Below are 72,089 nucleotides of genomic sequence, written 5' to 3'. Positions count from 1 at the left end.
AGGAACTTCAAATCGGCACTAGGAAACATACTGAGTAACCAGAGTAAAAGTTTCTCTTGCAACCCGTTCCCATGTTGCTAGATGAACGAACATCTCTCCACATGCTCAGTTCTGAGAAAGAAGTGTGTGTGAAAGCCGTCCTTCACCTAGCTTGTTGGGAACACAAAGTTTCTTTTCAGTTGCAAACTACACTCCATTCATATATATGGGTTGGTACTAGCTCCAACTCGTTTTACAGTGAAAACTCTAGGAAATTCAAACCGGCACTAGGAAACAGACTGAGAAACCAGAGTAAAATTTTTTTCTCCTGCCACCCGTTCCCTTTGTGGTAGATGAACGAAATTCTCTCCACATGCTCAGTTCTGAGGGATAAGTGTGTGTGAAAGCCGTCCTTCACCTAGCTTGCTGGGAACACAAAGTTTCTTTTCAGTTGCCAACTACACTCCATACATATATATGGGTTGGTACTAGCTCCAACTCGTTTTACAGTGAAAACTGCAGGAACTTCAAATCGGCACTATGAAACAGACTGAGAACCCAGAGTAAAAGTTTCTCCTGCAACCCGTTCCCTTTGTGCTAGATGAACGAACGTCTCTCCACATGCTCAGTTCTGAGAGAGAAGTGTGTGTGAAAGCCGTCCTTCACCTAGCTTGTTGGGAACACAAAGTTTCTTTTCAGTTGCAAACTACACTCCATACATATATATGGGTAAGTACTAGTCCAACTCCTTTTTACAGTGAAAACTGCAGGAACTTCAAACCGGCACTTGGAAACAGACTGAGAAACCAGAGTAAAATTTGCTCCTGCAAACCGTTCCCTTTGTGCTAGATGAACGAACGTCTCTCCACATGCTCAGTTCTGAGAGAGAAGTGTGTGTCAAAGCCGTCCTTCACCTAGCTTGTTGGGAACTCAAAGTTTCTTTTTCGTTGCAAAGTACACTCCATACATATATAAGGGGAGGTACTAGTTCCAACTCGTTTTTACAGTGAAAACTGCAGGAACTTCAAACCGGCACTTGGAAACAGACTGAGAAACCAGAGTTAAAGTTTCTCCTTCAACCCGTTCCCTTTGTGCTAGATGAACGAACGTCTCTCCACATGCTCAGATCTGAGAGAGAAGTGTGTGTGAAAGCCGTCCTTCACCTAGCTTGTTGGGAACACAAAGTTTCTTTTCAGTTGCAAACTACACTCCATTCATATATATGTGTTGGTAATAGCTCCAACTCGTTTTACAGTGAAAACTGCAGGAAATTCAAACCGGCACTAGGAAACAGACTGAGAAACCAGAGTGAAATTTTCTCCTGCAAACCGTTCCCTTTGTGCTTGATGAACGAAAGTCTCTCCACATGCTCAGTTCTGAGAGAGAAGTGTGTGTCAAAGCCGTCCTTCACCTAGCTTGTTGGGAACTCAAAGTTTCTTTTTCGTTGCAAAGTACACTCCATACATATATATGGGGAGGTACTAGTTCCAACTCCTTTTTACAGTGAAAACTGCAGGAACTTCAAACCGGCACTTGGAAACAGACTGAGAAATCAGAGTGAAATTTTTCCTGCAACCCGTTCCTTTTGTGCTAGATGAACGAACGTCTCCCCACATGCTCAGTTCTGAGAGAGAAGTGTTTGTGAAAGCCGTCCTTCTCCTTGCTTGTTGGGAACACAAAGTTTCTTTTCAGTTGCAAACTACACTCCATTCATATATATGTGTTGGTACTAGCTCCAACTCGTTTTACAGTGAAAACTGCAGGAACTTCAAACCGGCACTAGGAAACAGACTGAGAAACCAGAGTAAAAGTTTCTCCTGCAACCCGTTCCCTTTGTGCTAGATGAACGAAAGTCTCCCCACATGCTCAATTCTGAGAGAGAAGTGTGTGTGAAAGCCGTCCTTGACCTAGCTTGTTGGGAACACAAAGTTTCTTTTCAGTTGCAAACTAAACTCCATACATATATATGTGTTGGTACTAGCTCCAACTCGTTTTACAGTTAAAACTGCAGGAACTTCAAACCGGCACTAGGAAGCAGACTGAGAAACCAGAGTAAAAGTTTCTCCTGCAACCCGTTCCCTTTGTGCTAGATGAACGAAAGTCTCTCCACATGCTCAGTTCTGAGAGAGAAGTGTGTGTGAAAGCCGTCCTTCACCTAGCTTGTTGGGAACACAAAGTTTCTTTTCAGGTGCAAACCAAACTCCATACATATATATGGATAGGTACTAGTTAAAACCCCTTTTTACAGTGAAAACTGCAGGAACTTCAAACCGGCACTTGGAAATAGACTGAGAATCCAGAGTAAAAGTTTCTCCTTCAACCCGTTCCCTTTGTGTTAGATAAACGAACGTCTCCCCACATGCTCAGTTCTGAGAGGGAAGTGTGTGTGAAAGCCGTCCTTCCCCTTGCTTGTTGGGAACACAAAGTTTCTTTTCATTTGCAAACTACACTCCATTCATATATATGTGTTGGTACAAGCTCCAAATCGTTTTACAGTGAAAACTGCAAGAACTTCAAACCGGCACTAGGAAACAGACTGAGAAACCAGAGTAAAAGTTTCTCCTGCAACCCGTTCCCTTTGTGCTAGATGAACGAACGTCTCCCCACATGCTCAGTTCTGAGAGAGAAGTGTGTGTGAAAGCCGTCCTTCACCTAGCTTGTTGGGAAGACAAAGTTTCTTTTTAGTTGCAAAGTACACTCCATTAATATATATGGGTAGGTACTAGTTCCAACTCCTTTTTACAGTGAAAACTGCAGGAACTTCAAACCGGCACTTGGAAACAGACTGAGAAACCAGAGTAATATTTGCTCCTGCAAACCGTTCCCTTTGTGCTAGATGAACGAACGTCTCTCCACATGCTCAGTTCTGAGAGAGAAGTGTGTGTCAAAGCCGTCCTTCACCTAGCTTGTTGGGAACTCAAAGTTTCTTTTTCGTTGCAAAGTACACTCCATACTTATATATGGGGAGGTACTAGTTCCAACTCGTTTTTACAGTGAAAACTGCAGGAACTTCAAACCGGCACTTGGAAATAGACTGAGAATCCAGAGTAAAAGTTTGTCCTTCAACCCGTTCCCTTTGTGTTAGATGAAAGAACGTCTCCCCACATGCTCAGTTCTGAGAGAGAAGTGTTTCTGAAAGCCGTCCTTCTCCTTTCTTGTTGGGAACACAAAGTTTCTTTTCAGTTGCAAACTACACTCCATTCATATATATGTGTTGGTACTAGCTCCAACTCGTTTTACAGTGAAAACTGCAGGAACTTCAAACCGGCACTAGGAAACAGACTGAGAAACCAGAGTAAAACTTTCTCCTGCAACCCGTTTCCTTTGTGCTAGATGAACGAACGTCTCCCCACATGCTCAGTTCTGAGAGAGAAGTGTGTGTGAAAGCCTTCCTTCACCTAGCTTGTTGGGAAAACAAAGTTTCTTTTCAGTTGCAAACTACACTCCATACATATATATGTGTTGGTACTAGCTCCAACTCGTTTTATAGTAAAACTGCAGGAACTTCAAACCGGCACTAGGAAGCAGACTGAGAAACCAGAGTAAAAGTTTCACCTTCAACCCGTTCCCTTTGTGCTAGATGAACGAACGTCTCTCCACATGCTCAGTTCTGAGAGAGAAGTGTGTGTCAAAGCCGTCCTTCACCTAGCTTGTTGGGAACACAAAGTTTCTTTTCAGTTGCCATCTACACTCCATACATATATATGGGTTGGTATTAGCTCCAACTCGTTTTACAGTGAAAACTGCAGGAACTTCAAACTGGCACTAGGAAACAGACTGAGAACCCAGAGTAAAAGTTTCTCCTGCAACCCGTTCCCTTTGTGCTAGATGAACGAACGTCTCTCCACATGCTCAGTTCTGAGAGAGAAGTGTGTGTGAAAGCCGTCCTTCACCTAGCTTGTTGGGAACACAAAGTTTCTTTTCAGTTGCAAACTACACTCCATACATTTATATGGGTAGGTACTAGTTCCAACTCCTTTTTACAGTGAAAACTGCAGGAACTTCAAACCGGCACTTGGAAACAGACTGAGAAACCAGAGTAATATTTGCTCCTGCAAACCGTTCCCTTTGTGCTAGATGAACGAAAGTCCCTCCACATGCTCAGTTCTGAGAGAGAAGTGTGTGTGAAAGCCGTCCTTCACCTAGCTTGTTGGGAACAAAAAGTTTCTTTTCAGTTGCAAACTATACTCCATACATATATATGTGTTGGTACTAGCTCCAACTCGTTTTACAGTGAAAACTGCAGGAAATTCAAACCGGCACTAGGAAACAGACTGAGAAACCAGAGTAAAATTTTTTTCTCCTGCCACCCGTTCCCTTTGTGGTAGATGAACGAAATTCTCTCCACATGCTCAGTTCTGAGAGATAAGTGTGTGTGAAAGCCGTCCTTCACCTAGCTTGCTGGGAACACAAAGTTTCTTTTCAGTTGCCAACTACACTCCATACATATATATGGGTTGGTACTAGCTCCAACTCGTTTTACAGTGAAAACTGCAGGAACTTCAAATCGGCACTAGGAAACAGACTGAGAACCCAGAGTAAAAGTTTCTCCTGCAACCCGTTCCCTTTGTGCTAGATGAATGAACGTCTCTCCACATGCTCAGTTCTGAGAGAGAATTGTGTGTGAAAGCCGTCCTTCACCTAGCTTGTTGGGAACACAAAGTTTCTTTTCAGTTGCAAACTACACTCCATACATATATATGGGTAGGTACTAGTTCCAACTCCTTTTTACAGTGAAAACTGCTGGAACTTCAAACCGGCACTTGGAAACAGACTGAGAAACCAGAGTAAAATTTGCTCCTGCAAACCGTTCCCTTTGTGCTAGATGAACGAACGTCTCTCCACATGCTCAGTTCTGAGAGAGAAGAGTGTGTCAAAGCCGTCCTTCACCCAGCTTGTTGGGAACTCAAAGTTTCTTTTTCGTTGCAAAGTACACTCCATACATATATATGGGGAGGTACTAGTTCCAACCCGTTTTTACAGTGAAAACTGCAGGAACTTCAAACCGGCACTTGGAAACAGACTGAGAAACCAGAGTTAAAGTTTCTCCTTCAAACCGTTCCCTTTGTTCTAGATGAACGAACGTCTCTCCACATGCTCAGTTCTGAGAGAGAAGTGTGTGTGAAAGCCGTCCTTCACCTAGCTTGTTGGGAAGACAAAGTTTCTTTTCAGTTGCAAACTACACTCCATTCATATATATGTGTTGGTACTAGCTCCAACTCGTTTTACAGTGAAAACTGCAGGAAATTCAAACTTGCACTAGGAAACAGACTGAGAAACCAGAGTAAAACTTTCTCCTGCAAACCGTTCCCTTTGTGCTAGATGAACGAAAGTCTCTCCACATGCTCAGTTCTGAGAGAGAAGTGTGTGTCAAAGCCGTCCTTCACCTAGCTTGTTGGGAACTCAAAGTTTCTATTTCGTTGCAAAGTACACTCCATACATATATATGGGGAGGTACTAGTTCCAACTCCTTTTTACAGTGAAAACTGCAGGAACTTCAAACCGGCACTTGGAAACAGACTGAGAAATCAGAGTGAAATTTCTCCTGCAACCCGTTCCTTTTGTGCTAGATGAACGAACGTCTCCCCACATGCTCAGTTCTGAGAGAGAATTGTTTGTGAAAGCCGTCCTTCTCCTTGCTTGTTGGGAACACAAAGTTTCTTTTCAGTTGCAAACTACACTCCATTCATATATATGTGTTGGTACTAGCTCCAACTCGTTTTACATTGAAAACTGCAGGAACTTCAAACCAGCACTAGGAAACAGACTGAGAATCCTGAGTAAAATTTCTCCTGCAACCCGTTCATGTGGTGGTAGATGAACGAACGTCTCCCCACATGCTCAGTTCTGAGAGAGAAGTGTGTGTGAAAGCCGTCCTTCACCTAGCTTGTTGGGAACACAAAGTTTCTTTTCAGTTGCAAACTCCAATCCATACATATATAAGGGGTGGTACTAGGTCAAACACGGTTTTACAGTGAAAACTGCAGGAACTTCAAACCGGCACTAGGAAACAGCCTGAGAAACAGAGAAAAACTGTCTCCTACAAACCGTTCCCTTGGTGCTAGATGAACGAACGTCTCTCCACTTGCTCAGTTCTGAGAGATAAGTGTGTGTGAAAGCCGTCCTTCACCTAGCTTGTTGGGAACACAAAGTTTCTTTTCAGTTGCAAACTCCAATCCATACAAATATAAGGGGTGGTACTAGCTCCAAAACTGTTTTACAGTGAAAACTGCAGGAACTTCAAACCGGCACTAGGAAACAGACTGAGAAATCAGAGAAAAAGTGTCTCCTGCAACCCTTTCCCTTGGTGATAGATGAACGAACGTCTCTCCACTTGCTCAGTTCTGAGAGAGTTGTGTGTGTGAAAGACGTCCTTCAACTAGCTTGTTGGGAACACAAAGTTTCTTTTCAGTTGCAAACTCCACTCCATACATATATATGGGGAGGTACTAGCTCCAACTCGGTTTTACAATGAAAACTGCAGGAACTTCAAACCGGCACTAGGAAACAGACTGAGAAAGCAGAGAGATTGTTTCCCCTGCAAACCGTTCCCTTGTTGCTAGATGAACGAACATCTCTCCACATGCTCAGTTCTGAGAGAGAAGTGTGTGTGAAAGCCGTCCTTCACCTAGCTTGTTGGGAACACAAAGTTTCTTTTCAGTTGCAAACTACACTCCATTCATATATATGTGTTGGTACTAGCTCCAACTCGTTTTACAGTGAAAACTGCAGGAAATTCAAACCGGCACTAGGAAACAGACTGAGAAACCAGAGTAAAATTTTTTTCCCCTGCCACCCGTTCCCTTTGTGGTAGATGAACGAAATTCTCTCCACATGCTCAGTTCTGAGAGATAAGTGTGTGTGAAAGCCGTCCTTCACCTAGCTTGCTGGGAACACAAAGTTTCTTTTCAGTTGCCAACTACACTCCATACATATATATGGGTTGGTACTAGCTCCAACTCGTTTTACAGTGAAAACTGCAGGAACTTCAAATCGGCACTAGGAAACAGACTGAGAACCCAGAGTAAAAGTTTCTCCTGCAACCCGTTCCCTTTGTGCTAGATGAACGAACGTCTCTCCACATGCTCAGTTCTGAGAGAGAAGTGTGTGTGAAAGCCGTCCTTCACCTAGCTTGTTGGGAACACAAAGTTTCTTTTCAGTTGCAAACTACACTCCATACATATATATGGGTAGGTACTAGTTCCAACTCCTTTTTACAGTGAAAACTGCTGGAACTTCAAACCGGCACTTGGAAACAGACTGAGAAACCAGAGTAAAATTTGCTCCTGCAAACCGTTCCCTTTGTGCTAGATGAACGAACGTCTCTCCACATGCTCAGTTCTGAGAGAGAAGTGTGTGTCAAAGCCGTCCTTCACCCAGCTTGTTGGGAACTCAAAGTTTCTTTTTCGTTGCAAAGTACACTCCATATATATATATGGGGAGGTACTAGTTCCAACCCGTTTTTACAGTGAAAACTGCAGGAACTTCAAACCGGCACTTGGAAACAGACTGATAAACCAGAGTTAAAGTTTCTCCTTCAAACCGTTCCCTTTGTGCTAGATGAACGAACGTCTCTCCACATGCTCAGTTCTGAGAGAGAAGTGTGTGTGAAAGCCGTCCTTCACCTAGCTTGTTGGGAACACAAAGTTTCTTTTCAGTAGCAAACTACACTCCATTCATATATATGTGTTGGTACTAGCTCCAACTCGTTTTACAGTGAAAACTGCAGGAAATTCAAACTTGCACTAGGAAACAGACTGAGAAACCAGAGTAAAACTTTCTCCTGCAAACCGTTCCCTTTGTGCTAGATGAACGAAAGTCTCTCCACATGCTCAGTTCTGAGAGAGAAGTGTGTGTCAAAGCCGTCCTTCACCTAGCTTGTTGGGAACTCAAAGTTTCTATTTCGTTGCAAAGTACACTCCATACATATATATGGGGAGGTACTAGTTCCAACTCCTTTTTACAGTGAAAACTGCAGGAACTTCAAACCGGCACTTGGAAACAGACTGAGAAATCAGAGTGAAATTTCTCCTGCAACCCGTTCCTTTTGTGCTAGATGAACGAACGTCTCCCCACATGCTCAGTTCTGAGAGAGAATTGTTTGTGAAAGCCGTCCTTCTCCTTGCTTGTAGGGAACACAAAGTTTATTTTCAGTTGCAAACTACACTCCATTCATATATATGTGTTGGTACATCTCCAACTCGTTTTACATAGAAAACTGCTGGAACTTCAAACCAGCACTAGGAAACAGACTGAGAAACCTGAGTAAAAGTTTCTCCTGCAACCCGTTCATTTGGTGCTAGATGAACGAACGTCTCCCCACATGCTCAGTTCTGAGAGAGAAGTGTGTGTGAAAGCCGTCCTTCACCTAGCTTGTTGGGAACACAAAGTTTCTTTTCAGTTGGAAACTACAATCCATACATATATATGTGTTGGTACTAGCTCCAACTCGTTTTTACAGTTAAAACTGCAGGAACTTCAAACCGGCACTAGGAAGCAGACTGAGAAACCAGAGTAAAATTTCTCCTTCAACCCGTTCCCTTTGTGCTAAATGAACGAACGTCTCTCCACATGCTCAGTTCTGAGAGAGAAGTGTGTGTGAAAACCGTCCTTCACCTAGCTTGTTAGGAACACAAAGTTTCTTTCCAGTTGCCAACTACACTCCATACATATATATGGGTTGGTATTAGCTCCAACACTTTTTACAGTGAAAACTGCAGGAACATCAAATCGGCACTAGGAAACAGACTGAGAAAGCAGGGAAAAAGTGTCTCCTGCAACCCGTTCCCTTGGTGCTAGATGAACGTACGTCTCTCCACTTGCTCATTTCTGAGACATAAGTGTGTGTGAAAGCCGTCCTTCACCTAGCTTGTTGGGAACACACAGTTTCTTTTCAGTTGCAAACTCCATTCCATACATATATATGGGGAGGTACAAGCTCCAACTCGGTTTTACACTGAAAACTGCAGGAACATCTAACCGGCACTAGGAAGCAGACTGAGAAAGCAGAGAAAAAGTGTCTCCTGCAACCCGTTCCCTTGGTTCTAGATGAACGAACGTCTCTCCACTTGCTCAGTTCTGAGAGATAAGTGTGTGAGAAAGTCGTCCTTCACCTAGCTTGTTGGGAACACAAAGTTTCTTTACAGTTGCAAACTCCAATCCATACATATATATGGGGAGGTACTAGTTCCAAACTGTTTTACAGTGAAAACTGCAGGAACTTCAAACCGGCACTAGGAAACAGACTGAGAAAGCAGAGAAAAAGTTTCGCCTGGAAACCGTTCCCTTGGTGCTAGATGAACGAACGTCTCTCCACTTGCTCAGTTCTGAGAGATAAGTGTGTGTGAAAGCCGTCCTTCACCTAGCTTGTTGATAACACAAAGTTTCTTTTCAGTTGCAAACTCCATTCCATACATATATATGGGGAGGTACTATCTCCAACTCGGTTTTACAGTGATAACTGCAGGAACTTCAAACCGGCACTAGGAAACAGACTGAGAAAGCAGAGAAAAAGTGTCTCCTGCAACCCGTTCCCTTGGTGCTAGATGAACGAACGTCTATCCTCTTGCGCAGTTCTGAGAGATAAGTGTGTGTGAAAGCCGTACTTCACCTAGCTAGTTGGGAACACAAGGATTCTTTTCAGTTGCAAACACCATTCCATACATATATATGGGTAGGTACGAGCTACAACTCGGTTTTACAGTGAAAACTGCAGGAACTTCAAATCGGCACTAGGAAACAGACTGAGAAAGCAGAGAAAAAGTGTCTCCTGCAACCCGTTCCCTTGGTGCTAGATGAACGTACGTCTCTCCACTTGCTCATTTCTGAGAGATAATTGTGTGTGAAAGCCGTCCTTCACCTAGCTTGTTGGGAACACACAGTTTCTTTTCAGTTGCAAACTCCATTCCATACATATATATGGGGAGGTACAAGCTCCAACTCTGTTTTACAGTGAAAACTGCAGGAACTTCAAACCGGCACTAGGAAACAGACTGAGAAAGCAGAGAAAAAGTGTCTCCTGCAACCCGTTCCCTTGGTGCTAGATGAACGAACGTCTCTCCACTTGCTCAGTTCTGAGAGAGAAGTGTGTGTGAAAGCCGTCCTTCACCTAGCTTGTTGGGAACACAAAGTTTCTTTTCAGTTGCAAACTACACTCCATACATATATATGGGTAGGTACTAGTTCCAACTCCTTTTTACAGTGAAAACTGCTGGAACTTCAAACCGGCACTTGGAAACAGACTGAGAAACCAGAGTAAAATTTGCTCCTGCAAACCGTTCCCTTTGTGCTAGATGAACGAACGTCTCTCCACATGCTCAGTTCTGAGAGAGAAGTGTGTGTCAAAGCCGTCCTTCACCCAGCTTGTTGGGAACTCAAAGTTTCTTTTTCGTTGCAAAGTACACTCCATATATATATATGGGGAGGTACTAGTTCCAACCCGTTTTTACAGTGAAAACTGCAGGAACTTCAAACCGGCACTTGGAAACAGACTGATAAACCAGAGTTAAAGTTTCTCCTTCAAACCGTTCCCTTTGTGCTAGATGAACGAACGTCTCTCCACATGCTCAGTTCTGAGAGAGAAGTGTGTGTGAAAGCCGTCCTTCACCTAGCTTGTTGGGAACACAAAGTTTCTTTTCAGTAGCAAACTACACTCCATTCATATATATGTGTTGGTACTAGCTCCAACTCGTTTTACAGTGAAAACTGCAGGAAATTCAAACTTGCACTAGGAAACAGACTGAGAAACCAGAGTAAAACTTTCTCCTGCAAACCGTTCCCTTTGTGCTAGATGAACGAAAGTCTCTCCACATGCTCAGTTCTGAGAGAGAAGTGTGTGTCAAAGCCGTCCTTCACCTAGCTTGTTGGGAACTCAAAGTTTCTATTTCGTTGCAAAGTACACTCCATACATATATATGGGGAGGTACTAGTTCCAACTCCTTTTTACAGTGAAAACTGCAGGAACTTCAAACCGGCACTTGGAAACAGACTGAGAAATCAGAGTGAAATTTCTCCTGCAACCCGTTCCTTTTGTGCTAGATGAACGAACGTCTCCCCACATGCTCAGTTCTGAGAGAGAATTGTTTGTGAAAGCCGTCCTTCTCCTTGCTTGTAGGGAACACAAAGTTTATTTTCAGTTGCAAACTACACTCCATTCATATATATGTGTTGGTACATCTCCAACTCGTTTTACATAGAAAACTGCTGGAACTTCAAACCAGCACTAGGAAACAGACTGAGAAACCTGAGTAAAAGTTTCTCCTGCAACCCGTTCATTTGGTGCTAGATGAACGAACGTCTCCCCACATGCTCAGTTCTGAGAGAGAAGTGTGTGTGAAAGCCGTCCTTCACCTAGCTTGTTGGGAACACAAAGTTTCTTTTCAGTTGGAAACTACAATCCATACATATATATGTGTTGGTACTAGCTCCAACTCGTTTTTACAGTTAAAACTGCAGGAACTTCAAACCGGCACTAGGAAGCAGACTGAGAAACCAGAGTAAAATTTCTCCTTCAACCCGTTCCCTTTGTGCTAAATGAACGAACGTCTCTCCACATGCTCAGTTCTGAGAGAGAAGTGTGTGTGAAAACCGTCCTTCACCTAGCTTGTTAGGAACACAAAGTTTCTTTCCAGTTGCCAACTACACTCCATACATATATATGGGTTGGTATTAGCTCCAACACTTTTTACAGTGAAAACTGCAGGAACATCAAATCGGCACTAGGAAACAGACTGAGAAAGCAGGGAAAAAGTGTCTCCTGCAACCCGTTCCCTTGGTGCTAGATGAACGTACGTCTCTCCACTTGCTCATTTCTGAGACATAAGTGTGTGTGAAAGCCGTCCTTCACCTAGCTTGTTGGGAACACACAGTTTCTTTTCAGTTGCAAACTCCATTCCATACATATATATGGGGAGGTACAAGCTCCAACTCGGTTTTACACTGAAAACTGCAGGAACATCTAACCGGCACTAGGAAGCAGACTGAGAAAGCAGAGAAAAAGTGTCTCCTGCAACCCGTTCCCTTGGTGCTAGATGAACGAACGTCTCTCCACTTGCTCAGTTCTGAGAGATAAGTGTGTGAGAAAGTCGTCCTTCACCTATCTTGTTGGGAACACAAAGTTTCTTTACAGTTGCAAACTCCAATCCATACATATATATGGGGAGGTACTAGTTCCAACTCTGTTTTACAGTGAAAACTGCAGGAACTTCAAACCGGCACTAGGAAACAGACTGAGAATGCAGAGAAAAAGTTTCGCCTGGAAACCGTTCCCTTGGTGCTAGATGAACGAACGTCTCTCCACTTGCTCAGTTCTGAGAGATAAGTGTGTGTGAAAGCCGTCCTTCACATAGCTTGTTGGGAACACACAGTTTCTTTTCAGTTGCAAACTCCATTCCATACATATATATGGGGAGGTACTAGCTCCAACTCGGTTTCACAGTGAAAACTGCAGTATCTTCAAACCGGCACTAGGAAACAAACTGAGAAAGCAGAGAAAAAGTGTCTCCTGCAACCCGTTCCCTTGGTGCTAGATGAACGAACGTCTCTCCACTTGCTCAGTTGTGAGAGATAAGTGTGTGAGAAAGTCGTCCTTCACCTAGCTTGTTGGGAACTCAAAGTTTCTTTTTCGTTGCAAAGTACACTCCATACATATATATGGGGAGGTACTAGTTCCAACTCGTTTTTACAGTGAAAACTGCAGGAACTTCAAACCGGCACTTGGAAACAGACAGAGAAACCATGAGTTAAAGTTTCTCCTTCAACCCGTTCCCTTTGTGTTAGATGAACGAAGGTCTCTCCACATGCTCAGTTCTGAGAGATAAGTGTGTGTTAAAGCCGTCTTTCACCTAGCTTGTTGGGAACACAAATTTTCTTTTCATTTGCAAACTAAACTCCATACATATATATGGATAGGTACTAGTTCCAACTCCTTTTTACAGTGAAAACTGCAGGAACTTCAAAACGGCACTTGGAAATAGACTGAGAATCCAGAGTAATAGTTTCTCCTGCAACCCGTTCCCTTTGTGCTAGATGAACGAACATCTCTCCACATGCTCAGTTCTGAGAGAGAATTGTGTGTCAAAGCCGTCCTTCACCTAGCTTGTTGGGAACTCAAAGTTTCTTTTTCGATGCAAAGTACACTCCATACATATATATGAGGAGGTACTAGTTCCAACTCGTTTTTACAGTGAAAACTGCAGGAACTTCAAACCGGCACTTGGAAACAGACTGAGAAATCAGAGTGAAATTTCTCCTGCAACCCGTTCCTTTTGTGCTAGATGAACGAACGTCTCCCCTCATGCTCAGTTCTGAGAGAAAAGTGTGTGTGAAAGCCGTCCTTCACCTAGCTTGTTGGGAACACAAAGTTTCTTTTCAGTTGCAAACTATACTCCATACATATATATGTGTTGGTACTAGCTCCAACTCGTTTTACAGTGAAAACTGCAGGAACATCAAATCGGCACTAGGAAACAGACTGAGAAACCAGAGTAAAAGTTTCTCCTGCAACCCGTTCCCTTGGTGCTAGATGAACGAACGTCTCTCCACTTGCTCAGTTCTGAGAGATAAGTGTGTGTGAAAGCCGTCCTTCACCTAGCTTGTTGGGAACACAAAGTTTCTTTTCATTTGCAAACTCCAATCCATACATATATAAGGGGTGGTACTAGGTCCAACACGGTTTTACAGTGAAAACTGCAGTATCATCAAACCGGCACTAGGAAAGAGACTGAGAAAGCAGAGAAAAAGTATCTCCTGCAACCCTTTCCCTTGGTGCTAGATGAACGAACGTCTCTCCACTTCCTCAGTTCTGAGATATATGTGTGTGTGAAAGACGTCCTTCAACTAGCTTGTTGGGAACACAAAGATTCTTTTCAGTTGCAAACTCCATTCCATACATATATATGCGGAGGTACAAGCTCCAACTTGGTATTACAGTGAAAACTGAAGGAACATCAAACCGGCACTAGGAAAAAGACTGAGAAAGCAGAGAAAAAGTGTCTCCTGCAACCCGTTCCCTTGGTGCTAGATGAACGAACGTCTTTCCACTTGCTCAGTTTTGAGAGATAAGTGTGTGTGAAAGCCATCCTTCACCTATCTTGTTGGGAAAACAAAGTTTCTTTTCAGTTGCAAACTCCTCTCCATACATACATATGGGGTGGTATTCGCTCCAACACAGTTTTACAGTGAAAACTGCAGGAACTTCAAACCGGCACTAGGAAACAGACTGAGAAAGCAGAGAAAAAGTGTCTCCTGCAACCAGTTCCCTTGGTGCTAGATGAACGAACTTCTCTCCACTTGCTAAGTTCTGAGAGTTATGTGAGTGTGAAAGCCGTCCTTCACCTAGCTTGTTGGGAACACAAAGTTTCTTTTCAGTTGCAAACTCCATTCCATACATATATATGCGGAGGTACAAGCTTCAACTCGGTTTTACAGTGAAAACTGCAAGAACTTCAAACCGGCACGAGGAAAAAGACTGAGAAAGCAGAGAAAAGTGTCTCCTGAAACCCGTTCCCTTTGTGCTAGATGAACGAACGTCTCTCCATTTGCTCAGTTCTGAGAGATAAGTGTGTGTGAAAGCCGTCCTTCACCTAGCTTGTTGGGAACACACAGTTTCTTTTCAGTTGCAAACTCCATTCCATACATATATATGGGGAGGTACAAGCTCCAACTCGGTTTTACAGTGAAAATTGCAGGAACTTCAAATCGGCACTAGGAAACAGACTGAGAAAGCAGAGAAAAAGTGTCTCCTCCAACCCGTTCCCTTGGTGCTAGATGAACGTACGTCTCTCCACTTGCTCATTTCTCAGAGAAAAATGTGTGTGAAAGCCGTCCTTCACCTAGGTTGTTGGGAACACACAGTTTCTTTTCAGTTGCAAACTCCATTCCATAAATATATATGGGGAAGTACAAGCTCCAACTCTTTTTTACAGTGAAAACTGCAGGAACTTCAAACCGGCACTAGGAAACAGACTGAGAAAGCAGAGAAAAAGTGTCCCTGCAACCCGTTCCCTTGGTGCTAGATGAACGAACGTCTCTCCACTTGCTCAGTTCTGAGAGTTAAGTGTGTGTGAAAGCCGTCCTTCACCTAGCTTGTTGGGAACACAAAGTTTCTTTACAGTTGCAAACTCCAATCCATACATATATATGGGGAAGTACTAGTTCCAACTCGGTTTTACAGTGAAAACTGCAGGAACTTCAAACCGGCACTAGGAAACAGACTGAGAAAGCAGAGAAAAAGTTTCACCTGGAAACCTTTCCCTTGGTGCTAGAGGAACGAACGTCTCTCCACTTGCTCAGTTCTGAGAGATAAGTGTGTGTGAAAGCCGTACTTCACCTAGCTTGTTGGGAACACACAGTTTCTTTTCAGTTGCAAACTCCATTCCATACATATATATGGGGAGGTAGAAGCTCAAACTCTGTTTTACAGTGAAAACTACAGGATCTTCAAACTGGCACTAGAAAACAGACTGAGAAAGCAGAGAAAAAGTGTCTCCTGCAACCCGTTCCCTTGGTGCTAGATGAACGAACGTCTCTCCACTTGCTCAGTTCTGAGAGATAATTGTGTGTGAAAGCCGTCCTTCACCTAGCTTGTTGGGAACTCAAAGATTCTTTTCAGTTGCAAACTCCACTCCATACATATATATGGTGAGGTACTAGTTCCAACTCCTTTTTACAGGGAAAACTGCAGGAACTTCAAACCGGCACTTGGAAATAGACTGAGAATCCAGAGTTAAAGTTTCTCCTGCAACACGTTCCCTTTGTGCTACATGAACGAACGTCTCTCCACATGCTTAGTTCTGAGAGATAGGTGTGTGTGAAAGCCGTCCTTCACCTAGCTTGTAGGGAACACAAAGTTTCTTTACAGTTGCAAACTCCAATCCATACATATATATGGGGAAGTACTAGTTCCAACTCGGTTTTACAGTGAAAACTGCAGGAACGTCAAACCGGCACTAGGAAACAGACTGAGAAAGCAGAGAAAAAGTTTCACCTTGAAACCGTTCCCTTGGTGCTAGATGAATGAACGTCTCTCCACTTGCTCAGTTCTGAGAGATAAGTGTGTGTGAAAGCCGTCCTTCACCTAGCTTGTTGGGAACACACAGTTTCTTTTCAGTTGCAAACTCCATTCCATTCATATATATGGGGAGGTACAAGCTCAAACTCTGTTTTACAGTGAAAACTACAGGAACTTCAAACCGGCACTAGAAAACAGACTGAGAAAGCAGAGAAAAAGTGTCTCCTGCAACCGGTTCCCTTGGTGCTAGATGAACGAACGTCTCTCCACCTGCTCAGTTCTGAGAGATAAGTGTGTGTGAAAGCCGTCCTTCACCTAGCTTGTTGGGAACAGGAAGTTTCTTTTCAGTTGCAAACTCCATTCCATACATATATATGAGGAGGTACTAGCTCCAACTCGGTTTTACAGTGAAAACTGCAGGAACTTCAAACCGGCACTAGGAAACAGACTGAGAAAGCAGAGAAAAAGTTTCACCTGGAAACCTTTCCCTTGGTGCTAGAGGAACGAACGTCTCTCCACTTGCTCAGTTCTGAGAGATAAGTGTGTGTGAAAGCCGTACTTCACCTAGCTTGTTGGGAACACACAGTTTCTTTTCAGTTGCAAACTCCATTCCATACATATATATGGGGAGGTAGAAGCTCAAACTCTGTTTTACAGTGAAAACTACAGGATCTTCAAACTGGCACTAGAAAACAGACTGAGAAAGCAGAGAAAAAGTGTCTCCTGCAACCCGTTCCCTTGGTGCTAGATGAACGAACGTCTCTCCACTTGCTCAGTTCTGAGAGATAATTGTGTGTGAAAGCCGTCCTTCACCTAGCTTGTTGGGAACTCAAAGATTCTTTTCAGTTGCAAACTCCACTCCATACATATATATGGTGAGGTACTAGTTCCAACTCCTTTTTACAGGGAAAACTGCAGGAACTTCAAACCGGCACTTGGAAATAGACTGAGAATCCAGAGTTAAAGTTTCTCCTGCAACACGTTCCCTTGTGCTACATGAACGAACGTCTCTCCACATGCTTAGTTCTGAGAGATAGGTGTGTGTGAAAGCCGTCCTTCACCTAGCTTGTAGGGAACACAAAGTTTCTTTACAGTTGCAAACTCCAATCCATACATATATATGGGGAAGTACTAGTTCCAACTCGGTTTTACAGTGAAAACTGCAGGAACGTCAAACCGGCACTAGGAAACAGACTGAGAAAGCAGAGAAAAAGTTTCACCTGGAAACCGTTCCCTTGGTGCTAGATGAATGAACGTCTCTCCTCTTGCTCAGTTCTGAGAGATAAGTGTGTGTGAAAGCCGTCCTTCACCTAGCTTGTTGGGAACACACAGTTTCTTTTCAGTTGCAAACTCCATTCCATTCATATATATGGGGAGGTACAAGCTCAAACTCTGTTTTACAGTGAAAACTACAGGAACTTCAAACCGGCACTAGAAAACAGACTGAGAAAGCAGAGAAAAAGTGTCTCCTGCAACCGGTTCCCTTGGTGCTAGATGAACGAACGTCTCTCCACCTGCTCAGTTCTGAGAGATAAGTGTGTGTGAAAGCCGTCCTTCACCTAGCTTGTTGGGAACAGGAAGTTTCTTTTCAGTTGCAAACTCCATTCCATACATATATATGAGGAGGTACTAGCTCCAACTCGGTTTTACAGTGAAAACTGCTGTATCTTCAAAACGGCACTTGGAAACAGACTGAGAAAGCAGGGAAAAAGTGTCTCCTGCAACCCGTTTCCTTGGTGCTAGATGAACGAACGTCTCTCCACTTGCTAAGTTCTGAGAGATAAGTGTGTGTGAAAGCCGTCCTTCACCTATCGTGTTGGGAACACACAGTTTCTTTTCAGTTGCAAACTCCATTCCATACATATATATGGGGAGGTACAAGCTCCAACTCTGTTTTACAGTGAAAACTGCAGGAACTTCAAACCGGCACTAGGAAACAGACTGAGAAAGCAGAGAAATAGTGTCTTCTGTAACCCGTTCCCTTGGTGCTAGATGAACGAACGTCTCTCCTCTTGCGCAGTTCTGAGAGATAAGTGTGTGTGAAAGACGTCCTTCACCTAGCTAGTTGGGAACACAAAGTTTCTTTTCAGTTGCAAACTCCATTCCATACATATATATGGGGAGGTACTAGCTCCAACTCGGTTTTACAGTGAAAACTGCAGTATCTTCAAACCGGCACTAGGAAACCGACTGAGAAAGAAGAGAAAAAGTGTCTCCTGCAACCCGTTCCCTTGGTGCTAGATGAACGAACGTCTCTGTACCTGCTCAGTTCTGAGAGATAAGTGTCTTTGAAAGCCGTCCTTCAACTAGCTTGTTGTGAACACACAGTTTCTTTTCAGTTGCAAACTCCATTCCTTACATATATATGGGGAGGTACAAGCTCAAACTCTGTTTTACAGTGAAAACTGCAGGAACTTCAAACCGGCACTAGGAAACAGACTGAGAAAGCAGAGAAATAGTGCCCTCTGCAACCCGTTCCCTTGGTGCTAGATGAACGAACGTCTTTGTACCTGCTCAGTTCTGAGAGATAAGTGTGTGTGAAAGCCGTCCTTCACCTAGCTTGTAGGGAACACAAAGTTTCTTTTCAGTTGCAAACTACATTCCATACATATATATGGGGAGGTACTAGCTGCAACTCGGTTTTACAGTGAAAACTGCAGGAACTTCAAACCGGCACTAGCAAACAGACTGAGAAAGCAGAGAAAAAGTGTCTCCTGCAACCCGTTCCCTTGGTGCTAGATGAACGAACGTCTCTGTATCTGCTCAGTTCTGAGAGAAAAGTGTGTTTGAAAGCCGTCCTTCAACTAGCTTGTTGTGAACACACAGTTTCTTTTCAGTTGCAAACTCCATTCCTTAAATATATATGGGGAGGTACAAGCTCAAACTCTGTTTTACAATGAAAACTGCAGGACCTTCAAACCGGCACTAGGAAACAGACTGAGAAAGCAGAGAAAAAGTGCCCTCTGCAACCCGTTCCCTTGGTGCTAGATGAACGAACGTCTTTGTACCTGCTCAGTTCTGAGAGATAAGTGTGTGTGAAAGCCGTCCTTCACCTAGCTTGTTGGGAACACAAAGTTTCTTTTCAGTTGCAAACTACATTCCATACATATATATGGGGAGGTACTAGCTGCAACTCGGTTTTACAGTGAAAACTGCAGGAACTTCAAACCGGCACTAGCAAACAGACTGAGAAAGCAGAGAAAAAGTATCTCCTGCAACCCGTTCCCTTGGTGCTAGATGAACGAACGTCTCTCCACTTGCTCAGTTCTGAGAGATAAGTGTGTGTGAAAGCCGTCCTTCACCTAGCTTGTTGGGAACACACAGTTTCTTTTCAGTTGCAAACTCCATTCCATTCATATATATGGGGAGGTAAAAGCTCAAACTCTGTTTTACAGTGAAAACTACAGGAACTTCAAACCGGCACTAGAAAACAGACTGAGAAAGCAGAGAAAAAGTGTCTCCTGCAACCCGTTCCCTTGGTGCTAGATGAACGAACGTCTCTCCACCTGCTCAGTTCTGAGAGATAAGTGTGTGTGAAAGCCGTCCTTCACCTAGCTTGTTGGGAACACAAAGTTTCTTTTCAGTTGCAAACTCCATTCCATACATATATGTGAGGAGGTACTAGCTCCAACTCGGTTTTACAGTGAAAACTGCTGTATCTTCAAACCGGCACTTGGAAACAGACTGAGAAAGTAGAGAAAAAGTGTCTCCTGCAACCCGTTCCCTTGGTGCTAGATGAACGAACGTCTCTCCACTTGCTAAGTTCTGAGAGATAAGTGTGTGTGAAAGCCGTCCTTCACCTATTTTGTTGGGAACACACAGTTTCTTTTCAGTTGCAAACTCCATTCCATACATATATATGGGGAGGTACAAGCTCCAAATCTGTTTTACAGTGAAAACTGCAGGAACTTCAAACCGGCACTAGGAAACAGACTGAGAAAGCAGAGAAAAAGTGTCTTCTGTAACCCGTTCCCTTGGTGCTAGATGAACGAACGTCTCTCCTCTTGCGCAGTTCTGAGAGATAAGTGTGTGTGAAAGACGTCCTTCACCTAGCTAGTTGGGAACACAAAGTTACTTTTCAGTTGCAAACTCCATTCCATATATATATATGGGGAGGTACAAGCTCCAACTCTGTTTTACAGTGAAAACTGCAGGAACTTCAAACCGGCACTAGGAAACCGACTGAGAAAGCAGAGAAAAAGTGTCTCCTGCAACCCGTTCCCTTGGTGCTAGATGAACGAACGTCTCTGTACCTGCTCAGTTCTGAGAGATAAGTGTGTTTGAAAGCCGTCCTTCAACTAGCTTGTTGTGAACACACAGTTTCTTTTCAGTTGCAAACTCCATTCCTTACATATATATGGGGAGGTACAAGCTCAAACTCTGCTTTACAGTGAAAACTGCAGGAACTTCAAACCGGCACTAGGAAACAGACTGAGAAAGCAGAGAAAAAGTGCCCTCTGCAACCCGTTCCCTTGGTGCTAGATGAACGAACGTCTTTGTACCTGCTCAGTTCTGAGAGATAAATGTGTGTGAAAGCCGTCCTTCACCTAGCTTGTTGGGAACACAAAGTTTCTTTTCAGTTGCAAACTACATTCCATACATATATATGGGGAGGTACTAGCTGCAACTCGGTTTTACAGTGAAAACTGCAGGAACTTCAAACCGGCACTAGCAAACAGACTGAGAAAGCAGAGAAAAAGTGTCTCCTGCAACCCGTTCCCTTGGTGCTAGATGAACGAACGTCTCTCCACTTGCTCAGTTCTGAGAGATAAGTGTGTGAGAAAGCCGTCCTTCACCTTGCTTGTTGGGAACACACAGTTTCTTTTCAGTTGCAAACTCCATTCCATAAATATATATGGGGAAGTACAAGCTCCAACTCTGTTTTATAGTGAGAACTGCAGGAACTTCAAACCGGCACTAGGAAACAGACTGAGAAAGCAGAGAAAAAGTGCCCTCTGCAACCCGTTCCCTTGGTGCTAGATGAACGAACGTCTCTCTTCTTGCGCAGTTCTGAGAGATAAGTGTGTGTGAAAGCCGTCCTTCACCTAGCTAGTTGGGAACACAAAGTTTCTTTTCAGTTGCAAACTCCATTCCATATATATATATGGGGAGGTACTTGCTCCAACTCCGTTTTACAGTGAAAACTGCAGGAAAGTCAAACCGGCACTAGGAAACAAACTGAGAAAGCAGAGAAAAAGTGTCTCCTGCAACCCGTTCCCTTGGAGCTAGATGAACGAACGTCTCTCCACTTGCTGAGTTCTGAGAGATAAGTGTGTGTGAAAGCCGTCCTTCACCTATCTTGTTGGGAACACAAAGTTTCTTTTCAGTTGCAAACTCAATTCCATACATATATATGGGGAGGTACATGCTCCAACTCGATTTTACAGTGAAAACTGCAAGAACTTCAAACCGGCCCTAGGAAAAAGACTGAGAAATCAGAGAAAAGTGTCTCCTGCAACCCGTTCCCTTGGTGCTAGATGAACGAACGTCTATCCTCTTGCGAAGTTCTGAGAGATAAGTGTGTGTGAAAGCCGTCCTTCACCTAGCTTGTTGGGAACACAAAGTTTCTTTTCAGTTGCAAACTCCATTCCATACATATATATGCGGAGGTACAAGCTTCAACTCGGTTTTACAGTGAAAACTGCAAGAACTTCAAACCGGCACGAGGAAAAAGACTGAGAAAGCAGAGAAAAGTGTCTCCTGAAACCCGTTCCCTTTGTGCTAGATGAACGAACGTCTCTCCACTTGCTCAGTTCTGAGGGATAAGTGTGTGTGAAAGCCGTCCTTCACCTAGCTTGTTGGGAACACACAGTTTCTTTTCAGTTGCAAACTCCATTCCATAAATATATATGGGGAAGTACAAGCTCCAACTCTCTTTTACAGTGAAAACTGCAGGAACTTCAAACCGGCACTAGGAAACAGACTGAGAAAGCAGAGAAAAAGTGTCTCCTGCAACCCGTTCCCTTGGTGCTAGATGAACGAACGTCTCTCCACTTGCTCAGTTCTGAGAGTTAAGTGTGTGTGAAAGCCGTCCTTCACCTAGCTTGTTGGGAACACAAAGTTTCTTTACAGTTGCAAACTCCAATCCATACATATATATGGGGAAGTACTATTTCCAACTCGGTTTTACAGTGAAAACTGCAGGAACTTCAAACCGGCACTAGGAAACAGACTGAGAAAGCAGAGAAAAAGTTTCACCTGGAAACCGTTCCCTTGGTGCTAGAGGAACGAACGTCTCTCCACTTGCTCAGTTCTGAGAGATAAGTGTGTGTGAAAGCCGTACTTCACCTAGCTTGTTGGGAACACACAGTTTCTTTTCAGTTGCAAACTCCATTCCATACATATATATGGGGAGGTAGAAGCTCAAACTCTGTTTTACAGTGAAAACTACAGGATCTTCAAACCGGCACTAGAAAACAGACTGAGAAAGCAGAGAAAAAGGGTCTCATGCAACCCGTTCCCTTGGTGCTAGATGAACGAACGTCTCTCCACTTGCTCAGTTCTGAGTGATAAGTGTGTGTGAAAGCCGTCCTTCACCTAGCTTGTTGGGAACTCAAAGATTCTTTTCAGTTGCAAACTCCACTCCATACATATATATGGTGAGGTACTAGTTCCAACTCCTTTTTACAGGGAAAACTGCAGGAACTTCAAACCGGCACTTGGAAATAGACTGAGAAAGCAGAGAAAAATTGTCTCCTGCAACCCGTTCCCTTGGTGCTAGATGAACGAACGTCTTTGTACCTGCTCAGTTCTGAGAGATAAGTGTGTGTGAAAGCCGTCCTTCACCTAGCTTGTTGGGAACACAAAGTTTCTTTTCAGTTGCAAACTACATTCCATACATATATATGGGGAGGTACTAGCTCCAGCTCGGTTTTACAGTGAAAACTGCAGGAACTTCAAACTGGCACTAGGATACAAACTGAGAAAGCAGAGAAAAAGTGCCCTCTGCAACCCGTTCCCTTGGTGCTAGATGAACGAACTTCTCTCTACTTGCTCAGTTCTGAGAGATAATTGTGTGTGAAAGCCGTCCTTCACCTAGCTTGTTGGGAATACACAGTTTCTTTTCAGATGCAAACTCCATTCCATACATATATATTTGGAGGTACAAGCTCCAACTCTGTTTTACAGTGAAAACTGCAGGAACTTCAAACCGGCACTAGGAAACAGACTGAGAAAGCAGAGAAAAAGTGTTTCCTGCAACCCGTTCCCTTGGTGCTAGATGAACGAACGTCTCTCCACTTGCTCAGTTTTGAGAGATAAGTGTGTGAGAAAGCCGTCCTTCACCTTGCTTGTTGGTAACACACAGTTTCTTTTCAGTTGCAAACTCCATTCCATAAATATATATGGGGAAGTACAAGCTCCAACTCTGTTTTATAGTGAAAACTGCAGGAACTTCAAACCGGCACTAGGAAACAGACTGAGAAAGCAGAGAAAAAGTGTCTCCTGCAACCCGTTCCCTTGGTTCTAGATGAACGAAAGTCTCTTCACTTGCTCAGTTCTGAGAGATAAGTGTGTGTGAAAGCCGTCCTTCACCTAGCTTGTTGGGAACACAAAGTTTCTTTTCAGTTGCAAACTCAATTCCATACATATATATGGGGAGGTACAAGCTCCAACTCGATTTTACAGTGAAAACTGCAAGAACTTCAAACCGGCCCTAGGAAAAAGACTGAGAAAGCAGAGAAAAGTGTCTCCTGCAACCCGTTCCCTTGGTGCTAGATGAACGAACGTCTATCCTCTTGCGAAGTTCTGAGAGATAAGTGTGTGTGAAAGCCGTCCTTCACCTAGCTTGTTGGGAACACAAAGTTTCTTTTCAGTTGCAAACTCCATTCCATACATATATATGCGGAGGTACAAGCTTCAACTCGGTTTTACAGTGAAAACTGCAAGAACTTCAAACCGGCACTAGGAAACAGACTGAGAAAGCAGAGAAAAAGTGTCTCCTGCAACCCGTTCCCTTGGTTCTAGATGAACGAAAGTCTCTCCACTTGCTCAGTTCTGAGAGATAAGTGTGTGTGAAAGCCGTCCTTCACCTAGCTTGTTGGGAACACAAAGTTTCTTTTCAGTTGCAAACTACACTCCATATATATATATGGGGAGGTACTAGCTCCAACTCGGATTTACAGTGAAAACTGCAGGAACTTCAAACTGGCACTAGGATACAAACTGAGAAAGCAGAGAATAAGTGCCCTCTGCAAACCGTTCCCTTGGTGCTAGATGAACGAACGTCTCTCCAGTTGCTCAGTTCTGAGAGATAAGTGTGTGTGAAAGCATTCCTTCACCTTGCTTGTTGGGAACACACAGTTTCTTTTCAGTTGCAAACTCCATTCCATAAATATATATGGGGAAGTACAAGCTCCAACACTGTTTTACAGTGAAAACTGCAGGAACTTCAAACCGGCACTAGGAAACAGACTGAGAAAGCAGAGAAAAAGTGTCTCCTGCAACCCGTTCCCTTGGTGCTAGATGAACGAACGTCTCTGTACCTGCGCAGTTCTGAGAGATAAGTGTGTTTGAAAGCCGTCCTTCCACTAGCTTGTTGTGAACACACAGTTACTTTTCAGTTGCAAACTCCATTCCTTACATATATATGGGGAGGTACAAGCTCAAACTCTGTTTTACAGTGAAAACTGCAGGAACTTCAAACCGGCACTAGGAAACAGACTGAGAAAGCAGAGAAAAAGTGCCCTCTGCAACCCGTTCACTTGGTGCTAGATGAACGAACGTCTCTCCACATGCTCAGTTCTGAGAGATAAGTGTGTGTGAAAGCCGTCCTTCAAATAGCTTGTTGGGAACACAAAGTTTCTTTTCAGATGCAAACCCCACTCCATACATATATATGGGGAGGTACTAGTTCCAACTCGGTTTTACAGTGAAAACTGCAGGAACTTCAAACCGGCACTAGGAAACAGACTGAGAAAGCAGAGAAAAAGTGTCTCCTGCAACCCGTTCCCTTGGTGCTAGATGACCGAACGTCTCTCCACTTGCTCAGTTCTGAGAGATAATTGTGTGTGAAAGCTGTCCTTCAACTATCTTCTTGGGAACACAAAGTTTCTTTTCAGTTGCAAACTCCACTCCATATATATATATGGGGAAGTACTAGTTCCAACTCAGTTTTACAGTGAAAACTGCAGGAACTTCAAAGCGGCACTCGGAAACAGACTGAGAAAGCAGAGAGAAAGTGTCTCCTGCAACCAGTTCCCTTGGTGCTAGATGAACGAACGTCTTTGTACCTGCTCAGTTCTGAGAGATAATTGTGTGTGAAAGCCGTCCTTCACCTAGCTTGTTGGGAACACAAAGTTTCTTTTCAGTTGCAAACTATATTCCATACATATATATGGGGAGGTACTAGCTCCAGCTCGTTTTTACAGTGAAAACTGCAGGAACTTCAAACTGGCACTAGGATACAAACTGAGAAAGCAGAGAAAAAGTGCCCTCTGCAACCCGTTCCCTTGGTGCTAGATGAACGAACTTCTCTCTACTTGCTCAGTTCTGAGAGATAATTGTGTGTGAAAGCCGTCCTTCACCTAGCTTGTTGGGAATACACAGTTTCTTTTCAGATGCAAACTCCATTCCATACATATATATTTGGAGGTACAAGCTCCAACTCGGTTTTACAGTGAAAACTGCAGGAACTTCAAACCGGCACTAGGAAACAGACTGAGAAAGCAGAGAAAAAGTGTCTCCTGCAACCCGTTCCCTTGGTGCTAGATGAACGAACGTCTCTCCACTTGCTCAGTTCTGAGAGATAAGTGTGTTAGAAAGCCGTCCTTCACTTTGCTTGTTGGGAACACACAGTTTCTTTTCAGTTGCAAACTCCATTCCATAAATATATATGGGGAAGTACAAGCTCCAACTCTGTTTTATAGTGAAAACGGCAGGAACTTCAAACCGGCACTAGGAAACAGACTGAGAAAGCAGAGAAAAAGTGTCTCCTGCAACCCGTTCCCTTGGTTCTAGATGAACGAAAGTCTCTCCACTTGCTCAGTTCTGAGAGATAAGTGTGTGTGAAAGCCGTCCTTCACCTAGCTTGTTGGGAACACAAAGTTTCTTTACAGTTGCAATATCCACTCCATACATATATATGGGGAAGTACTAGTTCCAACTCGGTTTTACAGTGAAAACTGCAGGAAATTCAAAGCGGCACTCGGAAACAGACTGAGAAAGCAGAAAGAAATTTTCTCCTGCAACCCGTTCCCTTGGTGCTAGATGAACTAACGTCTCTCCACTTCCTCAGTTCTGAGAGATAAGTGTGTGTGAAAGCCGTCCTTCACCTAGCTTGTTGGGAACACACAGTTTCTTTTCAGTTGCAAACTCCATTCCACACATATTTATGGGGAGGTACTAGCTCCAACTCGGTTTTACAGTGAAAACTGCAGGAACTTCTAACCGGCACTAGGAAACAGACTGAGAAAGCAGAGAAAAAGTGTCTCCTGCAACACGTTCCCTTGGTGTTAGATGAACGAACGTCTCTGTACCTGCTCAGTTCTGAGAGATAAGTGTGTGTGAAAGCCGTCCTTCACCTAGCTTGTTGGGAACACAAAGTTTCTTTTCATTTGCAAACTACACTCCATATATATATATGGGGAGGTACTAGCTCCAACTCGGATTTACAGTGAAAACTGCAGGAACTTCAAACTGGCACTAGGATACAAACTGAGAAAGCACAGAATAAGTGCCCTCTGCAAACCGTTCCCTTGGTGCTAGATGAACGAACGTCTCTCCAGTTGCTCAGTTCTGAGAGATAAGTGTGTGTGAAAGCATTCCTTCACCTTGCTTGTTGGGAACACACAGTTTCTTTTCAGTTGCAAACTCCATTCCATAAATATATATGGGGAAGTACAAGCTCCAACTCTGTTTTACAGTGAAAACTGCAGGAACTTCAAACCGGCACTAGGAAACAGACTGAGAAAGCAGAAAAAAATGTCTCCTGCAAACCGTTCCCTTGGTGCTAGATGAACGAACGTCTCTCCACTTGCTCAGTTCTGAGTGTTAAGTGTGTGTGAAAGCCGTCCTTCACCTATCTTGTTGGGAACACACAGTTTCTTTTCAGTTGCAAACTCCATTCCATACATATATATGGGTAGGTACAAGCTCAAACTCTGATTTACAGTGAAAACTGCAGGAAATTCAAACCGGCACTAGGAAACAGACTGAGAAAGCAGAGAAAAAGTGTCTTCTGTAACCCGTTCCCTTGGTGCTAGATGAACGAACGTCTCTCCTCTTGCGCAATTCTGAGAGATAAGTGTGTGTGAAAGACGTCCTTCACATAGCTAGTTGGGAACACAAAGTTTCTTTTCAGTTGCAAACTCCATTCCATACATATATATGGGGAGGTACTAGCTCCAACTCGATTTTACAGTGAAAACTGCAGTATCTTCAAACCGGCACTAGGAAACCGACTGAGAAAGCAGAGAAAAAGTGTCTCCTGCAACCCGTTCCCTTGGTGCTAGATGAACGAACTTCTCTGTACCTGCTCAGTTCTGAGAGATAAGTGTGTTTGAAAGCCGTCCTTCAACTAGCTTGTTGTGAACACACAGTTTCTTTTCAGTTGCAAACTCCATTCCTTACATATATATGGGGAGGTACAAGCTCAAACTCTGTTTTACAGTGAAAACTGCAGGAACTTCAAAGCGGCACCAGGAAACAGACTCAGAAAGCAGAGAAAAAGTGCCCTCTGCAACCCGTTCCCTTGGTGCTAGATGAACGAAAGTCTCTCCACATGCTCAGTTCTGAGAGATAAGTGTGTGTGAAAGCCGTCCTTCACCTAGCTTGTTGGGAACACAAAGTTTCTTTTCAGATGCAAACCCCACTCCATACATATATATGGGGAGGTACTAGTTCCAACTCGGTTTTACAGTGAAAACTGCAGGAACTTCAAACCGGCACTAGGAAACAGACTGAGAAAGCAGAGAAAAAGTGTCTCCTGCAACCCGTTCCCTTGGTGCTAGATGACCGAACGTCTCTCCACTTGCTCAGTTCTGAGAGATAATTGTGTGTGAAAGCTGTCCTTCAACTATCTTCTTGGGAACACAAAGTTTCTTTTCAGTTGCAAACTCCACTCCATACAAATATATGGGGAGGTACTAGTTCCAACTCTGTTTTACAGTGAAAACTGCAGGAACTTCAAAGCGGCACTCGAAAAACAGACTGAGAAAGCAGAGAGAAAGTGTCTCCTGCAACCAGTTCCCTTGGTGCTAGATGAACGAACGTCTTTGTACCTGCTCAGTTCTGAGAGATAAGTGTGTGTGAAAGCCGTCCTTCACCTAGCTTGTTGGGAACACAAAGTTTCTTTTCAGTTGCAAATTACATTCCATACATATATATGGGGAGGTACTAGCTCCAACTCGGTTTTACAGTGAAAACTGCAGGAACTTCAAACTGGCACTAGGATACAAACTGAGAAAGCAGAGAAAAAGTGCCCTCTGCAACCCGTTCCCTTGGTGCTAGATGAACGAACGTCTCTCTTCTTGCTCAGTTCTGAGAGATAATTGTGTGTGAAAGCCGTCCTTCACCTAGCTTGTTGGGAATACACAGTTTCTTTTCAGATGCAAACTCCATTCCATACATATATATTTGGAGGTACAAGCTCCAACTCGGTTTTACAGTGAAAACTGCAGGAACTTCAAACCGGCACTAGGAAACAGACTGAGAAAGCAGAGAAAAAGTGTCTCCTGCAACCCGTTCCCTTGGTGCTAGATGAACGAACGTCTCTCCACTTGCTCAGTTCTGAGAGATAAGTGTGTGAGAAAGCCGTCCTTCACCTTGCTTGTTGGGAACACACAGTTTCTTTTCAGTTGCAAACTCCATTCCATAAATATATATGGGGAAGTACAAGCTCCAACTCTGTTTTATAGTGAAAACTGCAGGAACTTCAAACCGGCACTAGGAAACAGAATGAGAAAGCAGAGAAAAATTGTCTCCTGCAACCCGTTCCCTTGGTTCTAGATGAACGAAAGTCTCTCCACTTGCTCAGTTCTGAGAGATAGGTGTGTGTGAAAGCCGTCCTTCACCTAGCTTGTTGGGAACACAAAGTTTCTTTACAGTTGCAAACTCCACTCCATACATATATATGGGGAAGTACTAGTTCCAACTCGGTTTTACAGTGAAAACTGCAGGAAATTCAAAGCGGCACTCGGAAACAGACTGAGAAAGCAGAAAGAAATTGTCTCCTGCAACCCGTTCCCTTGGTGCTAGATGAACTAACGTCTCTCCACTTCCTCAGTTCTGAGAGATAAGTGTGTGTGAAAGCCATCCTTCACCTAGCTTGTTGGGAACACACAGTTTCTTTTCAGTTGCAAACTCCATTCCACACATATTTATGGGGAGGTACTAGCTCCAACTCGGTTTTACAGTGAAAACTGCAGGAACTTCAAACCGGCACTAGGAAACAGACTGAGAAAACAGAGAAAAAATGTCTCCTGCAACACGTTCCCTTGGTGTTAGATGAACGAACGTCTCTGTACCTGCTCAGTTCTGAGAGATAAGTGTGTGTGAAAGCCGTCCTTCACCTAGCTTGTTGGGAACACAAAGTTTCTTTTCTATTTCAAACTACACTCCATATATATATATGGGGAGGTACTAGCTCCAACTCGGATTTACAGTGAAACCTGCAGGAACTTCAAACTGGCACTAGGATAAAAACTGAGAAAGCAGAGAATAAGTGCACTCTGCAAACCGTTCCCTTGGTGCTAGATGAACCAACGTATCTCCAGTTGCTCAGTTCTGAGAGATAAGTGTGTGTGAAAGCATTCCTTCAACTAGCTTGTTGGGAATACACAGTTTCTTTTCAGATGCAAACTCCATTCCATACATATATATTTGTAGGTACAAGCTCCAACACGGTTTGACAGTGAAAACTGCAGGAACTTCAAACCGGCACTAGGAAACAGACTGAGAAAGCAGAGAAAAAGTGCCTCCTGCAACCCGTTCCCTTGGGGCTAGATGAACGAACGTCTCTCCACTTGCTCAGTTCTGAGGGATAAGTGTGTGTGAAAGCCGTCCTTCACCTAGCTTGTTGGGAACACAAAGTTTGTTTTCAGTTGCAAACTCAATTCCATACATATATATGGGTAGGTACTAATTCCAACTCGGTTTTACAGTGAAAACTGCAGGAAGTTCAAACCGGCACTCTGAAAAAGACTGAGAAAGCAGAGAAAAAGTGTCCCTGCAACCCGTTCCCTTGGTGCTAGATGAACGAACGTCTCTCCACATGCTAAGTTCTGAGAGATAAGTGTGTGTGAAAGCCGTCCTTCACCTAGCTTGTTGGGAACACAAAGTTTCTTTTCAGATGCAAACCCCACTCCATACATATATATGGGGAGGTACTAGTTCCAACTCGGTTTTACAGTGAAAACTGCAGGAACTTCAAACCGGCACTAGGAAACAGACTGAGAAAGCAGAGAAAAAGTGCCTCCTGCAACCCGTTCCCTTGGTGCTAGATGAACGATCGTCTCTCCAATTGCTCAGTTCTGAGAGATAAGTGTGTGTGAAAGCCGTCCTTCACCTAGCTTGTTGGGAACACAAATTTTCTTTTCAGTTGCAAACTCCATTCCATACATATATATGGGGAGGTACTAGTTCCAACTCGGTTTTACAGTGAAAACTGCAGGAACTTCAAACCGGCACTCGGAAACAGACTGAGAAAGCAGAGAAAAAGTGTCTCCTGCAACCCGTTCCCTTGGTGCTAGATGACCGAACGTCTCTCCACTTGCTCAGTTCTGAGAGATAATTGTGTGTGAAAGCTGTCCTTCAACTAGCTTCTTGGGAACACAAAGTTTCTTTTCAGTTGCAAACTCCATTCCATACATATATATGGGGAGGTACTAGTTCCAACTCTGTTTTACAGTGAAAACTGCAGGAACTTCAAAGCGGCACTCGGAAACAGACTGAGAAAGCAGAGAGAAAGTGTCTCCTGCAACCAGTTCCCTTGGTGCTAGATGAACGAACGTCTTTGTACCTGCTCAGTTCTGAGAGATAAGTGTGTGTGAAAGCCGTCCTTCACCTAGCTTGTTGGGAACACAAAGTTTCTTTTCAGTTGCAAACTCCACTCCATACATATATATGGGGAGGTACTAGCTCCAACTCGGTTTTACAGTGAAAACTGCAGGAATTTCAAACTGGCACTAGGATACAAACTGAGAAAGCAGAGAAAAAGTGCCCTCTGCAACCCGTTCCCTTGGTGCTAGATGAACGAAAGTCTCTCTACTTGCTCAGTTCTGAGAGATAATTGTGTGTGAAAACCGTCCTTCACCTAGCTTGTTGGGAATACACAGTTTCTTTTCAGATGCAAACTCCATTCCATACATATATATTTGGAGGTACAAGCTCCAACTCGGTTTTACAGTGAAAACTGCAGGAACTTCAAACCGGCACTAGGAAACAGACTGAGAAAGCAGAGAAAAAGTGTCTCCTGCAACTCGTTCCCTTGGTGCTAGATGAACGAACGTCTCTCCACTTGCTCAGTTCTGAGAGATAAGTGTGTGAGAAAGCCTTCCTTCACCTTGCTTGTTGGGAACACACAGTTTCTTTTCAGTTGCAAACTCCATTCCATAAATATATATGGGGAAGTACAAGCTCCAACTCTGTTTTATAGTGAAAACTGCAGGAACTTCAAACCGGCACTAGGAAACAGACTGAGAAAGCAGAGAAAAAGTGCTTCCTGCAACCCGTTCCCTTGGTTCTAGATGAACGAAAGTCTCTCCACTTGCTCAGTTCTGAGAGATAAGTGTGTGTGAAAGCCGTCCTTCACCTAGCTTGTTGGGAACACAAAGTTTCTTTACAGTTGCAAACTCCACTCCATACATATATATGGGGAAGTAGTTGTTCCAACTCGGTTTTACAGTGAAAACTGCAGGAAATTCAAAGCGGCACTCGGAAACAGACTGAGAAAGCAGAAAGAAATTGTCTCCTGCAACCCGTTCCCTTGGGGCTAGATGAACGAACGTCTCTCCACTTGCTCAGTTCTGAGGGATAAGTGTGTGTGAAAGCCGTCCTTCATCTAGCTTGTTGGGAACACAAAGTTTGTTTTCAGTTGCAAACTCCATTCCATACATATATATGGGTAGGTACTAGTTCCAACTCGGTTTTACAGTGAAAACTGCAGGAACTTCAAACCGGCACTAGGAATCAGACTGAGAAACCAGAGAAAAAGTGTCCCTGCAACCCGTTCCCTTGGTGCTAGATGAACGAACGTCTCTGTACCTGCTAAGTTCTGACAGATAAGTATGTGTGAAAGCCGTCGTTCACCTAGCTTGTTGGGAACACAAATTTTCTTTTCAGTTGCAAACTCCATTCCATACATATATATGGGGAGGTACTAGTTCCAACTCGGTTTTACAGTGAAAACTGCAGGAATTTCAAACTGGCACTAGGATACAAACTGAGAAAGCAGAGAATAAGTGCCCTCTGCAACCCGTTCCCTTGGTGCTAGATGAACGAACGTATCTCCAGTTGCTCAGTTCTTAGGGATAAGTGTGTGTGAAAGCTGTACTTCAACTAGCTTCTTGGGAACACAAAGTTTCTTTTCAGTTGCAAACTCCACTCCATACATATATATTTGGAGGTACAAGCTCCAACTCTTTTTGACAGTGAAAACTGCAGGAACTTCAAACCGGCACTAGGAAACAGACTGAGAAAGCAGAGAAAAAGTGCCTCCTGCAACCCGTTCCCTTGGGGCTAGATGAACGAACGTCTCTCCACTTGCTCAGTTCTGAGGGATAATTGTGTGTGAAAGCCGTCCTTCACCTAGCTTGTTGGGAACACAAAGTTTGTTTTCAGTTGCAAACTCCATTCCACACATATTTATGGGGAGGTACTAGCTCCAACTCGGTTTTACAGTGAAAACTGCAGGAACTTCAAACCGGCACTAGGAAACAGACTGAGAAAACAGAGAAAAAATGTCTCCTGCAACACGTTCCCTTGGTGTTAGATGAACGAACGTCTCTGTACCTGCTCAGTTCTGAGAGATAAGTGTGTGTGAAAGCCGTCCTTCACCTAGCTTGTTGGGAACACAAAGTTTCTTTTCTATTTCAAACTACACTCCATATATATATATGGGGAGGTACTAGCTCCAACTCGGATTTACAGTGAAACCTGCAGGAACTTCAAACTGGCACTAGGATAAAAACTGAGAAAGCAGAGAATAAGTGCACTCTGCAAACCGTTCCCTTGGTGCTAGATGAACCAACGTATCTCCAGTTGCTCAGTTCTGAGAGATAAGTGTGTGTGAAAGCATTCCTTCAACTAGCTTGTTGGGAATACACAGTTTCTTTTCAGATGCAAACTCCATTCCATACATATATATTTGTAGGTACAAGCTCCAACACGGTTTGACAGTGAAAACTGCAGGAACTTCAAACCGGCACTAGGAAACAGACTGAGAAAGCAGAGAAAAAGTGCCTCCTGCAACCCGTTCCCTTGGGGCTAGATGAACGAACGTCTCTCCACTTGCTCAGTTCTGAGGGATAAGTGTGTGTGAAAGCCGTCCTTCACCTAGCTTGTTGGGAACACAAAGTTTGTTTTCAGTTGCAAACTCAATTCCATACATATATATGGGTAGGTACTAATTCCAACTCGGTTTTACAGTGAAAACTGCAGGAAGTTCAAACCGGCACTCTGAAAAAGACTGAGAAAGCAGAGAAAAAGTGTCCCTGCAACCCGTTCCCTTGGTGCTAGATGAACGAACGTCTCTCCACATGCTAAGTTCTGAGAGATAAGTGTGTGTGAAAGCCGTCCTTCACCTAGCTTGTTGGGAACACAAAGTTTCTTTTCAGATGCAAACCCCACTCCATACATATATATGGGGAGGTACTAGTTCCAACTCGGTTTTACAGTGAAAACTGCAGGAACTTCAAACCGGCACTAGGAAACAGACTGAGAAAGCAGAGAAAAAGTGCCTCCTGCAACCCGTTCCCTTGGTGCTAGATGAACGATCGTCTCTCCAATTGCTCAGTTCTGAGAGATAAGTGTGTGTGAAAGCCGTCCTTCACCTAGCTTGTTGGGAACACAAATTTTCTTTTCAGTTGCAAACTCCATTCCATACATATATATGGGGAGGTACTAGTTCCAACTCGGTTTTACAGTGAAAACTGCAGGAACTTCAAACCGGCACTCGGAAACAGACTGAGAAAGCAGAGAAAAAGTGTCTCCTGCAACCCGTTCCCTTGGTGCTAGATGACCGAACGTCTCTCCACTTGCTCAGTTCTGAGAGATAATTGTGTGTGAAAGCTGTCCTTCAACTAGCTTCTTGGGAACACAAAGTTTCTTTTCAGTTGCAAACTCCACTCCATACATATATATGGGGAGGTACTAGTTCCAACTCTGTTTTACAGTGAAAACTGCAGGAACTTCAAAGCGGCACTCGGAAACAGACTGAGAAAGCAGAGAGAAAGTGTCTCCTGCAACCAGTTCCCTTGGTGCTAGATGAACGAACGTCTTTGTACCTGCTCAGTTCTGAGAGATAAGTGTGTGTGAAAGCCGTCCTTCACCTAGCTTGTTGGGAACACAAAGTTTCTTTTCAGTTGCAAACTCCACTCCATACATATATATGGGGAGGTACTAGCTCCAACTCGGTTTTACAGTGAAAACTGCAGGAACTTCAAACTGGCACTAGGATACAAACTGAGAAAGCAGAGAAAAAGTGCCCTCTGCAACCCGTTCCCTTGGTGCTAGATGAACGAAAGTCTCTCTACTTGCTCAGTTCTGAGAGATAATTGTGTGTGAAAACCGTCCTTCACCTAGCTTGTTGGGAATACACAGTTTCTTTTCAGATGCAAACTCCATTCCATACATATATATTTGGAGGTACAAGCTCCAACTCGGTTTTACAGTGAAAACTGCAGGAACTTCAAACCGGCACTAGGAAACAGACTGAGAAAGCAGAGAAAAAGTGTCTCCTGCAACTCGTTCCCTTGGTGCTAGATGAACGAACGTCTCTCCACTTGCTCAGTTCTGAGAGATAAGTGTGTGAGAAAGCCTTCCTTCACCTTGCTTGTTGGGAACACACAGTTTCTTTTCAGTTGCAAACTCCATTCCATAAATATATATGGGGAAGTACAAGCTCCAACTCTGTTTTATAGTGAAAACTGCAGGAACTTCAAACCGGCACTAGGAAACAGACTGAGAAAGCAGAGAAAAAGTGCTTCCTGCAACCCGTTCCCTTGGTTCTAGATGAACGAAAGTCTCTCCACTTGCTCAGTTCTGAGAGATAAGTGTGTGTGAAAGCCGTCCTTCACCTAGCTTGTTGGGAACACAAAGTTTCTTTACAGTTGCAAACTCCACTCCATACATATATATGGGGAAGTAGTTGTTCCAACTCGGTTTTACAGTGAAAACTGCAGGAAATTCAAAGCGGCACTCGGAAACAGACTGAGAAAGCAGAAAGAAATTGTCTCCTGCAACCCGTTCCCTTGGGGCTAGATGAACGAACGTCTCTCCACTTGCTCAGTTCTGAGGGATAAGTGTGTGTGAAAGCCGTCCTTCATCTAGCTTGTTGGGAACACAAAGTTTGTTTTCAGTTGCAAACTCCATTCCATACATATATATGGGTAGGTACTAGTTCCAACTCGGTTTTACAGTGAAAACTGCAGGAACTTCAAACCGGCACTAGGAATCAGACTGAGAAACCAGAGAAAAAGTGTCCCTGCAACCCGTTCCCTTGGTGCTAGATGAACGAACGTCTCTGTACCTGCTAAGTTCTGACAGATAAGTATGTGTGAAAGCCGTCGTTCACCTAGCTTGTTGGGAACACAAATTTTCTTTTCAGTTGCAAACTCCATTCCATACATATATATGGGGAGGTACTAGTTCCAACTCGGTTTTACAGTGAAAACTGCAGGAATTTCAAACTGGCACTAGGATACAAACTGAGAAAGCAGAGAATAAGTGCCCTCTGCAACCCGTTCCCTTGGTGCTAGATGAACGAACGTATCTCCAGTTGCTCAGTTCTTAGGGATAAGTGTGTGTGAAAGCTGTACTTCAACTAGCTTCTTGGGAACACAAAGTTTCTTTTCAGTTGCAAACTCCACTCCATACATATATATTTGGAGGTACAAGCTCCAACTCTTTTTGACAGTGAAAACTGCAGGAACTTCAAACCGGCACTAGGAAACAGACTGAGAAAGCAGAGAAAAAGTGCCTCCTGCAACCCGTTCCCTTGGGGCTAGATGAACGAACGTCTCTCCACTTGCTCAGTTCTGAGGGATAATTGTGTGTGAAAGCCGTCCTTCACCTAGCTTGTTGGGAACACAAAGTTTGTTTTCAGTTGCAAACTCCATTCCACACATATTTATGGGGAGGTACTAGCTCCAACTCGGTTTTACAGTGAAAACTGCAGGAACTTCAAACCGGCACTAGGAAACAGACTGAGAAAACAGAGAAAAAATGTCTCCTGCAACACGTTCCCTTGGTGTTAGATGAACGAACGTCTCTGTACCTGCTCAGTTCTGAGAGATAAGTGTGTGTGAAAGCCGTCCTTCACCTAGCTTGTTGGGAACACAAAGTTTCTTTTCTATTTCAAACTACACTCCATATATATATATGGGGAGGTACTAGCTCCAACTCGGATTTACAGTGAAACCTGCAGGAACTTCAAACTGGCACTAGGATAAAAACTGAGAAAGCAGAGAATAAGTGCACTCTGCAAACCGTTCCCTTGGTGCTAGATGAACCAACGTATCTCCAGTTGCTCAGTTCTGAGAGATAAGTGTGTGTGAAAGCATTCCTTCAACTAGCTTGTTGGGAATACACAGTTTCTTTTCAGATGCAAACTCCATTCCATACATATATATTTGTAGGTACAAGCTCCAACACGGTTTGACAGTGAAAACTGCAGGAACTTCAAACCGGCACTAGGAAACAGACTGAGAAAGCAGAGAAAAAGTGCCTCCTGCAACCCGTTCCCTTGGGGCTAGATGAACGAACGTCTCTCCACTTGCTCAGTTCTGAGGGATAAGTGTGTGTGAAAGCCGTCCTTCACCTAGCTTGTTGGGAACACAAAGTTTGTTTTCAGTTGCAAACTCAATTCCATACATATATATGGGTAGGTACTAATTCCAACTCGGTTTTACAGTGAAAACTGCAGGAAGTTCAAACCGGCACTCTGAAAAAGACTGAGAAAGCAGAGAAAAAGTGTCCCTGCAACCCGTTCCCTTGGTGCTAGATGAACGAACGTCTCTCCACATGCTAAGTTCTGAGAGATAAGTGTGTGTGAAAGCCGTCCTTCACCTAGCTTGTTGGGAACACAAAGTTTCTTTTCAGATGCAAACCCCACTCCATACATATATATGGGGAGGTACTAGTTCCAACTCGGTTTTACAGTGAAAACTGCAGGAACTTCAAACCGGCACTAGGAAACAGACTGAGAAAGCAGAGAAAAAGTGCCTCCTGCAACCCGTTCCCTTGGTGCTAGATGAACGATCGTCTCTCCAATTGCTCAGTTCTGAGAGATAAGTGTGTGTGAAAGCCGTCCTTCACCTAGCTTGTTGGGAACACAAATTTTCTTTTCAGTTGCAAACTCCATTCCATACATATATATGGGGAGGTACTAGTTCCAACTCGGTTTTACAGTGAAAACTGCAGGAACTTCAAACCGGCACTCGGAAACAGACTGAGAAAGCAGAGAAAAAGTGTCTCCTGCAACCCGTTCCCTTGGTGCTAGATGACCGAACGTCTCTCCACTTGCTCAGTTCTGAGAGATAATTGTGTGTGAAAGCTGTCCTTCAACTAGCTTCTTGGGAACACAAAGTTTCTTTTCAGTTGCAAACTCCACTCCATACATATATATGGGGAGGTACTAGTTCCAACTCTGTTTTACAGTGAAAACTGCAGGAACTTCAAAGCGGCACTCGGAAACAGACTGAGAAAGCAGAGAGAAAGTGTCTCCTGCAACCAGTTCCCTTGGTGCTAGATGAACGAACGTCTTTGTACCTGCTCAGTTCTGAGAGATAATTGTGTGTGAAAGCCGTCCTTCACCTAGCTTGTTGGGAACACAAAGTTTCTTTTCAGTTGCAAACTCCACTCCATACATATATATGGGGAGGTACTAGCTCCAACTCGGTTTTACAGTGAAAACTGCAGGAACTTCAAACTGGCACTAGGATACAAACTGAGAAAGCAGAGAAAAAGTGCCCTCTGCAACCCGTTCCCTTGGTGCTAGATGAACGAAAGTCTCTCTACTTGCTCAGTTCTGAGAGATAATTGTGTGTGAAAACCGTCCTTCACCTAGCTTGTTGGGAATACACAGTTTCTTTTCAGATGCAAACTCCATTCCATACATATATATTTGGAGGTACAAGCTCCAACTCGGTTTTACAGTGAAAACTGCAGGAACTTCAAACCGGCACTAGGAAACAGACTGAGAAAGCAGAGAAAAAGTGTCTCCTGCAACTCGTTCCCTTGGTGCTAGATGAACGAACGTCTCTCCACTTGCTCAGTTCTGAGAGATAAGTGTGTGAGAAAGCCTTCCTTCACCTTGCTTGTTGGGAACACACAGTTTCTTTTCAGTTGCAAACTCCATTCCATAAATATATATGGGGAAGTACAAGCTCCAACTCTGTTTTATAGTGAAAACTGCAGGAACTTCAAACCGGCACTAGGAAACAGACTGAGAAAGCAGAGAAAAAGTGCTTCCTGCAACCCGTTCCCTTGGTTCTAGATGAACGAAAGTCTCTCCACTTGCTCAGTTCTGAGAGATAAGTGTGTGTGAAAGCCGTCCTTCACCTAGCTTGTTGGGAACACAAAGTTTCTTTACAGTTGCAAACTCCACTCCATACATATATATGGGGAAGTAGTTGTTCCAACTCGGTTTTACAGTGAAAACTGCAGGAAATTCAAAGCGGCACTCGGAAACAGACTGAGAAAGCAGAAAGAAATTGTCTCCTGCAACCCGTTCCCTTGGTGCTAGATGAACTAACGTCTCTCCACTTCCTCAGTTCTGAGAGATAAGTGTGTGTGAAAGCCATCCTTCACCTAGCTTGTTGGGAACACACAGTTTCTTTTCAGTTGCAAACTCCATTCCACACATATTTATGGGGAGGTACTAGCTCCAACTCGGTTTTACAGTGAAAACTGCAGGAACTTCAAACCGGCACTAGGAAACAGACTGAGAAAGCAGAGAAAAAGTGTCTCCTGCAACACGTTCCCTTGGTTTTCGATGAACGAACGTCTCTGTACCTGCTCAGTTCTGAGAGATAAGTGTGTGTGAAAGCCGTCCTTCACCTAGCTTGTTGGGAACACAAAGTTTCTTTTCAGTTGCAAACTCCACTCCATATATATATATGGGGAGGTACTAGCTCCAACTCGGATTTACAGTGAAAACTGCAGGAACTTCAAACTGGCACTAGGATACAAACTGAGAAAGCAGAGGATAAGTGCCCTCTGCAAACCGTTCCCTTGGGGCTAGATGAACGAACGTATCCCCAGTTGCTCAGTTCTGAGAGATAAGTGTGTGTGAAAGCATTCCTTCACCTAGCTTGTTGGGAATACACAGTTTCTTTTCAGATGCAAACTCCATTCCATACATATATATGGGTAGGTACTAGTTCCAACACGGTTTTACAGTGAAAACTGCAGGAATTTCAAAACGGCACTAGGAAACAGACTGAGAAAGCAGAGAAAAAGTGCCTCCTGCAACCCGTTCCCTTGGGGCTAGATGAACGAACGTCTCTCCACTTGCTCAGTTCTGAGGGATAAGTGTGTGTGAAAGCCGTCCTTCATCTAGCTTGTTGGGAACACAAAGTTTGTTTTCAGTTGCAAACTCCATTCCATACATATATATGGGTAGGTACTAGTTCCAACTCGGTTTTACAGTGAAAACTGCAGGAACTTCAAACCGGCACTAGGAATCAGACTGAGAAACCAGAGAAAAAGTGTCCCTGCAACCCGTTCCCTTGGTGCTAGATGAACGAACGTGTCTGTACCTGCTAAGTTCTGACAGATAAGTATGTGTGAAAGCCGTCGTTCACCTAGCTTGTTGGGAACACAAATTTTCTTTTCAGTTGCAAACTCCATTCCATACATATATATGGGGAGGTACTAGTTCCAACTCGGTTTTACAGTGAAAACTGCAGGAATTTCAAACTGGCACTAGGATACAAACTGAGAAAGCAGAGAATAAGTGCCCTCTGCAACCCGTTCCCTTGGTGCTAGATGAACGAACGTATCTCCAGTTGCTCAGTTCTTAGGGATAAGTGTGTGTGAAAGCTGTACTTCAACTAGCTTCTTGGGAACACAAAGTTTCTTTTCAGTTGCAAACTCCACTCCATACATATATATTTGGAGGTACAAGCTCCAACTCTTTTTGACAGTGAAAACTGCAGGAACTTCAAACCGGCACTAGGAAACAGACTGAGAAAGCAGAGAAAAAGTGCCTCCTGCAACCCGTTCCCTTGGGGCTAGATGAACGAACGTCTCTCCACTTGCTCAGTTCTGAGAGATAAGTGTGTGAGAAAGCCGTCCTTCACCTAGCTTGTTGGGAACACACAGTTTCTTTTCAGTTGCAAACTACATTCCATACATATATATGGGGAGGTACTAGCTCCAAATCGGTTTTACAGTGAAAACTGCAGGAACTTCAAACTGGCACTAGGATACAAACTGAGAAAGCAGAGAAAAAGTGCCCTCTATAACCCGTTCCCTTGGTGCTAGATGAACGAACGTCTCTCTACTTGCTCAGTTCTGAGAGATAATTGTGTGTGAAAGCCGTCCTTCACCCAGCTTGTTGGGAACACAAAGTTTCTTTTCAGTTGCAAACTCCATTCCATACATATATATGGGGAGGTACAAGCTCCAACTCGGTTGTACAGTGAAAACTGCAGGAAGTTCAAATCGGCACTCGGAAACAGACTGAGAAAGCAGAGAGAAAGTGTCTCCTGCAACCCGTTCCCTTGGTGCTAGATGAACGAACGTCTCTCCACTTGCTCAGTTCTGAGAGATAAGTGTGTGAGAAAGCCGTCCTTCACCTAGCTTGTTGGGAACACACAGTTTCTTTTCAGTTGCAAACTCCATTCCATAAATATATATGGGGAAGTACAATCTCCAACTCTGTTTTATAGTGAAAACTGCAGGAACTTCAAACCGGCACTAGGAAACAGACTGAGAAGCAGAGAAAAAGTGTCTCCTGCAACCCGTTCCCTTGGTTCTAGATGAACGAAAGTCTCTCCACTTGCTCAGTTCTGAGAGATAAGTGTGTGTGAAAGCCGTCCTTCACCTAGCTTGTTGGGAACACAAAGTTTCTTTACAGTTGCAAACTCCACTCCATACATATATATGGGGAAGTACTAGTTCCAACTCGGTTTTACAGTGAAAACTGCAGGAAATTCAAAGCGGCACTCGGAAACAGACTGAGAAAGCAGAAAGAAATTGTCTCCTGCAACCCGTTCCCTTGGTGCTAGATGAACTAACGTCTCTCCACTTCCTCAGTTCTGAGAGATAAGTGTGTGTGAAAGCCGTCCTTCACCTAGCTTGTTGGGAACACACAGTTTCTTTTCAGTTGCAAACTCCATTCCACAAATATTTATGGGGAGGTACTAGCTCCAACTCGGTTTTACAGTGAAAACTGCAGGAACTTCAAACCGGCACTAGGAAACAGACTGAGAATGCAGAGAAAAAGTGTCTCCTGCAACACGTTCCCTTGGTGTTAGATGAACGAACGTCTCTGTACCTGCTCAGTTCTGAGAGATAAGTGTGTGTGAAAGCCGTCCTTCACCTAGCTTGTTGGGAACACAAAGTTTCTTTTCAGTTGCAAACTCCACTCCATATATATATATGGGGAGGTACTAGCTCCAACTCGGATTTACAGTGAAAACTGCAGGAACTTCAAACTGGCACTAGGATACAAACTGAGAAAGCAGAGAAAAAGTGCCCTCTGCAACCCGTTCCCTTGGTGCTAGATGAACGAAAGTCTCTCTACTTGCTCAGTTCTGAGAGATAATTGTGTGTGAAAACCGTCCTTCACCTAGCTTGTTGGGAATACACAGTTTCTTTTCAGATGCAAACTCCATTCCATACATATATATTTGGAGGTACAAGCTCCAACTCGGTTTTACAGTGAAAACTGCAGGAACTTCAAACCGGCACTAGGAAACAGACTGAGAAAGCAGAGAAAAAGTGTCTCCTGCAACTCGTTCCCTTGGTGCTAGATGAACGAACGTCTCTCCACTTGCTCAGTTCTGAGAGATAAGTGTGTGAGAAAGCCTTCCTTCACCTTGCTTGTTGGGAACACACAGTTTCTTTTCAGTTGCAAACTCCATTCCATAAATATATATGGGGAAGTACAAGCTCCAACTCTGTTTTATAGTGAAAACTGCAGGAACTTCAAACCGGCACTAGGAAACAGACTGAGAAAGCAGAGAAAAAGTGCTTCCTGCAACCCGTTCCCTTGGTTCTAGATGAACGAAAGTCTCTCCACTTGCTCAGTTCTGAGAGATAAGTGTGTGTGAAAGCCGTCCTTCACCTAGCTTGTTGGGAACACAAAGTTTCTTTACAGTTGCAAACTCCACTCCATACATATATATGGGGAAGTAGTTGTTCCAACTCGGTTTTACAGTGAAAACTGCAGGAAATTCAAAGCGGCACTCGGAAACAGACTGAGAAAGCAGAAAGAAATTGTCTCCTGCAACCCGTTCCCTTGGTGCTAGATGAACTAACGTCTCTCCACTTCCTCAGTTCTGAGAGATAAGTGTGTGTGAAAGCCATCCTTCACCTAGCTTGTTGGGAACACACAGTTTCTTTTCAGTTGCAAACTCCATTCCACACATATTTATGGGGAGGTACTAGCCCCAACTCGGTTTTACAGTGAAAACTGCAGGAACTTCAAACCGGCACTAGGAAACAGACTGAGAAAGCAGAGAAAAAGTGTCTCCTGCAACACGTTCCCTTGGTTTTCGATGAACGAACGTCTCTGTACCTGCTCAGTTCTGAGAGATAAGTGTGTGTGAAAGCCGTCCTTCACCTAGCTTGTTGGGAACACAAAGTTTCTTTTCAGTTGCAAACTCCACTCCATATATATATATGGGGAGGTACTAGCTCCAACTCGGATTTACAGTGAAAACTGCAGGAACTTCAAACTGGCACTAGGATACAAACTGAGAAAGCAGAGGATAAGTGCCCTCTGCAAACCGTTCCCTTGGGGCTAGATGAACGAACGTATCCCCAGTTGCTCAGTTCTGAGAGATAAGTGTGTGTGAAAGCATTCCTTCACCTAGCTTGTTGGGAATACACAGTTTCTTTTCAGATGCAAACTCCATTCCATACATATATATGGGTAGGTACTAGTTCCAACTCGGTTTTACAGTGAAAACTGCAGGAATTTCAAAACGGCACTAGGAAACAGACTGAGAAAGCAGAGAAAAAGTGCCTCCTGCAACCCGTTCCCTTGGGGCTAGATGAACGAACGTCTCTCCACTTGCTCAGTTCTGAGGGATAAGTGTGTGTGAAAGCCGTCCTTCATCTAGCTTGTTGGGAACACAAAGTTTGTTTTCAGTTGCAAACTCCATTCCATACATATATATGGGTAGGTACTAGTTCCAACTCGGTTTTACAGTGAAAACTGCAGGAACTTCAAACCGGCACTAGGAATCAGACTGAGAAACCAGAGAAAAAGTGTCCCTGCAACCCGTTCCCTTGGTGCTAGATGAACGAACGTCTCTGTACCTGCTAAGTTCTGACAGATAAGTATGTGTGAAAGCCGTCGTTCACCTAGCTTGTTGGGAACACAAATTTTCTTTTCAGTTGCAAACTCCATTCCATACATATATATGGGGAGGTACTAGTTCCAACTCGGTTTTACAGTGAAAACTGCAGGAATTTCAAACTGGCACTAGGATACAAACTGAGAAAGCAGAGAATAAGTGCCCTCTGCAACCCGTTCCCTTGGTGCTAGATGAACGAACGTATCTCCAGTTGCTCAGTTCTTAGGGATAAGTGTGTGTGAAAGCTGTACTTCAACTAGCTTCTTGGGAACACAAAGTTTCTTTTCAGTTGCAAACTCCACTCCATACATATATATTTGGAGGTACAAGCTCCAACTCTTTTTGACAGTGAAAACTGCAGGAACTTCAAACCGGCACTAGGAAACAGACTGAGAAAGCAGAGAAAAAGTGCCTCCTGCAACCCGTTCCCTTGGGGCTAGATGAACGAACGTCTCTCCACTTGCTCAGTTCTGAGAGATAAGTGTGTGAGAAAGCCGTCCTTCACCTAGCTTGTTGGGAACACACAGTTTCTTTTCAGTTGCAAACTACATTCCATACATATATATGGGGAGGTACTAGCTCCAAATCGGTTTTACAGTGAAAACTGCAGGAACTTCAAACTGGCACTAGGATACAAACTGAGAAAGCAGAGAAAAAGTGCCCTCTATAACCCGTTCCCTTGGTGCTAGATGAACGAACGTCTCTCTACTTGCTCAGTTCTGAGAGATAATTGTGTGTGAAAGCCGTCCTTCACCCAGCTTGTTGGGAACACAAAGTTTCTTTTCAGTTGCAAACTCCATTCCATACATATATATGGGGAGGTACAAGCTCCAACTCGGTTGTACAGTGAAAACTGCAGGAAGTTCAAATCGGCACTCGGAAACAGACTGAGAAAGCAGAGAGAAAGTGTCTCCTGCAACCCGTTCCCTTGGTGCTAGATGAACGAACGTCTCTCCACTTGCTCAGTTCTGAGAGATAAGTGTGTGAGAAAGCCGTCCTTCACCTAGCTTGTTGGGAACACACAGTTTCTTTTCAGTTGCAAACTCCATTCCATAAATATATATGGGGAAGTACAAGCTCCAACTCTGTTTTATAGTGAAAACTGCAGGAACTTCAAACCGGCACTAGGAAACAGACTGAGAAGCAGAGAAAAAGTGTCTCCTGCAACCCGTTCCCTTGGTTCTAGATGAACGAAAGTCTCTCCACTTGCTCAGTTCTGAGAGATAAGTGTGTGTGAAAGCCGTCCTTCACCTAGCTTGTTGGGAACACAAAGTTTCTTTACAGTTGCAAACTCCACTCCATACATATATATGGGGAAGTACTAGTTCCAACTCGGTTTTACAGTGAAAACTGCAGGAAATTCAAAGCGGCACTCGGAAACAGACTGAGAAAGCAGAAAGAAATTTTCTCCTGCAACCCGTTCCCTTGGTGCTAGATGAACTAACGTCTCTCCACTTCCTCAGTTCTGAGAGATAAGTGTGTGTGAAAGCCGTCCTTCACCTAGCTTGTTGGGAACACACAGTTTCTTTTCAGTTGCAAACTCCATTCCACAAATATTTATGGGGAGGTACTAGCTCCAACTCGGTTTTACAGTGAAAACTGCAGGAACTTCAAACCGGCACTAGGAAACAGACTGAGAATGCAGAGAAAAAGTGTCTCCTGCAACACGTTCCCTTGGTGTTAGATGAACGAACGTCTCTGTACCTGCTCAGTTCTGAGAGATAAGTGTGTGTGAAAGCCGTCCTTCACCTAGCTTGTTGGGAACACAAAGTTTCTTTTCAGTTGCAAACTCCACTCCATATATATATATGGGGAGGTACTAGCTCCAACTCGGATTTACAGTGAAAACTGCAGGAACTTCAAACTGGCACTAGGATACAAACTGAGAAAGCAGAGAATAAGTGCCCTCTGCAAACCGCTCCCTTGGTGCTAGATGAACGAACGTATCTCCAGTTGCTCAGTTCTGAGAGATAAGTGTGTGTGAAAGCATTCCTTCACCTAGCTTGTTGGGAATACACAGCTTCTTTTCAGATGCAAACTCCATTCCATACATATATATTTGTAGGTACAAGCTCCAACACGGTTTGACAGTGAAAACTGCAGGAACTTCAAACCGGCACTAGGAAACAGACTGAGAAAGCAGAGAAAAAGTGCCTCCTGAAACCCGTTCCCTTGGGGCTAGATGAACGAACGTCTCTCCACTTGCTCAGTTCTGAGGGATAAGTGTGTGTGAAAGCCTTCCTTCACCTAGCTTGTTGGGAACACAAAGTTTGTTTTCAGTTGCAAACTCCATTCCATACATATATATGGGTAGGTACTAGTTCCAAATCTGTTTTACAGTGAAAACTGCAGGAACTTCAAACCGGCACTCGGAAACAGACTGAGAAAGCAGAGAAAAAGTGTCCCTGCAACCCGTTCCCTTGGTGCTAGATGAACGAACGTCTCTGTACCTGCTAAGTTCTGACAGATAAGTGTGTGTGAAAGCCGTCCTTCACCTAGCTTGTTGGGAACACAAAGTTTCTTTTCAGTTGCAAACTCCATTCCATACATATATATGGGGAGGTACAAGCTCAAACTCTGATTTACAGTGAAAACTGCAGGAACTTCAAACTGGCACTAGGAAACAGACTGAGAAAGCAGAGAAAAAGTGTCCCCTGCAACCCGTTCCCTTTGTGCTAGATGAACGAACGTCTCTCCACTTGCTCAGTTCTGAGAGATAAGTGTGTGTGAAAGCCGTCCTTCACCTAGCTGGTTGGGAACACAAAGTTTCTTTTCAGTTGCAAACTCCATTCCATACATATATATGGGGAGGTACAAGCTCCAACTCGGTTGTACAGTGAAAACTGCAGGAACTTCAAAACGGCACTCGGAAACAGACTGAGAAAGCAGAGAGAAAGTGTCTCCTGCAAACCGTTCCCTTGTTGCTAGATGAACGAACGTCTCTCCACTTGCTAAGTTCTGAGAGGTAGGTGTGTGTGAAAGCCGTACTTCACCTAGCTTGTTGGGAACACAGATTTTCTTTTCAGTTGCAAACTCCACTCCATACATATATATGGGGAGGTACTATCTCCAACTCTGTTTTACACTGAAAACTGCAGTATATTCAAACCGGCACAAGGAAACAGACTGAGGAAGCAGAGAAAAAGTGTCTCCTGCAAACCGTTCCCTTGGTGATAGATGAACGAACGTCTCTCCACTTGCTCAGTTCTGAGAGAAAAGTGTGTGTGAAAGCCGTCCTTCACCTAGCTTGTTGGTACACACAGTTTCTTTTCAGTTGCAAATTCCATTCCATACATATATATGGGGAGGAACAAGCTCCAACTCTGTTTTACAGTGAAAACTGCAGGAACTTCAAACCGGCACTAGGAGACAGACTGAGAAAGCAGAGAAAAAGTGTCTCCTGCAACCCGTTCCCTTGGTGTTAGATGAACGAACGTCTCTGTACCTGCTCAGTTCTGAGAGATAAGTGTGTGTGAAAGCCGTTCTTCACCTAGCTTGTTGGGAACACAAAGTTTCTTTTCATTTGCAAACTCCACTCCATACATATATACGGGGAGGTACTAGCTCCAACTCGGTTTTACAGTGAAAACTGCAGGAACTTCAAACTGGCACTAGGATACAAACTGAGAAAGCAGAGAATAAGTGCCCTCTGCAACCCGTTTCCTTGGTGTTAGATGAACGAACGTATCTCCAGTTGCTCAGTTCTTAGAGATAAGTGTGTGTGAAAGCCGTCCTTCAACTAGCTTGTTGGGAATACACAGTTTCTTTTCAGATGCAAACTCCATTCCATACATATATATTTGGAGGTACAAGCTCCAACTCGGTTTGACAGTGAAAACTGCAGGAACTTGAAACCGGCACTAGGAAACAGACTGAGAAAGCAGAGAAAAAGTGTCCCTGCAACCCGTTCCCTTGGTGCTAGATGAACGAACGTCTCTGTACCTGCTAAGTTCTGAGAGATAAGTGTGTGTGAAAGCCGTCCTTCACCTAGCTTGTTGGGAACACAAAGTTTCTTTTCAGTTGCAAACTCCATTCCATACTTATATAAGGGGAGGTACAAGCTCCAACTTGGTTGTACAGTGAAAACTGCAGGAACTTCAAATCGGCACTCGGAAACAGACTGATAAAGCAGAGAGAAAGTGTCTCCTGCAACCCGTTCCCTTGGTGCTAGATGAACGAACGTCTCTCCACTAGCTCAGTTCTGAGAGATAGGTGTGTGTGAAAGCCGTCCTTCACCTAGCTTGTTGGGAACACAAATATTCTTTTCAGTTGCAAACTCCACTCCATACATATATATGGGTAGGTACAAGCTCAAACTCTGATTTACAGTGAAAACTGCAGGAAATTCAAACCGGCACTAGGAAACAGACTGAGAAAGCAGAGAAAAATTGTCCCTGCAACCCGTTCCCTTGGTGCTAGATGAACGAACGTCTCTCCACTTGCTCAGTTCTGAGAGATAATTGTGTGTGAAAGCCGTCCTTCACCTAGCTTGTTGGGAACTCAAAGTTTCTTTTCAGTTGCAAACTCCACTCCATACATATATATGGTGAGGTACTAGTTCCAACTCGGTTTTACAGTGAAAACTGCAGGAACTTCAAACCGGCACAAGGAAACAGACTGAGAAAGCAGAGAAAAAGTTTCTCCTGAAAACCGTTCCCTTGGTGCTAGATGAACGAACGTCTCTCCACTTGCTCAGTTCTGAGAGATAGGTGTGTGTGAAAGCCGTACTTCACCTAGCTTGTTGGGAACACAAAGTTTCTTTTCAGATGCAAACTCCATTTCATACATATATATTTGGAGGTACAAGCTCCAACTCGGTTTTACAGTGAAAACTGCAGGAACTTCAAACCGGCACAAGGAAACAGACTGAGAAAGCAGAGAAAAAGTGTCTCCTGCAACCCGTTCCCTTGGTGCTAGATGAACGAACGTCTCTGTACCTGCTCAGTTCTGAGAGAAATGTGTGTGTGAAAGCCGTCCTTCACCTAGCTTGTTCTGAACACAAAGTTTCTTTTCAGTTGCAAACTACATTCCATACATATATATGGGGAGGTACATGCTCCAACTCGGTTGTACAGTGAAAACTGCAGGAACTTCAAAGCGGCACTCGGAAACAGACTGAGAAAGCAGAGAGAAAGTGTCTCCTGCAACCCGTTCCCTTGGTGCTAGATGAACGAACGTCTCTCCACTTGCTAAGTTCTGAGAGATAGGTGTGTGTGAAAGCCGTCCTTCACCTAGCTTGTTGGGAACACAGATTTTCTTTTCAGTTGCAAACTCCACTCCATACATATATATGGGGAGGTACAAGCTCAAAATCTGTTTTACAGTGAAAACTGCAGGAACTTCAAACCGGCACTAGGAAACAGACTGAGAAAGCAGAGAAAAAGTGTCTCCTCTAACCCGTTCCCTTGGTGCTAGATGAACGAACGTCTCTCCACTTGCTCAGTTCTGAGAGATAAGTGTGTGTGAAAGCCGTCCTTCACCTAGCTTGTTGGGAACTCAAAGTTTCTTTTCAGTTGCAAACTCCACTCCATACATATATATGGTGAGGTACTAGTTCCAACTCGGTTTTACAGTGAAAACTGCAGAAACTTCAAACCGGCACAAGGAAACAGACTGAGAAAGCAGAGAAAAAGTTTCTCCTGATACCGTTCCCTTGGTGCTAGATGAACGAACGTCTCTCCACTTGCTCAGTTCTGAGAGATAGGTGTGTGTGAAAGCCGTACTTCACCTAGCTTGTTGGGAACACAAAGTTTCTTTTCAGTTGCAAACTCCATTCCATACATATATATGGGGAGGTACTAGCTCCAACTCGGTTTTACACTGAAAACTGCAGTATCTTCAAACCGGCACTAGGAAACAGACTGAGAAAGCAGAGAAAAAGTGTCTCCTGCAACCCGTTCCCTTGGTGCTAGATGAACGAACGTCTCTCCACTTGCTCAGTTCTGAGAGATAAGTGTGTGTGAAAGCCGTCTTTCAACTAGCTTGTTGGGAACACACAGTTTCTTTTCAGTTGCACACTCCATTCCATACATATATACGGGGAGGTACAAGCTCCAACTCTGTTTTACAGTGAAAACTGCAGAAACTTCAAAACGGCACTAGGAAACAGACTGAGAAAGCAGAGAAAATTGTCTCCTGCAACCCGTTCCCTTGGTGCTAGATGAACGAACGTCTCTCCTCTTGCGCAGTTCTTAGGGATAAGTGTGTGTGAAAGCCGTCCTTCATCTAGCTAGTTGGGAACACAAAGTTTCTTTTCAGTTGCAAACTCCACTCCATAGATATATATGGGGAGGTACTAGCTCCAACTCGGTTTTACAGTGAAAACTGCAGTATCTTCAAACCGGCACTAGGAAACAGACTGAGAAAGCAGAGAAAAAGTGTCTCCTGCAACCCGTTCCCTTTGTGCTAGATGAACGAACGTCTCTCCACTTGCTCAGTTCTGAGAGATAAGTGTGTGTGAAAGCCGTCCTTCACCTAGCTTGTTGGGAACACAAAGTTTCTTTTCAGTTGCAAACTCCACTCCATACATATATATGGGGAGGTACTAGTTCCAACTCGGTTTTACAGTGAAAACTGCAGGAACTTCAAACCGGCACTAGGAAACAGACTGAGAAAGCAGAGAAATAGTTTCTCCTGCAAACCGTTCCCTTGGTGCTAGATGAACGAACGTCTCTCCACTTGCTCAATTCTGAGAGATAAGTGTGTGTGAAATCCGTCCTTCACCTAGCTTGTTGGGAACACAAAGTTTCTTTTCAGTTGCAAACTCCATTCCATACATATATATTTGGAGGTACTAGCTCCAACTCGGTATGACAGTGAAAACTGCAGGAACTTCCAACCGGCCCTAGGAAACAGACTGAGAAAGCAGAGAAAATGTGTCTCCTGCAACCCGTTCCCTTGGTGCTAGATGAAAGAACGTCTCTGTACCTGCTCAGTTCTGAGAGATAAGTGTGTGTGAAAGTCGTCCTTCACCTAGCTTGTTGGGAACACAAAGTCTCTTTTCGGTTGCAAACTCCACTCCATACATATATACGGGGAGGTACAAGCTCCAAATCTGTTTTACAGTGAAATCTGCAGGAACACCAAACTGGCACTAGGATACAAACTGAGATAGCAGAGAAAAAGTGCCCCCTGCAACCTGTTCCCTTGGTGCTAGATGAACGAACGTCTCTCCAGTTGCTCAGTTCTTAGAGATAAGTGTGTGTGAAAGCCGTCCTTCACGTAGCTTGTTGGGAACACAAAGTTTCTTTTCAGTTGCAAACTACACTCCATATATATATATGGGTAGGTACTAGTTCCAACACGTTTTTACAGTGAAAACTGCAGGAACTTCAAACCGGCACTTGGAAACAGACTGAGAAACCAGAGTAAAAGTTTCTCCTGCAAACCTTTCCCTTTGTGCTAGATGAACGAACGTCTTTCCACATGCTCAGTTCTGAGAGAAAAGTGTGTGTGAAAGCCGTCCTTCACCTAGTTTGTTGGGAAAACAAAGTTCCTTTTCAGTGGCCAACTACACTCCATACATATATATGGGTTGGTACAATCTCCAACTCGTTTTACAGTGATAACTGCAGGAACTTCAAATCGGCACTAGGAAACATACTGAGAAACCAGAGTAAAAGTTTCACTTGCAACCCGTTCCCATGTTGCTAGATGAACGAACATCTCTCCAAATGCTCAGTTCTGAGAGAGAAGTGTGTGTGAAAGCCGTCCTTCACCTAGCTTGTTGGGAACACAAAGTTCCTTTTCAGTTGCAAACTACACTCCATTCATATATATGTGTTGGTACTAGCTCCAACTCCTTTTACAGTGAAAACTGTAGGAAATTCAAACCGGCACTTGGAAACAGACTGAGAAACCAGAGTAAAATTTTTTTCTCCTGCCACCCGTTCCCTTTGTGGTAGATGAACGAAATTCTCTCCACATGCTCAGTTCTGAGAGATAAGTGTGTGTGAAAGCCGTCCTTCACCTAGCTTGTTGGGAACACAAAGTTTCTTTTCAGTTGCCAACTACAATACATACATATATATGGGTTGGTACTAGCTCCAACTCGTTTTACAGTGAAAACGGCAGGAACTTCAAATCGGCACTAGGAAACAGACTGAGAACCCAGAGTAAAAGTTTCTCCTGCAAACCGTTCCCTTTGTGCTAGATGAACGAACGTCTCTCCACATGCTCAGTTCTGAGAGAGAAGTGTGTGTGAAAGCCGTCCTTCACCTAGCTTGTTGGGAACACAAAGATTCTTTTCAGTTGCAAACTACACTCCACACATATATATGGGTAGGTACTAGTTCCAACTCCTTTTTACAGTGAAAACTGCAGGAACTTCAAACCGGCACTTGGAAACAGACTGAGAAACCAAGTAAAATTTGCTCCTGCAAGCCGTTCCCTTTGTGCTAGATGAACGAACGTCTCTCCACATGCTCAGTTCTGAGAGAGAAGTGTGTGTCAAAGCCGTCCTTCACCTAGCTTGTTGGGAACTCAAAGTTTCTTTTTCGTTGCAAAGTACACTCCATACATATATATGGGGAGGTACTAGTTCCAACTCCTTTTTACAGTGAAAACTGCAGGAACTTCAAACCGGCACTTGGAAACAGACTGAGAAACCAGAGTTAAGTTTCTCCTTCAACCCGTTCCCTTTGTGCTAGATGAACGAACGTCTCTCCACATGCTCAGTTCTGAGAGAGAAGTGTGTGTGAAAGCCGTCCTTCACCTAGCTTGTTGGGAATACAAAGTTTCTTTTCAGTTGCAAACTACAATCCATTCATATATATGTGTTGGTACTAGCTCCAACTCGTTTTACAGGGAAAACTGCAGGAAATTCAAACCGGCACCAGGAAACAGACTGAGAAACCAGAGTAAAAGTTTCTCCTGCAATCCGTTCCCTTTGGGCTTGATGAACGAAAGTTTCTCCACATGCTCAGTTCTGAGAGAGAACTGTGTGTGAAAGCCGTACTTCACCTAGCTTGTTGGGAAGACAAAGTGTCTTTTTATTTGCAAAGTACACTCCATACATATATATGGGTAGGTACTAGTTCCAACTCCTTTTTACAGTGAAAACTGCAGGAACTTCAAACCGGCACTTGGAAACAGACTGAGAAACCAGAGTAAAATTTGCTCCTGCAAACCGTTCCCTTTGTGCTAGATGAACGAACGTCTCTCCACATGCTCAGTTCTGAGAGAGAAGTGTGTGTCAAAGCCGTCCTTCACCTAGCTTGTTGGGAACTCAAAGTTTCTTTTTCGTTGCAAAGTACACTCCATACATATATATGGGGAGGTACTAGTTCCAACTCCTTTTTACAGTGAAAACTGCAGGAACTTCAAACCGGTACTAGGAAACAGACTGAAAAATCAGAGTGAAATTTCTCCTGCAATCCGTTCCTTTTGTGCTAGATGAACGAACGTCTCCCCACATGCTCAGTTCTGAGAGAGAAGTGTTTGTGAAAGCCGTCCTTCTCCTTGCTTGTTGGGAACACAAAGTTTCTTTTCATTTGCAAACTACACTCCATTCATATATATGTGTTGGTACTAGCTCCAACTCGTTTTACAGTGAATACTGCAGGAACTTCAAACCGGCACTAGGAAACAGACTGAGAAACCAGAGTAAAAGTTTCTCCTGCAACACGTTCGCTTTGTGCTAGATGAACGAACGTCTCTCCACATGCTCAGTTCTGAGAGAGAAGTGTGTGTGAAAGCCGTCCTTCACCTAGCTTGTTGGGAACACAAAGTTTCTTTTCAGTTGCAAACTACAATCCATTCATATATATGTGTTGGTACTAGCTCCAACTCGTTTTACAGGGAAAACTGCAGGAAATTCAAACCGGCACCAGGAAACAGACTGAGAAACCAGAGTAAAGTTTCTCCTGCAATCCGTTCCCTTTGGGCTTGATGAACGAAAGTTTCTCCACATGCTCAGTTCTGAGAGAGAACTGTGTGTGAAAGCCGTACTTCACCTAGCTTGTTGGGAAGACAAAGTGTCTTTTTAGTTGCAAAGTACACTCCATACATATATATGGGTAGGTACTAGTTCCAACTCCTTTTTACAGTGAAAACTGCAGGAACTTCAAACCGGCACTTGGAAACAGACTGAGAAACCAGAGTAAAATTTGCTCCTGCAAACCGTTCCCTTTGTGCTAGATGAACGAACGTCTCTCCACATGCTCAGTTCTGAGAGAGAAGTGTGTGTCAAAGCCGTCCTTCACCTAGCTTGTTGGGAACTCAAAGTTTCTTTTTCGTTGCAAAGTACACTCCATACATATATATGGGGAGGTACTAGTTCCAACTCATTTTTACAGTGAAAACTGCAGGAAATTCAAACCGGCACTTGGAAACAGACTGAGAAACCAGAGTAAAAGTTTCCCCTGAAAACCGTTCCCTTGGTGCTAGATGAACGAACTTCTCTCCACATGCTCAGTTCTGAGAGAGAAGTGTGGGAGAAAGCCGTCCTTCACCTAGCTTGTTGGGAAAACAAAGTTTCTTTTCAGTTGCAAAGTACACTCCATACATATATATGTGTTGGTACTAGCTCCAACTCGTTTTTACAGTGAAAACTGCAGGAACTTCAAATCGGAACTAGGAAACAGACTGAGAAATCAAAGTAAAATTTCTCCTGCAAACCGTTCCCTTTGTGCTAGATGAACGAACGTCTCTCCACATGCTCAGTTCTGAGAGAGAAGTGTGTGTTAAACTCGTCCTTCACCCAGCTTGTTGGGAAAACAAAGTTTCTTATCAGTTGCAAACTACACTCCATACATGTATATGGGTTGGTACTATCTCCAGCTCGCTTTTTTCAGTCAAAACTGCAGAAACTTCAAACCGGCACTAGGAAACAGTCTGAGAAACGAGAGTAAAATTTCTCCTGCAACCCGTTCCCTTTGTGCTAGATGAACGAACGTCTCTCCACATGCTCAGTTCTGAGAGAGAAGTGTGGGAGAAAGCCGTCCTTCATCTAGCTTGTTGGGAAAACATAGTTTCTTTTCAGTTGCAAAGTACACTCCATACATATATATGGGTTGGTACTAGCTCCAACTCGTTTTTACAGTGAAAACTGAAGGAACTTCAAATCGGCACTAGGAAACAGACTGAGAAATCAAAGTAAAATTTCTCCTGCAAACCGTTCCCTTTGTGCTAGATGAACGAACGTCTCTCCACATGCTCAGTTCTGAGAGAGAAGTGTGGGAGAAAGCAGTACTTCACCTAGCTTGTTGGGAAAACAAAGTTTCTTTTCAGTTGCAAAGTACACTCCATACATATATATGGGTTGGTACTAGCTCCAACTTGTTTTTACAGTGAAAACTGAAGGAACTTCAAATCGGCACTAGGAAACAGACTGAGAAATCAAAGTAAAATTTCTCCTGCAAACCGTTCCTTTGTGCTAGATGAACGAACGTCTCTCCACATGCTCAGGTCTGAGGGATAAGTGTGTGTGAAAGCCGTCCTTCACCTAGCTTGTTGGGAACACAAAGTTTCTTTTTAGTTGCAAAGTATACTCCATACATATATATGGGATGGTACTAGATCCAACTAGTTTTACAGTGAAAACTGCAGAAACTTCAAACCGGCACTAGGAAACAGACTGAGAAACCAGAGTAAAATTTCCCCTGCCACCAGTTCCCTTTGTGCTAGATGAACGAACGTCTCTCCACATGCTCAGTTCTGAGAGAGAAATGTGTGTTAAAGCCGTCCTTCACCTAGCTTGTTGGGAACACAAAGTATCTTTTTAGTTGCAAAGTACACTCCATACATATATATGGGTTGGTACTAGCTCCAAATCGACTTTACAGTGAAAACTGCAGGAATTTTAAACCGGCACTTTGAAACAGACTGAGAAACCAGAGTAAAAGTTTCCATGCAAACGGCTCCATTTGTGCTAGATGAACGAATGTCTCTCCACATGCTCAGTTCTGAGAGAGAAGTGTGTGTGAAACTCGTCCTTCACCTAGCTTGTTGGGAACACAAAGTTTCTTTTCAGTTGCAAACTACACTCCATACATATATATGGGTTGGTACTATATCCAACTCGCTTTTTTCAGTGAAAACTGCAGGAACTTCAAACCGGCACTAGGAAACAGACTGAGAAACGAGAGTAAAATTTCTACTGCAAACCGTTCCCTTTGTGCTAGATGAACGAAAGTCTCTCCACATGCTGAGTTCTGAGAGAGAAGTGTGTGTGAAAGCCGTCCTTCACCTAGCGTGTTGGGAACACAAAGTTTCTTTTTAGTTGCAAAGTACACTCCATATATATATATGGGTTGGTACAAGCTCCAACTTTTTTTACAGTGTAAACTGCAGGAATTTCAAACCGGCACTAGGAAACAGACTGAGAAACCAGAGTAAAATTTCTCCTGCAAACCGTTCCCTTTGTGCAAGATGAACGAACGTCTCTCCACATGCTCAGTTCTAAGAGAGAATTGTGTGTGAATGCCGTCCTTCACCTAGCTTGTTGGGAACACAAAGTTTCTTTTCAGTTGCAAACTACAATCCATACTTATATATGGGTTGGTACAAGCTCCAACTTATTTACAGTGAAAACTGCAGGAATTTCAAACCGGCACTAGGAAACAGACTGAGAAACCAGAGTTAAAGTTTCTCCTGCAACCCGTTCCCTTTGTGCTAGATGAACGAACGTCTCTCCACATGCTCAGTTCTGAGAGAGAACTGTGTGTGAAAGCCGTACTTCACCTAGCTTGTTGGGAACACAAAGTTTCTTTTTAGTTGCAAAGTTCACTCGGTACATATATATGGGTTGGTACTAGCTCCAACTCGTTTTACAGTGAAAACTGCAGGAACTTCAAACCGGCACTAGGAAACAGACTGAGAAACCAGAGTAAAATTTCTCCTGAAACCCTTTCCCTTTGTGCTAGATGAACGAACGTCTCTCCACATGCTCAGTTCTGAGAGAGAATTGTGTGTGAATGCCGTCCTTCACCTAGCTTGTTGGGAACACAAAGTTTCTTTTCAGTTGCAACCTACACTCCATACATATATATTGTTTGCTACTAGCTCCAACTCGTTTTTACAGTGAAAACTGCAGGAACTTCTAACCGGCACTAGGAAACAGACTGAGAAACCAGAGATAAAGTTTCTCCTGCAACCCGTTCCCTTTGTGCTAGATGAACGAAAGTCTCTCCACATGCTCAGTTCTGAAAGAGAAGTGTGTGTGAAACTCGTCCTTCACCTAGATTGTTGGGAACACAAAGTTTCTTTTCATTTGCAAACTACACTCCATACATATATATGGGTTGGTACTATCTCCAACTCGCTTTTTTCAGTGAAAACTGCAGGAAATTCAAACCGGCACTTGGAAACAGACTGAGAAACCAGAGTAAAAGTTTCCCCTGCAACCCGTTCCCTTTGTGCTAGATGAACGAACTTCTCTCCACATGCTCAGTTCTGAGAGAGAAGTGTGGGAGAAAGCCGTCCTTCACCTAGCTTGTTGGGAAAACAAAGTTTCTTTTCAGTTGCAAAGTACACTCCATACATATATATGTGTTGGTACTAGCTCCAACTCGTTTTTACAGTGAAAACTGCAGGAAATTCAAATCGGAACTAGGAAACAGACTGAGAAATCAAAGTAAAATTTCTCCTGCAAACCGTTCCCTTTGTGCTAGATGAACGAACGTCTCTCCACATGCTCAGTTCTGAGAGAGAAGTGTGTGTTAAACTCGTCCTTCACCCAGCTTGTTGGGAACACAAAGTTTCTTATCAGTTGCAAACTACAATCCATACATATATATGGGTTGGTACTAGCTCCAGCTCTCTTTTTTCAGTGAAAACTGCAGAAACTTCAAACCGGCACTAGGAAACAGTCTGAGAAACGAGAGTAAAATTTCTCCTGCAACCCGTTCCCTTTGTGCTAGATGAACGAACGTCTCTCCACATGCTCATTTCTGAGAGAGAAGTGTGGGAGAAAGCTGTCCTTCATCTAGCTTGTTGGGAAAACAAAGTTTCATTTCAGTTGCAAAGTACACTCCATACATATATATGGGTTGGTACTAGCTCCAACTCGTTTTTACAGTGAAAACTGAAGGAACTTCAAATCGGCACTAGGAAACAGACTGAGAAATCAAAGTAAAATTTCTCCTGCAAACCGTTCCCTTTGTGCTAGATGAACGAACGTCTCTCCACATGCTCAGTTCTGAGAGAGAAGTGTGGGAGAAAGCCATCCTTCATCTAGCTTGTTGGGAAAACAAAGTTTCTTTTCAGTTGCAAAGTACACTCCATACATATATATGGGTTGGTACTAGCTCCAACTCGTTTTTACAGTGAAAACTGAAGGAACTTCAAATCGGCACTAGGAAACAGACTGAGAAATCAAAGTAAAATTTCTCCTGCAAACCGTTCCCTTTGTGCTAGATGAACGAACGTCTCTCCACATGCTCAGGTCTGAGGGATAAGTGTGTGTGAAAGCCGTACTTCACCTAGCTTGTTGGGAACACAAAGTTTCTTTTTAGTTGCAAAGTATACTCCATACATATATATGGGTTGGTACTAGATCCAACTAGTTTTACAGTGAAAACTGCAGAAACTTCAAACCGGCACTAGGAAACAGACTGAGAAACCAGAGTTAAAGTTTCTCCTGCAACCCGTTCCCTTTGTGCTAGATGAACGAACGTCTCTCCACATGCTCAGTTCTGAGAGAGAACTGTGTGTGAAAGCCGTACTTCACCTAGCTTGTTGGGAACACAAAGTTTCTTTTTAGTTGCAAAGTACACACCATACATATATATGGATTGGTAATAGATCCAACTCGTTTTTACAGTGATAACTGCAGGAATTTCAAACCGGCACTAGGAAACAGACTGAGAAACCAGAGTAAAATTTCCCCTGCCACCAGTTCCCTTTGTGCTAGATGAACGAACGTCTCTCCACATGCTCAGTTCTGAGAGAGAAATGTGTGTTAAAGCCGTCCTTCACCTAGCTTGTTGGGAACACAAAGTATCTTTTTAGTTGCAAAGTACACTCCATACATATATATGGGTTGGTACTAGCTCCAAATCGTCTTTACAGTGAAAACTGCAGGAATTTTAAACCGGCACTTTGAAACAGACTGAGAAACCAGAGTAAAAGTTTCCATGCAAACGGCTCCCTTTGTGCTAGATGAACGAATGTCTCTCCACATGCTCAGTTCTGAGAGAGAAGTGTGTGTGAAACTCGTCCTTCACCTAGCTTGTTGGGAACACAAAGTTTCTTTTCAGTTGCAAACTACACTCCATACATATATATGGGTTGGTACTATATCCAACTCGCTTTTTTCAGTGAAAACTGCAGGAACTTCAAACCGGCACTAGGAAACAGACTGAGAAACGAGAGTAAAATTTCTACTGCAAACCGTTCCCTTTGTGCTAGATGAACGAACGTCTCTCCACATGCTGAGTTCTGAGAGAGAAGTGTGTGTGAAAGCCGTCCTTCACCTAGCGTGTTGGGAACACAAAGTTTCTTTTTAGTTGCAAAGTACACTCCATATATATATATGGGTTGGTACAAGCTCCAACTTTTTTTACAGTGTAAACTGCAGGAATTTCAAACCGGCACTAGGAAACAGACTGAGAAACCAGAGTAAAATTTCTCCTGCAAACCGTTCCCTTTGTGCAAGATGAACGAACGTCTCTCCACATGCTCAGTTCTGAGAGAGAATTGTGTGTGAATGCCGTCCTTCACCTAGCTTGTTGGGAACACAAAGTTTCTTTTCAGTTGCAAACTACAATCCATACTTATATATGGGTTGGTACAAGCTCCAACTTATTTTACAGTGAAAACTGCAGGAACTTCAAATCAGCACTAGGAAACAGACTGAGAAACCAGAGTAAAATTTCTCCTGCAACCCGTTCCCTTTGTGCTAGATGAACGAACGTCTCTCCACATGCTCAGTTCTGAGAGAGAAGTGTGTGTGAAAGCCGTCCTTCACTTAGCTTGTTGGGAACACAAAGTTTCTTTTTAGTTGCAATGTACACTCCATACATATATATGGGTTGGTACAAGCTTCAACTTATTTACAGTGAAAACTGCAGGAATTTCAAACCGGCACTAGGAAACAGACTGAGAAACCAGAGTTAAAGTTTCTCCTGCAACCCGTTCCCTTTGTGCTAGATGAACGAACGTCTCTCCACATGCTCAGTTCTGAGAGAGAACTGTGTGTGAAAGCCGTACTTCACCTAGCTTGTTGGGAACACAAAGTTTCTTTTTAGTTGCAAAGTTCACTCGGTACATATATATGGGTTGGTACTAGCTCCAACTCGTTTTACAGGGAAAACTGCAGGAACTTCAAACCGGCACTAGGAAACAGACTGAGAAACCAGAGTAAAATTTCTCCTGAAACCCTTTCCCTTTGTGCTAGATGAACGAACGTCTCTCCACATGCTCAGGTCTGAGAGAGAATTGTGTGTGAATGCCGTCCTTCACCTAGCTTGTTGGGAACACAAAGTTTCTTTTCAGTTGCAACCTACACTCCATACATATATATTGTTTGCTACTAGCTCCAACTCGTTTTTACAGTGAAAACTGCAGGAACTTCTAACCGGCACTAGGAAACAGACTGAGAAACCAGAGATAAAGTTTCTCCTGCAACCCGTTCCCTTTGTGCTAGATGAACGAAAGTCTCTCCACATGCTCAGTTCTGAAAGAGAAGTGTGTGTGAAACTCGTCCTTCACCTAGATTGTTGGGAACACAAAGTTTCTTTTCATTTGCAAACTACACTCCATACATATATATGGGTTGGTACTATCTCCAACTCGCTTTTTTCAGTGAAAACTGCAGGAAATTCAAACCGGCACTTGGAAACAGACTGAGAAACCAGAGTAAAAGTTTCCCCTGCAACCCGTTCCCTTTGTGCTAGATGAACGAACTTCTCTCCACATGCTCAGTTCTGAGAGAGAAGTGTGGGAGAAAGCCGTCCTTCACCTAGCTTGTTGGGAAAACAAAGTTTCTTTTCAGTTGCAAAGTACACTCCATACATATATATGTGTTGGTACTAGCTCCAACTCGTTTTTACAGTGAAAACTGCAGGAAATTCAAATCGGAACTAGGAAACAGACTGAGAAATCAAAGTAAAATTTCTCCTGCAAACCGTTCCCTTTGTGCTAGATGAACGAACGTCTCTCCACATGCTCAGTTCTGAGAGAGAAGTGTGTGTTAAACTCGTCCTTCACCCAGCTTGTTGGGAACACAAAGTTTCTTATCAGTTGCAAACTACACTCCATACATATATATGGGTTGGTACTAGCTCCAGCTCTCTTTTTTCAGTGAAAACTGCAGAAACTTCAAACCGGCACTAGGAAACAGTCTGAGAAACGAGAGTAAAATTTCTCCTGCAACCCGTTCCCTTTGTGCTAGATGAACGAACGTCTCTCCACATGCTCATTTCTGAGAGAGAAGTGTGGGAGAAAGCTGTCCTTCATCTAGCTTGTTGGGAAAACAAAGTTTCATTTCAGTTGCAAAGTACACTCCATACATATATATGGGTTGGTACTAGCTCCAACTCGTTTTTACAGTGAAAACTGAAGGAACTTCAAATCGGCACTAGGAAACAGACTGAGAAATCAAAGTAAAATTTCTCCTGCAAACCGTTCCCTTTGTGCTAGATGAACGAACGTCTCTCCACATGCTCAGTTCTGAGAGAGAAGTGTGGGAGAAAGCCATCCTTCATCTAGCTTGTTGGGAAAACAAAGTTTCTTTTCAGTTGCAAAGTACACTCCATACATATATATGGGTTGGTACTAGCTCCAACTCGTTTTTACAGTGAAAACTGAAGGAACTTCAAATCGGCACTAGGAAACAGACTGAGAAATCAAAGTAAAATTTCTCCTGCAAACCGTTCCCTTTGTGCTAGATGAACGAACGTCTCTCCACATGCTCAGTTCTGAGAGAGAAGTGTGTGTTAAACTCGTCCTTCACCTAGCTTGTTGGGAACACAAAGTTTCTTTTCAGTTGCAAACTACACTCCATACATATATATGGGTTGGTACTATCTCCAGCTAGCTTTTTTCAGTGAAAACTGCAGGAACTTCAAACCGGCACTAGGAAACAGACTGAGAAACGAGAGTAAAATTTCTACTGCAATCCGTTCCCTTTCTGCTAGATGAACGAAAGTCTCTCCACATGCTCTGTTCTGAGAGAGAAGTGTGTGTGAAAGCCGTCCTTCACCTAGCGTGTTGGGAACACAAAGTTTCTTTTTAGTTTCAAAGTACACTCCATACATATATATGGGTTGGTACTATCTCCAAATCGCTTTTTTCAGTGAAAACTGCAGGAAGTTCAAACCGGCACTAGGAAACAGACTGAGAAATGAGAGTAAAATTTCTACTGCAACCCGTTCCCTTTGTGCTAGATGAACGAAAGTCTCTCCACATGCTCTGTTATGAGAGATAAGTGTGTGTGAAAGCCGTCCTTCACCTAGCGTGTTGGGAACACAAAGTTTCTTTTTAGTTGCAAGGTACACTCCATACATATATATGGGTTGGTACTATCTCCATCTCGCTTTTCCAGTGAAAACTGCAGGAATTTCAAACCGGCACTAGGAAACAGACTGAGAAACGAGAGTAAAATTTCTACTGCAATCCGTTCCCTTTGTGCTAGATGAACGAACGTCTCTCCACATGCTCAGTTCTGAGAGAGAACTGTGTGTGAAAGCCGTACTTCACCTAGCTTGTTGGGAACACAAAGTTTCTTTTTAGTTGCAAAGTACACTCCATACATATATATGGGTTGGTACTAGCTCCAAATCGTCTTTACAGTGAAAACTGCAGGAATTTTAAACCGGCACTTTGAAACAGACTGAGAAACCAGAGTAAAAGTTTCCATGCAAACGGTTCCCTTTGTGCTAGATGAACGAATGTCTCTCCACATGCTCAGTTCTGAGAGAGAAGTGTGTGTGAAACTCGTCCTTCACCTAGCTTGTTGGGAACACAAACTTTCTTTTCAGTTGCAAACTACTCTCCATACATATATATGGGTTGGTACTTTATCCAACTCCCTTTTTTCAGTGAAAACTGCAGGAACTTCAAACCGGCACTAGGAAACAGACTGAGAAACGAGAGTAAAATTTCTACTGCAAACCGTTCCATTTGTGCTAGATGAACGAACGTCTCTCCACATGCTGAGTTCTGAGAGAGAAGTGTGTGTGAAAGCCGTCCTTCACCTAGCGTGTTGGGAACACAAAGTTTCTTTTTAGTTGCAAAGTACACTCCATATATATATATGGGTTGGTACAAGCTCCAAATTTTTTTACATTGAAAACTGCAGGAATTTCAAACCGGCACTAGGAAACAGACTGAGAAACCAGAGTAAAATTTCTCCTGCAAACCGTTCCCTTTGTGCAAGATGAACGAACGTCTCTCCACATGCTCAGTTCTGAGAGAGAAGTGTGTGTGAAAGCCGTCCTTCACCTAGCTTGTTGGGAACACAAAGTTTCTTTTCAGTTGCAAACTACAATCCATACTTATATATGGGTTGGTACTAGCTCCAACTTATTTTACAGTGAAAACTGCAAGAACTTCAAATCAGCACTAGGAAACAGACTGAGAAACCAGAGTAAAATTTCTCCTGCAACCCGTTCCCTTTGTGCTAGATGAACGAACGTCTCTCCACATGCTCAGTTCTGAGAGAGAAGTGTGTGTGAAAGCCGTCCTTCACCTAGCTTGTTGGGAACACAAAGTTTCTTTTTAGTTGCAAAGTACACTCCATACATATATATGGGTTGGTACTAGATCCAACTCATTTTTACAGTGAAAACTGCAGGAACTTCAAACCGGCACTAGGAAACAGACTGAGAAACGAGAGTAAAATTTCTACTGCAATCCGTTCCCTTTGTGCTAGATGAACGAACGTCTCTCCACATGCTCAGTTCTGAGAGAGAAGTGTGTGTGAAAGCCGTCCTTCACCTAGCGTGTTGGGAACACAAAGTTTCTTTTTAGTTGCAAAGTACACTCCATACATATATATGGGTTGGTACAAGCTCCAACTTATTTACAGTGAAAACTGCAGGAACTTCTAACCGGCACTAGGAAACAGACTGAGAAACCAGAGTTAAAGTTTCTCCTGCAACCCGTTCCCTTTGTGCTAGATGAACGAAAGTCTATCCACATGCTCAGTTCTGAAAGAGAAGTGTGTGTGAAACTCGTCCTTCACCTAGATTGTTGGGAACACAAAGTTTCTTTTCATTTGCAAACTACACTCCATACATATATATGGGTTGGTACTATCTCCAACTCGTTTTTTTCAATGAAAACTGCAGGAAATTCAAACCGGCACTTGGAAACAGACTGAGAAACCAGAGTAAAAGTTTCCCCTGCAACCCGTTCCCTTTGTGCTAGATGAACGAACTTCTCTCCACATGCTCAGTTCTGAGAGAGAAGTGTGGGAGAAAGCCGTCCTTCACCTAGCTTGTTGGGAAAACAAAGTTTCTTTTCAGTTGCAAAGTACACTCCATACATATATATGTGTTGGTACTAGCTCAAACTCGTTTTTACAGTGAAAACTGCAGGAACTTCAAATCGGAACTAGGAAACAGACTGAGAAATCAAAGGAAAATTTCTCCTGCAAACCGTTCCCTTTGTGCTAGATGAACGAACGTCTCTCCACATGCTCAGTTCTGAGAGAGAAGTGTGTGTTAAACTCGTCCTTCACCCAGCTTGTTGGGAACACAAAGTTTCTTATCAGTTGCAAACTACACTCCATATATATATATGGGTTGGTACTATCTCCAGCTCGCTTTTTTCAGTGAAAACTGCAGAAACATCAAACCGGCACTAGGAAACAGTCTGAGAAACGAGAGTAAAATTTCTCCTGCAACCCGTTCCCTTTGTGCTAGATGAACGAACGTCTCTCCACATGCTCAGTTCTGAGAGAGAAGTGTGGGAGAAAGCCGTCCTTCATCTAGCTTGTTGGGAAAACAAAGTTTCTTTTCAGTTGCAAAGTACACTCCATACATATATATGGGTTGGTACTAGCTCCAACTCGTTTTTACAGTGAAAACTGAAGGAACTTCAAATCGGCACTAGGAAACAGACTGAGAAACCAGAGTAAAATTTCTCCTGCAACCCGTTCCCTTTGTGCTAGATGAACGAACGTCTCTCCACATGCTCAGTTCTGAGAGAGAACTGTGTGTGAAAGCCGTACTTCACCTAGCTTGTTGGGAACACAAAGTTTCTTTTTAGTTGCAAAGTTCACTCGGTACATATATATGGGTTGGTACTAGCTCCAACTCGTTTTACAGTGAAAACTGCAGGAACTTCAAAAAGGCACTAGGAAACAGACTGAGAAACCAGAGTAAAATTTCTCCTGAAACCCGTTCCCTTTGTGCTAGATGAACGAACGTCTCTCCACATGCTCAGTTCTGAGAGAGAATTGTGTGTGAATGCCGTCCTTCACCTAGCTTGTTGGGAACACAAAGTTTCTTTTCAGTTGCAACCTACACTCCATACATATATATTGTTTGCTACTAGCTCCAACTCGTTTTTACAGTGAAAACTGCAGGAACTTCTTACCGGCACTAGGAAACAGACTGAGAAACCAGAGTTAAAGTTTCTCCTGCAACCCGTTCCCTTTGTGCTAGATGAACGAAAGTCTCTCCACATGCTCAGTTCTGAAAGAGAAGTGTGTGTGAAACTCGTCCTTCACCTAGATTGTTGGGAACACAAAGTTTCTTTTCATTTGCAAACTACATTCCATACATATATATGGGTTGGTACTACCTCCAACTCGTTTTTTTCAATGAAAACTGCAGGAAATTCAAACCGGCACTTGGAAACAGACTGAGAAACCAGAGTAAAAGTTTCCCCTGCAACCCGTTCCCTTTGTGCTAGATGAACGAACTTCTCTCCACATGCTCAGTTCTGAGAGAGAAGTGTGGGAGAAAGCCGTCCTTCACCTAGCTTGTTAGGAAAACAAAGTTTCTTTTCAGTTGCAAAGTACACTCCATACATATATATGTGTTGGTACTAGCTCCAACTCGTTTTTACAGTGAAAACTCCAGGAACTTCAAATCGGAACTAGGAAACAGACTGAGAAATCAAAGTAAAATTTCTCCTGCAAACCGTTCCCTTTGTGCTAGATGAACGAACCTCTCTCCACATGCTCAGTTCTGAGAGAGAAGTGTGTGTTAAACTCGTCCTTCACCCAGCTTGTTGGGAACACAAAGTTTCTTATCAGTTGCAAACTACACTCCATATATATATATGGGTTGGTACTAGCTCCAACTCGTTTTTACAGTGAAAACTGAAGGAACTTCAAATCGGCACTAGGAAACAGACTGAGAAATCAAAGTAAAATTTCTCCTGCAAACCGTTCCCTTTGTGCTAGATGAACGAACGTCTCTCCACATGCTCAGGTCTGAGGGATAAGTGTGTGTGAAAGCCGTCCATCACCTAGCTTGTTGGGAACACAAAGTTTCTTTTTAGTTGCAAAGTATACTCCATACATATATATGGGTTGGTACTAGATCCAAATCGTCTTTACAGTGAAAACTGCAGGAACTTCAAACCGGCACTAGGAAACAGACTGAGAAACCAGAGTTAAAGTTTCTCCTGCAACCCGTTCCCTCTGTGCTAGATGAACGGACGTCTCTCCACATGCTCAGTTCTGAGAGAGAAGTGTGTGTTAAACTCGTCCTTCACCTAGCTTGTTGGGAACACAAAGTTTCTTTTCAGTTGCAAACTACACTCCATACATATATATGGGTTGGTACTAATTCCAGCTAGCTTTTTTCAGTGAAAACTGCAGGAACTTCAAACCGGCACTAGGAAACAGACTGAGAAATGAGAGTAAAATTTCTACTGCAACCCGTTCCCTTTCTGCTAGATGAACGAAAGTCTCTCCACATGCTCTGTTCTGAGAGAGAAGTGTGTGTGAAAGCCGTACTTCACCTAGCGTGTTGGGAACACAAAGTTTCTTTTTAGTTGCAAAGTACACTCCATACATATATATGGGTTGGTACTATCTCCAAATCGCTTTTTTCAGTGAAAACTGCAGGAACTTCAAACCGGCACTAGGAAACAGACTGAGAAATGAGAGTAAAATTTCTACTGCAACCCGTTCCCTTTGTGCTAGATGAACGAAAGTCTCTCCACATGCTCTGTTATGAGAGAGAAGTGTGTGTGAAAGCCGTCCTTCACCTAGCGTGTTGGGAACACAAAGTTTCTTTTTAGTTGCAAGGTACACTCCATACATATATATGGGTTGGTACTATCTCCAACTCGCTTTTTTCAGTGAAAACTGCAGGAACTTTAAACCGGAACTAGGAAACAGACTGAGAAACGAGAGTAAAATTTCTACTGCAACCCGTTCCCTTTGTGCTAGATGAACGAACGTCTCTCCACATGCTCAGTTCTGAGAGAGAAGTGTGTGTTAAAGCCGTCCTTCACGTAGCTTGTTGGGAACACAAAGTTTCTTTTCAGTTGCAAACTACACTCCATTCATATATATGGGTTGGTACTATCTCCATCTCGTTTTTCCAGTGAAAACTGCAGGAATTTCAAACCGGCACTAGGAAACAGACTGAGAAACGAGAGTAAAATTTCTACTGCAATCCGTTCCCTTTGTGCTAGATGAACGAAAGTCTCTCCACATGTTCAGTTCTAAGAGAGAAGTGTGTGTGTAAGCCGTCCATCACCTAGCGTGTTGGGAACACAAAGTTTCTTTTTAGTTGCAAAGTACACTCCATAAATATATATGGGTTGGTACAAGCTCCAAATTTTTTACAGTGAAAACTGCAGGAATTTCAAACCAGCACTAGGAAACAGACTGAGAAACCAGAGTAAAATTTCTCCTGCAACCCGTTCCTTTTGTGCTAGATGAACGAACGTCTCTCCACTTGCTCAGTTCGGAGAGAGAAGTGTGTGTGAAAGCCGTCCTTCACCTAGCTTGTTGGGAACACAAAGTTTCTTTTTAGTTGCAAAGTACACTCCATACATATATATGGGTTGGTACTAGATCCAACTCGTTTTTACAGTGAAAACTGCAGGAACTTCAAACCGGCACTAGGAAACAGACTAAGAAACGAGAGTAAAATTTCTACTGCAATCCGTTCCCTTTGTGCTAGATGAACGAACGTCTCTCCACATGCTCAGTTCTGAGAGAGAAGTGTGTGTGAAAGCCGTCCTTCACCTAGCGTGTTGGGAACACAAAGTTTCTTTTTAGTTGCAAAGTACACTCCATAAATATATATGGGTTGGTACAAGCTCCAACTTATTTACAGTGAAACCTGCAGGAATTTCAAACCGGCACTAGGAAACAGACTGAGAAACCAGAGTAAAATTTCTCCTGCAACCCGTTCCCTTTGTGCTAGATGAACGAACGTCTCTCCACAAGCTCAGTTCTGAGAGAGAACTGTGTGTGAAAGCCGTACTTCACCTAGCTTGTTGGGAACACAAAGTTTCTTTTTAGTTGCAAAGTTCACTCGGTACATATATATGGGTTGGTACTAGCTCCAACTCGTTTTACAGTGAAAACTGCAGGAACTTCAAACCGGCACTAGGAAACAGACTGAGAAACCAGAGTAAAATTTCTCCTGAAACCCGTTCCCTTTGTGCTAGATGAACGAACGTCTCTCCACATGCTCAGTTCTGAGAGAGAATTGTGTGTGAAAGCAGTCCTTCACCTAGCTTGTTGGGAACACAAAGTTTCTTTTCAGTTGCAACCTACACTCCATACATATATATTGTTTGCTACTAGCTCCAACTCGTTTTTACAGTGAAAACTGCAGGAAATTCTAACCGGCACTAGGAAACAGACTGAGAAACCAGAGTTAAAGTTTCTCCTGCAACCCGTTCCCTTTGTGCTAGATGAACGAAAGTCTCTCCACATGCTCAGTTCTGAAAGAGAAGTGTGTGTGAAACTCGTCCTTCACCTAGATTGTTGGGAACACAAAGTTTCTTTTCATTTGCAAACTACACACCATACATATATATGGGTTGGTACTATCTCCAACTCGTTTTTTTCAATGAAAACTGCAGGAAATTCAAACCGGCACTTGGAAACAGACTGAGAAACCAGAGTAAAAGTTTCCCCTGCAACCCGTTCCCTTTGTGCTAGATGAACGAACTTCTCTCCACATGCTCAGTTCTGAGAGAGAAGTGTGGGAGAAAGCCGCCCTTCACCTAGCTTGTTGGGAAAACAAAGTTTCTTTTAAGTTGCAAAGTACACTCCATACATATATATGTGTTGGTACTAGCTCCAACTCGTTTTTACAGTGAAAACTGCAGGAACTTCAAATCGGAACTAGGAAACAGACTGAGAAATCAAAGTAAAATTTCTCCTGCAAACCGTTCCCTTTGTGCTAGATGAACGAACCTCTCTCCACATGCTCAGTTCTGAGAGAGAAGTGTGTGTTAAACTCGTCCTTCACCCAGCTTGTTGGGAACACAAAGTTTCTTATCAGTTGCAAACTACACTCTATATATATATATGGGTTGGTACTATCTCCAGCTCGCTTTTTTCAGTGAAAACTGCAGAAACTTCAAACCGGCACTAGGAAACAGTCTGAGAAACGAGAGTAAAATTTCTCCTGCAACCCGTTCCCTTTGTGCTAGATGAACGAACATCTCTCCACATGCTCAGTTCTGAGAGAGAAGTGTGGGAGAAAGCCGTCCTTCATCTAGCTTGTTGGGAAAACAAAGTTTCTTTTCAGTTGCAAAGTACACTCCATACATATATATGGGTTGGTACTAGCTCCAACTCGTTTTTACAGTGAAAACTGAAGGAACTTCAAATCGGCACTAGGAAACAGACTGAGTAATCAAAGTAAAATTTCTCCTGCAAACCGTTCCCTTTGTGCTAGATGAACGAACGTCTCTCCACATGCTCAGTTCTGAGAGAGAAGTGTGGGAGAAAGCCGTCCTTCATCTAGCTTGTTGGGAAAACAAAGTTTCTTTTCAGTTGCAAAGTACACTCCATACATATATATGGGTTGGTACTAGCTCCAACTCGTTTTTACAGTGAAAACTGAAGGAACTTCAAATCGGCACTAGGAAACAGACTGAGAAATCAAAGTAAAATTTCTCCTGCAAACCGTTCCATTTGTGCTAGATGAACGAACGTCTCTCCACATGCTCAGGTCTGAGGGATAAGTGTGTGTGAAAGCCGTCCATCACCTAGCTTGTTGGGAACACAAAGTTTCTTTTTAGTTGCAAAGTATACTCCATACATATATATGGGTTGGTACTAGATCCAAATCGTCTTTACAGTGAAAACTGCAGGAACTTCAAACCGGCACTAGGAAACAGACTGAGAAACGAGAGTAAAATTTCTACTGCAATCCGTTCCCTTTGTGCTAGATGAACGAAAGTCTCTCCACATGTTCAGTTCTGAGAGAGAAGTGTGTGTGAAAGCCGTCCATCACCTAGCGTGTTGGGAACACAAAGTTTCTTTTTAGTTGCAAAGTACACTCCATACATATATATGGGTTGGTACAAGCTCCAAATTTTTTACAGTGAAAACTGCAGGAATTTCAAAACAGCACTAGGAAACAGACTGAGAAACCAGAGTATAATTTCCCCTGCAACCCGTTCCCTTTGTGCTAGATGAACAAACGTCTCTCCACATGCTCAGTTCTGAGAGAGAACTGTGTGTGAAAGCCGTACTTCACCTAGCTTGTTGGGAACACAAAGTTTCTTTTTAGTTGCAAAATTCACTCTGTACATATATATGGGTTGGTACTAGCTCCAACTCCTTTTACAGTGAAAACTGCAGGAACTTCAAACCGGCACTAGGAAACAGACTGAGAAACCAGAGTAAAATTTCCCCTGCAACCCATTCCCTTTGTGCTAGATGAACGAACGTCTCTGCACATGCTCAGTTCTGAGAGAGAATTGTGTGTGAAAGCCGTACTTCACCTAGCTTGTTCGGAACACAAAGTTTTTTTTAGTTGCAAAGTTCACTCCGTACATATATATGGGTTGGTACTAGCTCCAACTAGTTTTACAGTGAAAACTGCAGTAACTTCAAACCGACACTAGGAAACAGACTGAGAAACCAGAGTAAAATTTGTCCTGAAACCCGTTCCCTTTGTGCTAGATGAACGAACGTCTCTCCACATGCTCAGTTCTGAGAGAGAATTGTGTGTGAATGCCGTCCTTCAACTAGCTTGTTGGGAACACAAAGTTTCTTTTCAGTTGCAAAGTACACTCCATACATATATATGGGTTGGTACTAGCTCCAACTAATTTTACAGTGAAAACTGCAGGAACTTCAAACCGGCACTAGGAAACAGACTGAGAAACCATGAGTTAAAATTTCTCCTGCAACCCGTTCCCTTTGTTCTAGATGAACGAACGTCTCTCCACATGCTCAGTTCTGAGAGAGACGTGTGTGTGAAAGCCGTACTTCACCTAGCTTGTTGGGAACACAAAGTTTCTTTTCAGTTGCAAACTACACTCCATTCATATATATGGGTTGGTACTAACTCCATCTCGCTTTTTTCATTGAAAACTGCAGGAACTTCAAACCGGCACTAGGAAACAGACTGAGAAACGAGAGTAAAATTTCTACTGCAACCCGTTCCCTTTGTGCTAGATGAACGAACGTCTCTCCACATGCTCAGTTCGGAGAGAGAAGTGTGTGTGAAAGCCGTCCTTCACCTAGCTTGTTGGGAACACAAAGTTTCTTTTTAGTTGCAAAGTACACTCCATACATATATATGGGTTGGTACTAGCTCCAACTCGTCTTTACAGTGAAAACTGCAGGAACTTCAAACCGGCACTTGGAAAAAGACTGAGAAACCAGAGTAAAAGTTTCCCTGCAAACCGTTCCCTTTGTGCTAGTTGAACGAACGTCTCTCCACATGCTCAGTTCTGAGAGAGAAGTGTGGGAGAAATCCGTCCTTCACCTAGCTTGTTGGGAAAACAAAGTTTGTTTTCAGTTGCAAAGTACACTCCATACATATATATGGGTTGGTACTATGTCCAACTAGTTTTACAGTGAAAACTGCAGGAACTTCAAACAGGCACTAGGAAACAGACTGAGAAACCAGAGTTAAAATTTCTCCTGCAACCCGTTCCCTTTGTGCTAGATGAACGAACGTCTCTCCACATGCTCAGTCCTGAGAGAGAAGTGTGTGTGAAACTCGTACTTCACCTAGCTTGTTGGGAACACAAAGTTTCTTTTCAGTTGCAAACTACACTCCATACATATATATGGGTTGGTACTATATCCAACTCGCTTTTTTCAGTGAAAACTGCAGGAACTTCAAACCGGCACTAGGAAACAAACTGAGAAACGAGAGTAAAATTTCTACTGCCACCCGTTCCCTTTGTGCTAGATGAACGAAAGTCTCTCCACATGCTCAGTTCTGAGAGAGAAGTGTGTGTGAATGCCGTCCTTCACCTAGCGTGTTGGTAACACAAAGTTTCTTTTTAGTTGCAAAGTACACTCCATACATATATATGGGTTGGTAAAAGCTCCAACTTTTTTTACAGTGAAAACT

This window comes from Camelus bactrianus, chromosome 19, assembly GCF_048773025.1.
Source record: "Camelus bactrianus isolate YW-2024 breed Bactrian camel chromosome 19, ASM4877302v1, whole genome shotgun sequence".
In the NCBI taxonomy this organism is placed as follows: Eukaryota; Metazoa; Chordata; class Mammalia; order Artiodactyla; family Camelidae; genus Camelus; species Camelus bactrianus.
The sequence above is the reverse complement of the archived record's forward strand: the minus strand, read 5'-3'. Positions refer to the sequence as shown.